This window comes from Nannospalax galili, unplaced genomic scaffold (assembly GCF_000622305.1).
Source record: "Nannospalax galili isolate Female #2095 unplaced genomic scaffold, S.galili_v1.0 scaffold612, whole genome shotgun sequence".
In the NCBI taxonomy this organism is placed as follows: Eukaryota; Metazoa; Chordata; class Mammalia; order Rodentia; family Spalacidae; genus Nannospalax; species Nannospalax galili.
Genome location: NW_008333388.1, coordinates 3611824 through 3683130, shown reverse-complemented (window position 1 = coordinate 3683130; position 71307 = coordinate 3611824). Strand labels below are relative to the sequence as shown.

General features: G+C 47.6%; 2 protein-coding genes and 1 long non-coding RNA gene across 3 annotated transcripts; 1 reads left to right on the top strand and 2 right to left on the bottom strand.

Moving 5' to 3' along the window:
- Positions 1-14172: 14172 nt before the first annotated feature.
- LOC115069451 lies at positions 14173-16556 on the bottom strand. The gene is made up of 4 exons (XR_003848718.1): positions 16393-16556; positions 16089-16155; positions 14893-14985; positions 14173-14459 (listed from the first exon to the last, which is right to left on the bottom strand). It is a non-coding gene; the product is annotated as an uncharacterized LOC115069451 (long non-coding RNA).
- A 115-nt stretch (positions 16557-16671) lies between these two features.
- Positions 16672-41666, top strand: LOC103730028 (L-gulonolactone oxidase). Its single transcript, XM_017796905.2, has 12 exons — positions 16672-16776; positions 17725-17826; positions 19940-20065; positions 21622-21716; positions 23020-23110; positions 25381-25566; positions 32006-32113; positions 33439-33515; positions 37298-37447; positions 37634-37798; positions 39988-40078; positions 40925-41666. The coding sequence occupies exons 1-12, from the start codon at positions 16774-16776 to the stop codon at positions 41051-41053; spliced, it is 1323 nt and encodes a 440-aa protein (XP_017652394.2). The 5' UTR covers positions 16672-16773; the 3' UTR covers positions 41054-41666.
- A 7127-nt stretch (positions 41667-48793) lies between these two features.
- Clu (clusterin) lies at positions 48794-62565 on the bottom strand. Its single transcript, XM_008828143.3, has 9 exons — positions 62415-62565; positions 59300-59430; positions 57447-57595; positions 55925-56095; positions 54903-55314; positions 53901-54002; positions 50471-50700; positions 49249-49424; positions 48794-49028 (listed from the first exon to the last, which is right to left on the bottom strand). Exons 2-9 carry the CDS (start codon positions 59391-59393, stop codon positions 49019-49021), a joined length of 1344 nt encoding a protein of 447 aa, XP_008826365.1. The 5' UTR covers positions 59394-59430; positions 62415-62565; the 3' UTR covers positions 48794-49018.
- Between the last annotated feature and the right edge of the window lie 8742 nt (positions 62566-71307).

Genomic DNA, 71307 nt, shown 5'->3' with positions numbered 1-71307 from the left:
GTATGCTTCCTAACTAAATTTAAGATAAACTGGTTGGAGATGTAGGTCAGTTGGCGGAATACTTGCCTTGCATTCACTTTGTGGTTTGTCAAGTTGACTGTCAGGATTAGCCATCACAGATCCCCAGCACTGAAAAAAACTGGGCATGAGGGTACATGTCCAAAATCCAAACACTGCAGGCGGTTGCAGGAGAACTAAAAGTTCAAGGTCATTATCAGTTACATGGTGACTTTGAGGGTAGCCTGAGCTACATGCAACTCTCAAAAAAAGATATTTTAAGGACAATATATGATAAAATGTTAAAATCTTCAAGTATTTGAAACAGGCAATACATTTCTAAATAATCTGTGAATTAAGAACAATTAGCGAGACTTTAAAGGCACTGTGAACCATCTATTCTAAAATAATATAGAAAAATGTGTAAGGGAGCCATTTGAAGATCCTAAAAGAAAAATTTAAGTTTATTGTTTTTTTCTGGCGGTGGTGGCACATGCCTTTAATCCTGGCCCTTGGGAGGCAAAGGCAGGCAGATCTCTGTGAGATGGAGGCAAGGCTGGTCTACATAGGGAGTTCCAGGGGAGCTGTGGCTACAGGGAGACCTTGGCTCAAAAAAAAAAAAAAAATTAAAAAACCTTTTACCCTCCCGGTAAAAATTTCTAAAACATTTTTTAGTGAGATATAAGAAAGAAACAACCCCGGATCTCTGTGAGTTCAAGGCCAGCCTGGTCTACATAGTGAGTTCCAGGACAGCTGGGGCTACAGGGAGACCTTGCTTCAAAAAGACAAAAACTAAAAAAAAAAAAAAAAATTAACAAACCTGTTACTCTCACGGTAAAGATTTCTAAATCATATATTAGTGAGATATAGAGAAGACACAGTCCCTACAAATAAGAAAGTTACATTTTTAGATGAAATAGAAATCTCGTTTTTTAAAAACTCAACGTCGTTGGCCACGAGAGGTGGTACATGCCTTTAATCCCAGCTCTTGGAAGGCAGAGGCTGGTGGAGTTCTGTGAGATCATGGCTAGCCTGGTCTACATAGTGAGTTCCAGGTCAGCTGGAGCTACAGAAGACCCTGTCTCAAAAGAGAGAGAGAAAGAGAGAGAGAGAGAGAGAGAGAGAGAGAGAGAAAGAAAGAAAACCTCAACACTTTGTGCAACTGACCTAAACAGAATTTAAATACCTACAAAAGACTATAAAAAGTTTTAAATCGATCATAATCATAATTAAAGAAATTTCATGAAGTTTCAGGTCTGGGTAGATTGCTCACTGGAACCAGGCTTATATTGCCCCATTCCTTTCATGGGGCCAGCAAATGCTGAAGGCAAAATTTGGCAAAAATTATTCAATCTGTGGAATTTTCTCTTCAGCTAAGCAAACAAGCTCTGAACGCTACGTGACCCAGCAGGCATGTGACTGAGAGAGGGTATTGACCCAGGAGTGTTTGATTCCAAAACCCACACACACACTTCAGCCAAGCCATGCTGTGGGGGAGGGTGGACTTTGTTCTGTGCACAGAATCCACGGGTTAAACGGAAGGCAAGATAAGCTCCAGCTACTGATTGAAAAAGTGACCGTTCGGGAGCAGTGATCACGGGTCATAGTCCTCTGAAGGGTAACGTTTCTGTCTCAACTGTTGTTATGGTCTTGCGGAAAAATCCGAACTTCCACGCTGTTCTGGTGCAGCAGCTGGCTCTTACCAGCAATTAGAGTTTGGGGGTAGTCTTTGTTCTTAAGCACAAAACTCCTTGGCAGGGAACTGTTACACACTTAAATTAATGACTTGGTCACAGAAAGGTACCCAGAGACAAGACTGGGGTGCATCTCCCAGCTGGGGTACAAAACGAGTAGGATGAAACCCACCTACCCAGCTTATGCCAGCCTGCCCACTACCCTATTACAGAAGGAACCAGTGGGCAAAAAGTCTTCATGCCCACAGGTCTCGGGTTCCTCACCTGCAGAGAAGGTTGCTATCCCAGGATAATCCTCACACAGGTGATAGCCTCCACTGGTAAACTCAGCTGGGATCACGAAATAGCTCCTCCTTCCTGCCTCCCTCCTCCTAGCTAGGTCCTGGAGGAGGCCCTCCCTCTAGCGAAGAGGAGTTGTTTGGAGACTGTCCTGCTTCTGGAAGAAGACTCAAAACTCAGGCCTGAAGGCAGGCTCCATTTACAGAGCACATCTCCTGCTGCCATTTGCCGGGACAAAGCTGAGCTCAGGTTTTAGATCCAGCTCAAATGTCCTTGAACCTTTAGCCCAGGAGTTTACTGTCTTACCTTACAAATTTACTTAGTGTGGTGAACACACAAAAGGGTCTACTTTCATTCTCAAGAAGGGAAAATAGGGGCTGGAGAGATGGCTCAGCAGTTAAGAACACTGAGTGCTCTTGCAGAGGACCTGGGATCAATTCCCAGCACCCACATGGCAGCTAACAACTGTCCTAACTCCAGTTCTAGGGGATTCAATGCCTTCTTCTGACCTCAGTGGGCACTGCAGGACATAGGTGCACTTGCATACATGCAGGCAATACACTCATACACATACAATAAAAATATTTGTAAAAAGAAGGGAAAATAACCTTTTTTACTTGTATAGTCAGAAAAGGGGAGAGAGCATCTCCGGCTGCACGGAATGCCACGGTGATTTTAACTCAGTGTCAGCCTGGGATATTAGAAATCTGAGTGCTTCTACCTCTGAATACCAGTTCCTCTTCCTCTTCTTTTCTTAGGACTACATAGATATGTATTTTTAGTTCTTTGGGGAAGAATAGGTAGCATGTCTATATCATGTGACTGTGTATATTTTGTGTGTGTGTCTGTGTGTGTCTGTGTATATGTTTAAACACAAGCACTTGAGGCAGATTTCAAGCATAACAAAATGTAACTAACCATTTTTGTTTAAGGATTTAACCAGATGAGAAACTAAAAGGTTAGACAATGTAGGGAAAGGAAATGGACAGGTAGAGAGAGGTCAAGGGAGGTGGTTTTTCCTGACTGAACGGAATCCCATCCTCTACTAGTGATTCTTTCCCTCACAGTCTTGACTCCTTCCTAACTCTCGAGTATAAGAGGTTCAGTCTTCAGGAACAGCTGGACATAAGTGATGTGATTTATGGTACAGAGTATTTTTTTCATGATAGAGTCATTCGTGATGATCACTTCTAAAGGAAAGAAGGAACCGAGGACAGAAAGGTAAAAGGCCACATTTCCAGCCATCCTAGGAGCTTCTTGTAACTGCTATTAATAGTTGGGTGTTTCCCAGACATTTTTCAAATATGCTTTCAAGTAAATGTGTATCTATTTCAACTATAATTTCAGTGCAAATTGAATTATGTCGCTTTTTCATTTAATAGATCTTGAGCAAATTTTTCTGCCGGGGAATATAGATTTATCTCATTCTTTTTAAAGGCCACATGGTACTTCATCGTAGAGATAGATCATGATTTACCGAGCCGACCTTCTGTTGAGGACATTATTTTGATTGGGTTGCACAGCTGAAGAACACATTTTAAAGTGCTGCTCAGTGCTTCCTGCTCACCAGGCTTGGTTATGGTGGTTTAAATTTTTCATTTTCATGAAAAAAAAAACTTTGGTATCTTATTTTCATATTTTTAATTGGTATGCTTATTCATTGGTATGGTATAAAGAATCAAATGCTGGGAGTTTGGATTCTAGCACGTCTAGTCTTGTCATTTAGAACCCCCAGCCTTGAAAAAGGCACTTGACATGTCTTAGCCGAAGAGATGTTGCCTGGACAACTCGGTGCCGCTGTGAGGAAAAATAGCCCCCACTGCCAGAAAGTGGCAGATGTCATCTGAGTACCGTGGGTCCTTTCAGAGCCTCTCTGAGCCTGACTCTCCATTTCTCCTAGAATAAGCCAAACAGCAGTGTCTCAGGGACGCCCTCATTCTGAGACCTCTATTGGCTGTTATTGTGACCCTCGGAGGCTGCATCTTCTGCCTCCTCCTGAGAACTGCGCTCCAGAGTTTCAGAAACATAGGAATGACTGAGATGAACAGTGAGGCAAAGTCACTGGCCCAGCCCCCCAGTTAGAACCCCTGGGTGCCCTTCTTGGTTTTCTTCAGTTTGGCAGCACTAGGAATCAATCCCAGGGCCTGTTCGTGTTAGACAATCGCTCTACCACTGAGATATGTTCTCAGCCCCTGAGAGGAGGTCCGGCAGAGTTCAAGCCTTATGGAAGCTTCAGTTTGATTTAAAGTACCTCAGCTATGAGACAACAGATGCAATTCAGCACTTGCTTAGCATAGGCATTCCCTAGAAGAGAGGATTCGCGTGATAAATTCTAGTGGGAATGTTTCAGGTATGAATCTACTGAAGTTTCCACGTTCTTGGGTCCCACAACAAAGAACTAGACTATGGTTAAAAATAGAAGTAGAGACCATTTATTAAGAAATAATAATGGGAGTGAGCTAGTGAGCAGAGGGAAAGGTCCAAAAAGTGCTAAACTGTGAGGCTCATGACCCTTTACAGGTTATTTGCCTAACTGCTCCTCGTCCACTTTATGTACTGCAGACTTTGCTTGAGCATGCTTCCTTTGTTGCGTGAAGCCCAGGTGGGGAAGTGTTTCCAGACAGCCTCTGACAACTGGTTTCTTTCCTGCCTTAATCTTGATGTCTCTCTTCACTACTCTCCTGCCTCGGGGGGTTAAAAGGGAGGCCCCAATGGGGCAGGCAGTCTGTTTTGCAGCTCTCCCACCCAAGGCAGAGCAGATGATAAAGAAGGCCATAAGGTCAGCACTGTGAGCAGAAGTCTAGACAAAGCTTAGTCTGCTTGGTGGTTCTTGCCTCTTTGGGGCTCCTCTGGCACAGCTGTAAGGACACATTGGGAGAAAACTGGGGAAGATGGGACTGAAATGGATTCCAGATGCTTTGGCTCCTGGGACCACCCCCACCACTGCAGTCAGCACACCCGATAGCCTGCCACGGAGGCACATAACCAAAACTGAATCCCAAGCTTCTAGGGAGTCTTCCCTTTCCTCACTCGCTTCCCCCACTGCCCAGGTTATGAGGGACCTTGAGGAGACAAGCTGTTGTCCTGTTGGGTGCCCTAACAAGTTACCACAAAGTCAGGGGCTACAGATGAGAGAAATTTGTTCCCTCATAGTTCTGGAGGCTGAAAGTCTCAAACAAAGGTATCAGCTGGGTTGGTGCCTTCTGGTGTCTCTGAGGGAGACACTGTCCCATGCCTCTCTCCTCCCGGGCCCAGTCCTGGACTCAACCCGGCCTTGGTTTATTGCTGCAGCACTCCAATTGTCTGTCTTCACATAACTCTCCTCCTCAGTTTCTATGTGCCAAATCTTCTCTTGTCTGGAAAGGGCCTCAATCATTTAGGTCCACCCTCTGGGATAATCTCATCTCAAGATCCTTAGTTCTATCTGAAAATGCTCCATTTCCACATAAGCTCCTGTCCTCAGGAACTGGGGTTTGGACTTACACATATCTTCTGTGAGGAGCACTGTTAATTTGCATTGCTACATGGGAGTGATGATTCTGGAGAATAACTTTCTAAAGATCAGGTTGCATCGTAAATTGTGGATATGAACACTTTTGCTTTTATGGTTGATTTGAGGATCATGACAAGATAGCCACAAGACCTGTGGGAACATGTCCAGGAGTAAGGGTGAAGCTAGAGATGTTGGTGTGGAAGTCTTGGAAGCTGAAAGAAGTAAGGATTAGAAATGTGATTCTTAGTTTTAACTGTCAACTTGACACAATCTAGAATCACCTGGAAAGTGTGCCTCAATGAAGGGCTGTCTAGAGGTGGGCCTATGGGCATGTCTGTGAGGGATTGTCTTGATTATGCTAATGAAGGTAGGAAGACCCACCCATTATGGGCAGTATGGGAGGCACCATTTCCCAGGCAGGGGATATCCTGAACTGCATAGAGGAGGAGAAAGTAAGCTAAATGCAAGCATGCCTGCATTAATTCGTTGCTCTCTGTTCTTGACTTTGGATATACTGTGACAAGCTGTATGGAATTCCTGCCTCAACTTCCCCACAATGATGGCTGTAACTTGGGATTGTGAGTCAAATAAACCTTTTCTCCCTTAAATTGCTTTTCTTATGGTATTTTATCACAGCTACAGGAAAAGAAACTAAGGCCAGAAGATTCGTTCTAAATTCTGTGATTTTGGGTTTGGAGAGAGGGCAAGAAGAGGGAGTAGTTGGTAACAAGGACACTCAGCATTCTGCTGAGTTCTATGGTGGGTTCCCTTCATGTCAACCCACCTAGGGACTCTTAGTCCTCCAACATCCCAGAGAACACTTTGAGATAAAGCCCTGGCAATCTTAGAACCCTGAAGATGTGTTCTAGGTGTTCACTGAGAATATAAAACTGCCTTCCATTTCCCCCAGGGATGGCTTTGGGTACAGCAGAGCAGATTTGTTCTACGAGCTTTGTACCGAAACTTACTTCTCAGCTCATCTTCAGTGAATTTGATGGGCTGGTGCATATGTGCTCTCAGAGTGGGCAGAGACACCAAAGCCCCTACCTTGCAGTTATTTGGAAGGCATGCCAGCAGAGTCTTCATCTCACGTTCCGTCTTTCCCCTCTCTCTTCCTTCCTCTTTCCCGCCCATCCAAGCCTTTGCTGGGTACCTACCATTGTGTTGCTTTAGCAGTCTGAGTTCATGAGAAACTCACAGGGCTTGAAAAAACCAGACCAGAAATAGACAATTCTGGTCCAATGTGATAACTTTAAAGATAGTGACAGTGATGATGGTAATAATAATCACCAGGTGTTGATATGCCTGATCATCAATGTGTCAAACATGATAAGAAACAGACAGGAGCGCATTTCATGCTCATAAAAACCCCCATTGGGGCCAGGTGTGGTGGCGCACACCTTTAATGCCAGCACTCGGGAGGCAGAGGCAGGCGGATCTCTGTGAGTTCAAGACCAGCCTGGTCTACATAGTGAGTTCCAGGACAGCTGGGGCTACAGGGAGACCCTGCCTCAAAAAGACCAAAAAACAAAAAAAAAAAACCATTTTGCAGATGATGAACCCAGGCCTTGGAGACCTAAGCTGAGCAGCAGTTCATGAGTGTGGGGAGGCATTCCAGTGTCTGGGGGACCTGCAAAGGCCCCCACACGGCTCTGAGTGTCAGTCCCCGGGCCTGAACCCATGTGTGTTAGATGCTAAAGGCTATCCTCTAGCTCTGGACTCAGGAGCACAGAAGGAGCAGTCCCTACCCAGATGGACAGACAGGACACTTGTCATTGTGAAAATACAGCTTTGTCTTTTGTGAACTGGAGTCCTACGGCATCACTGGCGCATACCCAGAGCACAAGCGCTCCTAATCGCCCTACGTTCTGGCCCTCACCTTTACACCCTCCGCCTGTCGGCATGACAGACTTTCATGAAGGCGGACAGATTTATTTACCTGTCTGCTCTCTTTGATTTTTTACCGACTCTTAGTGTCTGTTTGCTCTTCTAAAATCTCATGTGCTAGCAAAGCCCCAGACACTGACATGCACCTCTGCACTCCTGAACGGCAGCCGTTTCTGGGATGGGATGGCTCTCAATAAATAAGAATGGCTCTGGAGGTCGACCAGGGCTGAGCAGGCGCTCCTCCATCCTGAGGGTCTCCAGCCACCCCCGGCTATTTCTTGCCCGGTATTCATCACCTTGCAGAAAGTGTCCATTGACTCTCCATTGTAGTCAAATCTTAAGAATGGACAGACTGGGGATTAACGGTGTGGCTTTCAGCAAAATCTCTAACTACAGATCCAGCATCCAGGGAGGATCAATGTCTCCCTCTTTCCCTTTCCCATGGCACTGACCCAAAACTCTCAAGAGGCACAAAGTTCAGAACTAAACTAGGTGACTGCTCCAAGTGCCCACGGACTCCAAAGTGTGGGATTTTGCATGCTCTATACATGTGGCTGGAGTTTGTATCTTAAATGTCACTGTAGTCCTATGCGTTGAAGGCTTAGTCAAGGACACAACCACTGCAAGATAACGGGAACTAGTGGAGGGCTTCTGGCCATTGCCATCATGTCCTTGAAACAGATAGTGGGACTCTGGCCCCTTCTTCCTCCCCTTCACTTTCTGGCCATCAAGTGAGTGACTTGCTCTGCAACATATTCCCACTGTCATGTGCTCAGTTACCCCAGGACCCCAAGCAAAAGGGCCAACCAATCACGATTTGCAACCCCCGAAACTGTGAACCCAAATAAACCTATTCTCTTTTTAGGTTGATCATCCTGTGCATCTGCTATAGTGAAAAAAACAATGGAACATGGCTTTGGGTTCCTCCTCTCTGGACACATACAGGGAGGCTCTACCCCACGACCAGTTGGAGAGGCTCCTAAAAAATATCCCTGCCCTCAAAGTGGATAATTCTTCTCACTTGTCATAAAGAATATGGATGGGGCATCTATAACAAAGGACAGGGTAATGAGGAAAAAGTATGACAAGTTTATTTAATCAAAGCTTTATAAACTGTTGATGCAACAAAACATAACTATTACTTCAAAGAAAATAATATAGTTAATTCTGAAGCCAAAAATGAGTGACCATGGTCTAGGAACACAGCTTCTAGTTACCCAAAAATACACTTCAAATGCAAGGTTTTTAAAAATATTTTTTATTATTTTTATTTTTATGTATATGAGTGTATTGCCTGCATGTATATGTGTCTCTGTGTGTGTGTGTGTGTGTGTGTGTGTGTGTGTAAGTGCACCCAAGTCCTGCAATGCCCAAAGAGGTCAGAAGAGGGCATCCAGGTCCCCTGGAACTGGAGTTACAGGTGGTTGTTATCCACCATGTGGGTGCTGGGAATTGAACCTGGGTCCTCTGCAAGAGCGACCAGTGCTCTTAACCACTGAACTATCTCTAAATACAGTTTTCAAAGTAACAGAATAAAGAAAGTCATAAATCAGGATACTTTCCAAATACATTGGTGGAAAGGCCAGGTAGCCTAGTTATACCAAAGCCTGGAAACCTCTGTTATAGGGCTCAGATGCTGTCTGATGACACTTGGCCTTTGGGTTGGTAGAAGCTGGTATTCTGTTTGTACATTCCGAAAGGAATGACTTGCCTAATAGTCACAGGATGTTAGGTCACACACAGAGATGCATGATAAATAGCTATTTAGAGGACCAAATATAGCCTAAGATCTGGAGAGGTAGCTCAGTTAATAAAGCACTTGCCTTGCAAACATCAAGACCTGAATTTGATCCCCAGCACCCACATAAAAAGCTAGGCATAGTGACATGTGCTTGTAATCCCAGCCTTGGGGAGATGGAGACAGCAGATCACTAGGCTCACTGGTCTGCCAACCTAGCCTCCTTGATGAGCAACAGCTGATAAGAGATGCTGTCTGAAAAGAGTGGACAGCATTCCTGAGAATGGCATCCGAGGTTGTCTTCTGGCCTCCACATGCATGTACACACACACACACACACACACACACACACACACACACACACTAAAAAGAGCCCAGATAAATTTGACTGCCAGTTTATAACATTCTAGCTCTCGACTATCATGATGTTAATCAGCCTTGTAGAATGATTAGCCCAGGGAATCCAGCCCCACCTGTCTCTTCAGAGTCTTCTTAGCCGTCCTTCCACGCATGGAGTGGGACCCTTTGGAGTAGGGATCCTCCAGGGAGAAAGGGGGGCCTTTCTAGATTTTAAGGCTCACTTTGGGAGAGAACAGTTCTAATTTCTAAAGGTTCTAAATTAGAACAGTTCTAATTTCTAAAGGTTTGTGGCAAGGAATTGTGATTTCTGTGATCCACTAAAAAAAGGACAGGAATAGGTCAGAGGGCCTTTGCATTTGAGCCCTCCGCCGTTCATCAGTTCAAAGGACTTGGCATGCCAAGGACTGTACTTTGGATGTCTGTGTCCTGAGCGCAGTGGTGGTAAACTTGCTTTTTCTGGTCAATTAAAAACTAATGTCATTTTTTTAAAGCTCCTGAGTTAGGACCCAAGTCCTTTTTCTGAAGGAGCTCTCTGTTCTCCCTGATGTTGGTAGGAGAGGAAGAGAACAGAACACATCAGCATGCAATATGACTCTGGGCTTCTGTCAAAATTCCAAAAATAGAAGCAATTCTTTGTCTACATAATTCAAAGAAAGAACATTTCTGAGAAAGCCCCACGGGGTATACTCGTTACACTCTGCTTGCTTTCGTGGGGTGGATATTTGCACACGAACTTCATTCATTGTCCCAAATACAGATGAAGGGAACTCTGAATGTCCTGAAATACCAGAGCCTCCTTCCTGCTTCATCCTGAATATCAGGCAATGTCAGCCTTACAGCTTGTGTTCAAGAGAATGAGCTGACCGAAAGGACTAAGAAAGCAATTATCCCATGTTACCAGAGTTGTTGCAGTCAAAGCCAGGATGCTGGCAGGCCTAGCAAGCCAGCCTTGGCCACTCAACCTCAGTAGATCAATTAAAGAGACAAGTTATCGTGAAAGGCAAAGAAAGATTTACTCAATGTGGCCACATAGGGATAGAGAACAAATAAAGCGGTCTTGTGAACTCCAAATCCATTTTCTGGGTTACCAATACAAGGTTTGGGCTTAAAAGGACAGCAAGAAGGACACGTGGCTAAGTAGCCTGGTCAGAGTGTGGTCCTGTTCATCATCTACCCACCACGTGGGCTCCAGTCTCCAAAAAGGTTGTTGAGTGCACTATCAGAAATACAAACAAACGTGTGTCTTTCCACAGCGTCAGAACTTACTGAATAGCAATAAATTCACAGTCCATTCAATAGCCAACCGAGGCAATCGCGGCCTGTTTTATTTCAATCTTAATTACAAATATTAACTCTAAGGTCACATCACATGTTCTACTTTGCCTTCAATTGCTGTGATAAAAACACTGACCAAAACCAACTTGGGGGAGAAAGGGTTTATTTGTCTTACAAGCACAGTTCATCATCAAGGGAAGTCAAGGCAGGAACTCGGCAGGAACTGGATGGAGCACAGACCATGGAGGAATGCTACTTACCGGCTTGTTCCCCTGACCCATTCTCCCCCTGCTTTCTTATACAATATAGGACCACCTCTCCAGGGATGGCACCGCCCACAGTGGGCTGGGCCCTCCTGCATCACTCAACCATCAAGAAAATGCCCTACAGGCCAAGCCAATGGAAGCAGTTCCTCAACTGAGGGTCCCTCTAACCAGGTGTGTCAAGTTGACAACTAAAGCTGTCCAGTGCGTTACACACCACACGGTAAATGTATCTATACCCGTATGTGTGTATTTAGTGCAAGTTGCATAATGTCTGTGAAGGGTTACAGAGACCCCAGCAGAATTTAGGGAGCTTCAAAGAGGCCTGTGATACAGATGCAAAAAGGAGTATCTGCAAGATTAAGATACTGAATCAGGCTGGACGGAGGCGGCTACTGCTGCTTCGGCTGCTGCGGGAGCCATAGAGCCAGATGCAGAGTCAGAGCTGAGCTGCAGAAGAAATGTGTGGTTGGGGGAGGCTGTAGAGGTGAGGGCAGGACTGGGGCCAGGTGAGTGAAGGGGCAGATGGCCAGTAGTTCAAGTAGGGTCATGTCAAGGGCGGAGACTGAGCTGAGCTCCTGGGACAGTCAGGCGTTCTCTGCCTATTGGCCCCTTAGTGCGTACACTGGATGGTCAGTGGGGGATGTTGTCTTCACAGTGCTAGGTGTCCACCTCTTTATGGGGCCCAGGTGAGGAAGCTGCATGCTTTCCTTGGTCTGGTGTGCCAGATAGGTTCTCTGGCCTGGTTTTCCTAATATGGTTTTAACATGCCCATGTGTTCATATGATCCCAATTTACTTTGATAAATTTATATACTGACTCCAATCTGATTCAGTATCTTACTCTTTCAGATATTGTTTTTGCTTCTGTATCACAGGCCTTTTTGAAACTCCCTAAACTGTGCTGGGGCCTTTGTAATCCTTCACAGACATCTCTGCTTTTAGGAGTAAGTCATTTATCAGTCTCTCCTGCTTGGGTGGGGTGCTGGACAGATGATGTTGCTGACTCACATCAAGATGTAGTCATCCTCCATCCTCAAAATGAAGTCAACAGCTAGCTATAAAATGAAGCCTCTGAGAGCAAGACACAATCTGAAAAACTACTGCTTTACACAATATAAAGTAAGTTAGGGCAGGACACTGTCAGACCTCCTCAAAGGTTGTCTGACAACCGGGCATATCTATGTGAAATCTCTTTCTGGGAGGTGAGGTCCTCCTCTAACTGCTAGGAGGGATTCAGCCTTTCCTTTCTTCCAACATTCCTGGGGACTCTGGTTGTGTAAGAGATGGGCATAAGTGTTTCTGTTTAGAGTATCTTCATTTCTACCAGGTGTTGGGATAAGTCAGGGTGCCTGGAATGTAGAGCATGGCCGCTAGGCTGGATGCCTCTTAGTGAGGACAGCAGGAAACTGGCCCACTCCATTCTAGATACACTCTTACCCAACAACCCCCAAGCAAAACTATTAGGCCTCTAATCCTTTAATCCTAAACGTTCTCTTGTAGATCATGTGACCGGAGGACAGGACAAAGGCCACATAGCCTTAGAAGTGCCCTCCCTCCCCTTACCTGCCTGCCCACCAATAAACCAACCCCACCTCTTTGCCCACAAAACTTTCCTATATAAACCTCTGCTTCTGCCATAACAAATGAGCGGTCCACTGACACAGCCTCCCCAGTGTTTTCTTCCGCTGCCCAAGGCCTCCCTCCCCCCACGGGTCTCTCTCCTCACCCCGACCTTCTGCTATAGGGACCAGTGCAATGGTCTCCCAGTGGCAGGGGAGTTGGGCAAGCAGAGACCAGCACCAGGAGTGCTAATCACAGACCCCAAAGATTAAATACCCTTTGAAAAGTGCAGTGTAAGCATGGGTGTTCCAAAGAAATGTGTTCAGATGTGGAATGTGAACAGTAAATGAAAGATTTCATTCTCCTTGATGACTGAATCTAGGAGGTGGGAGATCTTGCTGCTAGTCCCTCAGTGATCCCTGAACCATCAGCATTGATTTCCTTGTCAACAAATGTTTGAAAAAATTAAAACTCAGCAGTTATTTAACAACCCAAGTCCTTCAGACAGGAAGAAATAGCAATAAACCCTCATCCTCAATCACAAACTGATGACAACACAGATTGAATGAACTCATGTTCACCGTTTGTGCTGAGTTTTATTTCTTCTAATGTAATTCTATTTCATTTTTCAATTATGGAAATTGTGCTATTGATGTGACTGGGCTGGGGTGGGTTAGGGTGGGGTGGGAGGTTCCTGTAGGGCAGCAACCAGGAAGTCTCTGCCTGGAGTTGGGCTCTGGGAATCTGGGCACCAGAGGCGGAAAGCCTGCAAACAGGGGCAAGCGGTGAGATTGCCCAAGACTATGCAATGTCACTAGAGCTCAGAAAGCTCAGAATCTACCACAAGATTTAGTTAGTCCTAACTCTAGCTGAAAGGGGAATTTGTGGGTGGAGAGCAGGACAAAGTTGTCCTGAAGTTGTAGGAATGATGTTTGAGGGAGAATAATGTAACAGGAGTTTTTAGGGTCCAAGCAGCATCCTAGGCTTGGTCACCCATCCACAATACTCCCCTTCCTCATCAGCAGCAACTTGTAAAGCCAGAAACTAAAACTCCGGGGCTTTGATTACCGGATCAAAGAATGAGACCCAAGTGTCTCTTTCACTGTGGGTGGAGACACAACATTCTGAACTGCCCAAAAGATCACAAGATGACTATCTAGCCCAGACTTGCTAGCAAAGCATGGAGACAGACCATTGCCCCCACCCTTAAGAGTTAGTCAAGATGGGCCTGTCAATCACCTGGGCGGGAAACCACTCCTCAGGAAAGCTATTTACTCTAGAAACCTTAAGAAATAATATACAGTCTACCTAAATATGCTGGTCAGCACAATGGTCTCCCTGGCCATTGTCCACTGTCACCTGTGAGAATGTTTTCTTTCACAATGGTCTCTCTGGCCACCGTCACCCTGTGAGAGTGTTCACCCCTGCAATGGTGCCTTGGCCACTGCTCAGTCTTACCCTTGAGAGTGCCTCACATTATTTCTGTAATAAACTTTGTTTTCTATATTATGTTCTGTGTATCTTCTCTGAAATCATTCAATATAGATCATTCATGAGGACTGGGGAGCTGAGTAAAAACCAGACTGAGATCTTGGTGACACAATGGCCCCAGGTCTGTCTTCAGTGTACTGACTGGAACTTTAGGTTTAATAGAGTGTAAGAGCTACATGTAATTAAGCAGTCCTAGTCAAGGTATGTTCCTGCTCCTTGGTGTCTCAGCTCTGGTCCTACAAGGTGGTCTGAAGAAGCCCTTGTTGCTTACGAGAGAAGGTGGTTCTCAGAGATGATTACTTGGGCTCCAGGGCACAGCCTCACCTTCATGGACCATTGTGTTCATTTGGAGGGTAGTCTGTCCTGTGTGGTTTTGCTGATCTTGGAATCCAGGGTGGCTCTAAGGACAATGACTTACCTCTGTGCATTCAGTAAAGGAGACAGACACAAAATGAAGGCAGAGTTGTCAGGCCACGTTCCTGCTTTTCGTTACCTTGTGGGCCCAAGGGAGGAGTCCATGCTTTTTTAGCCAAAGCAACCTCTGTCACCAGTTTGATTTGAGTGGCAGCAGGCCATCACTCAGCAGGCCTCTCCCTTAGCCTTGCTGACCCTGTCCATGTATCAGCCACAGCCCATGGGCCCTTTCCAGGGTTTGGGACAATGACCCAAGGAACAGTGGCCAACCTGAGAGGTGCATTCTCCACTCTCAGCCCCAGGACCCCAAGCTCTGCCTCTCCCAGCAGTCAGCCCATGGTCCTCTGGGCTCTCTTCCTGGAGCAATGGAACTGGATACTCTGGAGCACATAGGCCCTCCCTCCTCCACCAGAGACAGCCCCTGAAGGCATAGGCTCACCAAGAGACTTGAGGCCTGGTCTTACTCTTTTCCACAAAGTCCTATGGAACCCCATCTTGGGGAGCTTGTGTTCAAGGTGTTTGTTTGCTAAGGCTGCAGACAAAGGAGACCACAGTCATTTCCTCCCAGTTATGGAGGCTGGAAGTTCAAGTTCAGGTGGAACAGGGCTGGCTTCTCCTGAGATGCTGTCCTTGTAGATGGCCGTGGTGTCCCTGTGTCCTCACATGTTCTCTCGGCATGTATCTATACCCAGATCTCCTCTTACAAAGACAAATCCCATAGATGAGGGCCCATATGGGGAACCTGCTCTTACCATCATCACCTTTTAAAAGTCCCTGTCTCAACATATGACCCCATTCTGAGGTCCTGCAGGTGAGACATGTGAGTTCGGGTTCTAGCTCTTCCCTCACAGTCAGCTCTGTCCTGTGGCTTGGGTGCCACTGGCTCCCTGTGTTCCTGGAGTTCCCCCTACATAACTGAACTGCTCTACCACCAGCCAGCTTACCTCCACCTCACAGCATGTCATTTATAGATGGGAATGTAATCCTATGTACACATGCACATAGCACATGCACACACAAACACTCATACAATGCACACACGCCAGCAGCCAGCTTACCTCCACCTCACAGCATGTCATTTATAGATGGGTATGTAATCCTACATGTACACATTCACACAGCACATGCACACACAAACACTCATACAGTGCACACATGTCAGGAGCTTGGTGGAAATACAGCCTGGGGAGGGGGCAGGTGTGCCTCTGAACCCCCAGCAGGACTTCTCGGTTACATGGCCTATTCTTCCAGCCCCACTGTCCTTACTCCAGAACCCAGAGCAGCTGCTCAGGGGTCCCAGCAGATACTGGCTCTTAGTGTGGAAAGATCTTCAAAGTCAACGTGTTTGGTGACTATTTAATGGGTTTGTTGCAGGAACATCCATGGGGCTCTGGGTCTGTGCCAGACATTGAGCTGGCCAAAGGACAAGAGGGACATAGTGTCCTGAGGGTCCTGCCACCAGCAAGCTCGCTGCTAGGGGGACAGAAGCAAGCGCTGGCCACCCTTTAAAGCACTGATCATGTCCCAGGTGAGGCGCCTCTCAAGCAGCCAATGGAGTTTGAGTGTTGACTTTGGGAATGAGGCCAAACTACTCCCATTTTACTGAAGTGGAAACTGAGATTCACAGAGGTTTACCTGGTGAGCATGGGCAGGGAACACAATTACGTCTACCCTGAGGCCTTGATCCCACTCAGGAAGGACTCTGGAAGAAGAACAACCTCGTTTGTTGCCCCACACACACACACATACACCCTGTCTTCCTAATAATAGGGGAAACCTGGTCTGTCCATCACCCAGGTCTAACAGTGAATTCCCATCCCCAGGGATAGCTCACAACTGTCCTTCGGTTTGCAGCCTGCCACATGGACCCTTCAAACCCAGGCACCAGGGTAGTCACTGTGCTAACCCCTCAGCAGCTTCCCACAGCAGCCTCACTGACCTATGATGTTCAGGATCCAGTTCTAAGCCCAGGGTGGGGTCCCAGGTCAGAATCCTCATGCCTGGGCTAAAAGTTCAGGCAACAGTTTCTAAAAACAGAGCAGTCACTGCTAAATCTCTACCTTTCTACCTTCCAGCCTGCTCTGGGCTCTCCTGCAGGGGGTAGGGTCCAGCTGCTGTTTGCACTGATGGCCTAGATCCTGGGAGGAGGAGCCTGCTAGGTGCTGTTTACATATCTTTGCCCAAAGCCCCTTGGTGTGAGAGGCTATTCATTCAGCCTGACCTACCCCTGCGCTGAGGTTGCCTGACCACTGCACCTGCTGCCCAGAGCTTTGTTCCCGAAGAAAGTGGAAGTCAGCTGAGGCCACTAACTGCCGGAGCCATGGTAGGGATGGTAGGGGCCTATGATGCAGCCAGTTCATCCTGCTGGCTGTGTCCAAGCTTGGCCTGTGGGCCAGGTATGGGAAGGCTAAGTATGGTCCTCTCCCTCTTGCTCTCCCTCCTTCTCTCCCTCTCCCTCTCTGAGGCAATGGGGAGGCCTTAGGGATCCTCCTGAAGTGGAACTGGGGGGCTATTAGGGTACTGGAAGAGATATAGGAAAAGATGGCCCGAGCCGGACTCTAACGCCTTCATTAGGCGGCTGTGTGAGTTTAGGGAAGTCCCTCTGCATCTTTGAGTCTCAGTCTTGGCAGCTGCAGAGAGGGGTAATATCCTCTATGTCATTATTGTAAGGTCTAAATAAGATATGGCACACAGAAGACCCTGGTCCAGTGCCTGATCACACAGTGGAGTTCAACAAATGGGAATCTTATGCCCAGACTGGAGGCCAGAAGACAGCATCACCCTGAAGCCGCTTAGAAGTGCCCCTTCTCTGAGAAGCCTGGGGGGAAGCCTGGAGCCGGGCACCTGTCCCCTCTCTCTAGGGTCATCTCATGTAGCCTTTCCTGACAGCCCAGCTCAGTTCTTTCTGCTGGGTCATCAGCAAGGTGCCTGGAGCAGACATGGGCCTTGGTCCTGCTTTCTCAGGCTCCACCACATCCATCTTGTTGGCCTCAGAATGGGCAGAATTTTCTACCAGTCTGACCAGGAAAGGCTGGTCACCAGACAACATCAGGAGCCCCTACATGTGGCCGCCAGCCTCAGAGCAGCCGGCACTGTTTGATCTTTCCAGTGGCCCTGACCTGAAAGCCAAGGAGGCCAAGAGAAGCTGGAGCTCAGTGCTGTGGCACTGACCTGCCCTCTTTGGTGGGGAGTGGGAGTAGCCATGTGACAGGCCACAGTGGGGACAGAGTGGCTGCATGCCTGCTGAGACCTGGCTTTTTTCCTGGTACAGGTCCACGGCCACAAAGGGGTCCAGTTCCAAAACTGGGCAAAGACCTATGGCTGCTGTCCAGAGATGTACTACCAGCCCACATCTGTGGAGGAGGTCAAAGAGGTGGGTGTCCTTCCATCTAACATCCACCATGCCAGCTGCCTGGCCCTGGCTGCCCACAGCTCTGGCTCTGGATCAGAAGCTGGAGATGGGATGTTCTGGGCTAAGAGCCCACCCCAGTCCAAAACTGCTGGCCTGGGGCCATCTGCAAGAGATTGACTGAATGCAGGGGCCATCTGCATGAGACTGACTAAATGCAGGGCTCCTGCTCCCTCTTCCCCTAGCTCTGGGTCTGCCCAGCAGCCTGCTGCAATCGTCTATGCCCACCTCAAACCTGCACAGCATGTTCCAAGGACAGCCAGGTCTGCACTCACCACTCAGACTTCTGCAATGAGCTGTATGAAGGTGCTTGTGCACACATACACACATCCATACAGGCCTATGCACATGTACATGCATACAGGTTGACTTGTGCACATGCACGCACACACGCCTATGCACATGCACACACACAGGCTTATGTGCATGTGCACAGGCACATGTATACATGTACACATGCACACAGGCCTGCACATGTGCACAGGCATATGTATACAAGCATGAACACATACCTGTGTACATACCTATTACATGCACACAAGCACATACATTCATGCAGACATGGGTCTATGTGCACACACCTGTGCAAACATACCCATGCGCACAGGCCTGTGCACATGTATACATATAGGTCTGTATGCACACACACAGGTACACATACCTGTGCACACATGCATACATGCACACATATGCATGCAGACATGTGCTTGAACACACATGCATGTATACTTGTGTACAGACACAAACATACATGCAAGACACATGCATTTGTATTCATACCTGGGATAACTTTCTGAGAAGAATCAGGGTTTCTAGGGGAGGGTACCAGGAGTGCAGGAAATGAGAATTACATCATAAGGAGCATGGAAGAGGTTAGAGAGGTGGGTGGGAAGACCGGAAGGCAGAGTGGAGGAAGGGGGAGGCTTTGATGGAGCAGAGGGCTTTGAGGGCTGGGGCAACTGGAGGGTGAGGGAGAAGCCAGTGGTGCGATGCTGGTGTAGCTGCTTGAGAAGGTGGATCCTAGGTGGTTCTGGCCACACAACCGTATGGTGCTAATAGGCTAAGGTCTGTTGTTTCCATGGAGGGTTAGCAGGATCCAGTGAAAATGAAGATAGATATGGGATCTATCAGCTCCAGGATCATGGTGTGACACAATGTAATGTTGGACTTCATAGCTAAAATGTCCTGTGGGAAGAGCAGGTGGTAAAGACCCAGCATTTCCCAGTCAATTTCCACTTGCCACTGGAGCCCTTTGTAATACGCCTATATGAGTGCATTGAGCACAGACATGACAAAGAAGTAAGTGGATTCAGTGAAGAGGCATTATGCAGCCACGTGTTTATTCGGCCAACTCTCTTTAGACACTATTCACTTGTTCCATACCTGGGATAGGTCTGGTCAGTCACCACTGTTCCTGTTCTCGAGGAGGTAGACTGGGAGGCCCCCTATCCAAGATGAGGCATTTGGCTCTTATCCTTAGACACCAGGCACCTTTGGAAGATTTCATGTGGCTGAAGAATGCAATGGGGTTTGCCTTTAAAAAGCATCAATCTGGGGGTGGGGAAGTAGCTCAGTCGGTAGAGTGATACTGATATAATCTACAATGTCAGGCCTGAAGAGGTGAGGACAGAAGTTCAAGGCCAGCTTGACTACATAGTGAATTTGAGGCCAGCCTGGGTTACATGAGACCATGTCTCAAAAATGGGGGTAAAGGGTTCAACCTGGCCAGTGTGGTGGCTCAAATCTAATCCCAGCATTTGGGAGGCAGAGGCAGGAGGATCACAAGTTAGAGCCCAGGCTAGACTACACAGCAAGACCCCATCTCAAAAACACTAAGACCAAAATGAAAAGAAACCCTGGAGCCATGGCAAGGGGAGGAAGCAGAGCCAGCACCAGGACTGTGGTTCTGTCCTAGCTTCCTTCCTGGTCCATCTCTCAGGTTTGCTTTCTGGAGACAGGCAGGGTCCATTAAGCCCTGGAGGCATAACCCAGTTTCCCTCGCCCCCTGCAGGCCATACTAGTTCCCTCAGGCCCTCTGGTTTCCCGCCCTGAGCAGGGCCTGACATCCTCTTGGCAGGTGCTGACCCTAGCTCGACAGCAGAACAAGCGGGTGAAGGTGGTGGGTGGTGGCCACTCACCCTCGGACATCGCCTGCACGGATGGCTTCATGATTCACATGGGCAAGATGAACCGGGTTCTCCAGGTACTGGGGCCCTTGGCTCACCTCCTCAGTTTGTCCCCAAGCTGAACAGCCCCTGTCCTAGCCCCAGGAAAAAAAAATCTCCCAGCTTTTCCATCAGTCCTTAGTCTCTCCCTGCCGAGTCCTCAATGCAACCGCCTGACTCCTGACTTGCCCCTGAGCATTCCCAAGGCTTGCTCAAGTCTGCCTGGCTCTTTACAGAGAGACTATCCACCCCTCCCTTGCTATCAACTCCACGTGCCACTTGGCTAGAACAGGTGTGGGGACTTAGACCCCCAAAAAGTTGACTCGCAATGACTAACCCAGAAATGTCCAAAGTGGCACTGATCTAGGTTTACAAAGAGAGAAAATGAAAATCAGACACTGGCAGTGACTTGCGTACAGTCACACAGCAATCAGCAGCAAAGCTGGGCCCAGACCTAGAACTGACACCAGCTTCCTGCTGGGAAAATGTCCAGGATTCAGCCAACACTCACCATCTGTCAGAGTACTCAGGGCCAGACATGTGTGCCTCCAGGTTAGGGCTCCTGTTTTAAAGGGGGTGAGCTCCCTGGAGCTGTAGTTTCCACCAAATGTCTTCCCCTCCCTGAAACCAGCAGCAAAGAGCCATTTCTCTCTACTGCTGAGGCTGACAGTTTCCACCTCTTAGCAAACAGTCCCAGCAGTAATTAACTCTGATTACTAATTAGCAAGGACTGGGCTCCAGTGATTGCTTTTCTGCGCTCTGTGCCCCAGCGTCAGTGGTTGAGCAAGTACTCTGTAGTCTGTAGACTGATGGGGCTCCTAATCCCACCTCTGCCACCAACCTTTCGTTTGTGTGATCTCAAGCCTTGGACCTGGTGCAACCCCTGAGAAGCGTAGAGACCTTCTTCCCACTTAGGGCTGCAGTGCCCATGCAGGCACCAAGCAGAAGTTGCACTCGGCCTTTTGCCTTCCCCTTCTGGATCTTAGCCTTTGCCCAGGTCTTCAGAGGGAGAGTAAGTGGAAACTTGGCTCTCCATCTAGCAAGACCAGGCCCTACGGCAGGAGATCCTCTGTCCTGCCTCCACAGTGTGGCCAGGGTGCAGTAGCATGGGTGTGGCTAAGTCCCCATCCTAGCCCCAAGTGTCCCTGGGCCAAGCTCTTCTCCCTGCTGGACCTTGTTTACTTCACTCTTGAAAAGAGAAGTTGCATGCAACATTCCAAAGGGCTACAGGTGTGGCTCACTGGAGGACACTTGCCCAGCATGTACAAAGCTCTGGGCTCCATCCCTACACTTCTAATTAATTAATTAATTCAAGAATTGACTGTGTGACACTGGCACCAAGGAACTATGCTGTGCACCCGCAATCCCACCACTTGGAAGGGGGACACAGAAGAATTGCACATTTGAGGCTATCCTGGGCTATAAAAAAATTCCCAGAGCTCCAGCATTCTTGGGCTTGGTACCCCTTTAGGTTGAGGGGTGGATGAGGCAGACCACAGGCTAGAACAGCCACACTCATATTCCAGAGGGCCTCATCTAGGGAACAAGGGCAGGGTGTGTACTGGTTCTTCCCAAACTGTTCTGGCTCTTCCAGGTTGACAAGGAGAAGAAGCAGGTGACAGTAGAGGCTGGCATCTTCCTGTCTGACCTGCACCCACAGTTGGACAAGCATGGCCTGGCCCTGTCCAAGTAAGAGGCCATCCCCAAATCCCAACTGTGCCAGGGCTGCCCCTCCTAGTCCCACCCCAGACCCCACACTCAAGGATCTGGCAAAAGCCAAACAGCTACACTTCTCAGGATGCGCCTGTTCCTCAGATCTCTGCCCTTGGCACCCAGAGTGCCTGTCTAGTCATCCCCCGCAGGTGCAGGGACTGCTGTGTGAAAATAGAAACAGGTCAAAGTTGAGCAGACTGAAGATGGGTGTTGAATGGAAGACCAGACAGCTGAGGATTGACTCTTTCCAAAAACTATTTCAATAAATATCCAAGGGATCAAAACACACGGAATACAAAGCCAGCACTGGGCCGAACAGAAGAGGAGATAGCTGAGCCACAGGTTTTCTGTCAGGTCTACCCATGGCTTTCTCATCCCTCCATCCAAATGTGTTCATCATTGCTCACGTTTAGTGTCAGGGGATTCCATCAATACAGCACTCAAATGCTGCTTAAGTAAATCTCCTGTTGTGGATTTCACCCGTGAGAAAACAGTGACAGTTTTGAACATTAGGATGACAAACTCACTGCGTCTGGAATTCAACCTATAGAAGCCTGTGGCTGGTCTTCAAAGCGTGGACAGTCAGCTCACTCAGTCTTCCTAGCATAGGCCTGAAGCTTCACAATACCTCTGCATTCTGGAAACCACTGTCCCCATTTCTCTAAGGGCCAGGGTGGCTAGGACATTCACAGAGTGACTGCTGCCATGGGTGGGCCTTGCTCAGGCTTTGGAAAAGCAAAGACAAAATCTAGATCCCACTGCCCAGAGGTCCAGCAAGGGGGCAAGCGGGTGCAGAAACTGACCAGCAACAGGCAGGGTGAGAAGTTCAATGTCAATGACACATTCAGGACACTGAGGGGCTTTGGGGGCCCAGGTTCAAGGAGGCTCTGACAAACCTGCTGGGATGTTTGTGTGATGAGAACCAGAGCAGACCCCTAAACCTTGGTGGGCTGTAGACAGAGGAGTCTTAGAACAAGCTGTGCTTGGAGGAGATACCAATGGTAGATGGAGAAAAGGGGCCCGATAGGCTGCCTACCTATGCCTGAGCAGGTGGGTCTCCCCACAAACTAACCCCTAGCCCCACTAGCTCATTGATGGCCCATGGAGATAAGGAGACTGAGGCCCTGGCAGAAGGGCTGGCTACAGACTGGGCCGTAATGGGTGTGGGGTGAGGTACCAAGCAGAAATGAATCAAGTCTTCCACCTGAGGGACGCCCTACTCCATCTGAGAAGCCTAACTGTTCTCTTGTGTCCTTCTTTCTCTCCTTGCTGAGTCCAGTCTGGGAGCAGTGTCCGATGTGACAGTCGCTGGTGTCATTGGGTCTGGGACACACAACACGGGAATCAAGCATGGCATCCTGGCCACTCAGGTGAGTCCCCCGTGTCCATGGCAGGGGAGGCCAGTTCCACACACACCTCAGACACACCACTTCCTCCTGTTAACCTCATCAGGCCCAAAGGAGCCCCTGGGTTTGTCAATGCTCTAACCATCCCGAGGGGCACACCCACTCCACCCCACCACATCCTCACAGGCACCACATGGCAAGGTGAAGACATTGGGAGTTGTAACCAGGAGCCAGGCAGAAGATCGAATTATTCCAGGGTAGAAATAGAGGCAGGGGCTCGGACAGGGACAAGACAACCTGTGGCTGAGTCTGCCTGGCCTTGATCAAAAAGCTTTCTTATACTTCACTTGACAAGAGTCCTGTTTGGGGAACTAGTTAAGAGCACTAGTTTGGAACTCAAATCTGAATCTCAGCCTACATCCATTTGGTGTGTGTGTGTGTGTGTGTGTGTGTGTGTGTGTGTGTGTGTGTGTGTGTATGTATGCTGGGAAATGGCCTGCTGTCTAGATATATTGCTGTCAGAATCCTCCACTAAAATGAAGAGGCACAGAGAGCGGTTTGTATGGAGAAGATCATGAAATAGTGCCTGTTAAATGGTGTTAGAAGGAGCCTGATGTCCTGGCACTTGGAATCCAGTGGTCATTACCATCTCTTCCTCAAAGCTGGCCTGACTGCCCAAGGGGAAGCCAATAGTAACTGGAGGGTTGATATGGCCTGGATGCCATCTCCCAAGATTTGAGCTCAGTCCTAGTTTACTATCCAGGACAGATGTCAAGGGGGCACATCAGTTTCTACACAATGAAATTAATTTGAAGTGGCCATGCATCAAAATGCAGAAATTATTGGTCACACCTCTCTAAACCCCAGCTGAGCAGACAGAGAAGCCGAGAGAACGACTTTGCCCTTTGTTTTACTTATTATGTTGATGGCAAGTGTGTGAGTTGCTTTCTGTCACTATGACAAAGTACCAGAGAAAATCAACCACTAGGAGGAAAGATTTGTTTAGGCTCATGGGTTCAGAGGCTGCAGCTCATGGTCATCTGGCTTCATTGATTTTGGATCTGTGGCAAGGCAGAGGAAGGATGTGGTAGAGGAAAGCTGCTCACCACACAGCAGCCAGGAAACAGAGGCAACAAGAGAAGAAGCCAGGGTCAAGGTAGATTCCTCCAGGGCACAACCCCAGTGGCATACTCCCTCTAGTTAGGCCCCAACTCTTAATGTCCACTACCTCCATCAGATTACAGATCATCATGGATGAATCCACTAACGAGGTTAGATTTGTCATGATCCAGTCACTTCCCCTAAACCCATCAGGTGGCAACCAAGACTTAACACATGAACCAGGAAGCAAGGAGAAGAGAACAAATACCTTCCTTTGACATCTTGTTACAGTAGGTGGTTAGCAGCATGCTTGACATTTGACCCTCATGCCTTCCAAGGTAGTTATTACTGTTGTCCCTCAAGGTTACACAACTGGGAAACACAGTACCCACCTTTCACAGGTCTGTAGATGCTTTTGAAGCCTCTTACAGGCAAGCTCTCTTTCAAGGCTCTACCCTTAAACAGAGTCCAGTTTTTGCAACAATCAGTGAGGCACCCTCTCTCCCCCACCTGGCCACCATGCCCCATTTCCGCCAGTTCTTCCTCTCTGCTCCCTGGTCACTGTTAATTAGAATTTGTTCAGCTATAGCTGTTCTCTAGCCCTGAGCCACCAACCCCCCAAGTACACATGTCAGAAGCAATTTCCATCCAAATTAGCAGGTAGCAGAGTGTGGAAGACTTTTAATAGCCATGAGAGTAGTCCCCTCTGACCCCCATCAATGTGTATCTGAATACCCTAGTTTGCAGAAACCCAAAGTTTCTGGTCAAGTGTGTCTGGGCAGGAGGCTGTCTCTGGGAGAGGGTTCCCTAAAGGAGAAGGTTCTGTGTGACTGGGCAAGGCTTCGGGGATCCTGCTCCAGGCAGGGGAAGCTAGAACCTTCCATGAAGCCACAGAATGAAGACGGCGAACCCAAGTCATCAGGATCTCATATAATATCACGTGGCGATGGGCCCTGCTCTGCTGAGGCCTGATGCCCACCCAGTCATGCGTTCCCTTTGCCCACACCCATTTCTTACCCAACTCCCAGACTGCCCTTTCAGGGAGTAACAATGTTCCTGGCTAAGAAATCCCGTGTGGCCAGTCATAGTAGCCCCTAGGGGTGAGGGCTGCCTGGCCTCCATTCCAAAGACAAGCCGTAAGGTGGGGCAGTGGCTGAGTGGAGTCTGAAGTATGGCTCCTCTCCCTCTGCTAGGTGGTGGCGCTGACCCTGCTGACAGCTGATGGGATCGTTCTGGAATGCTCAGAGTCCAGCAACGCAGATGTGTTCCAAGCGGCACGAGTGCACCTAGGCTGCTTGGGCATCATCCTCACCGTCACCCTGCAGTGCGTGCCACAGTTCCACCTGCAGGAAACATCCTTCCCCTCTACCCTCAAGGAGGTATGGCCCCTTGAATGAGAGAGATCTCACTTTACCACCCTTTCCTTGGCCCAAGAGAGACTGCGGCCAGAGCCCTGGTAGACTGTAAAACCCTGAGGAAACTCAAGGGTGGCCCACATGTGGACATGGAAGGGATTTGGATAGAGAGCTGCCACAGCAGCAAGTGTCAGCTGCCTACTCTTACAAGGCATTGACCCCCAACTGCCCTAGGGAGGACATGCCATAATTTCCCCATCACGGAAGGACCACAGGCTCGGAGCTGGGCCTTGTCTCCAAACACAGTCATGTTCTGAGGAGCTGAAGGTAGAGCTTCAGTGCAGGAATCTGGGGAACACAGCTCAGCCATGGCAGAGATCTTCAGCACCCTTGGCAATTGTTAATGAGGGTGTGAACCACCCAGACAGTGGGCTTGCGTGAAAGAAAGGGCCATTGAGGATAGGGCATTTGGCTGATGAGAGGACACAGAGGGACGATGAAATTGACAGAGGGGTTGTCCAGACTGGAATAAAATGGTGAGGAGATCATGAGGTTCCTGAAGCAATAGGTGTTGGGTGTCCACATCAGAGGGCTCCACAGTGTCCAGCACTGCAGGGAGTCACAGGTTGCTGTTGCTGACCTCCATGAGAACAGATGCTGAGGAGGGCTGGAAGGCTAAGGAGAGATGATCCAACACAGGCAAGGAAGGGATGAGCTGCCAGGACCAAGTTCCATCAGAGAGGGGTTATGATCCTGCAAACTGCATTGTTGAATCTCTTGTCCTGCTCTTGGTTCAGCCAGAATGTACTCCTGCTTAGGATGGAGACTTTGACTCAGAGTAAAGGGCTTGCTTCTTTCTACCAGAGATTGCCATTAGCCCCCAACTCCCATCACGAAACCAGAGCTGAGGCACTGACAGTCTCCTGATATCTGCCAGTTCTCTTTGACCTGGTTGAGTTGCACTGAGACTAATTACTAACAAATTGTGGGTCTATGGAAGTTTTTTCTTAGGCAGCCTTTCCCACTCCAACATGCACACAAGCCCACACACATGCACATGCACACTCAGACATAAGCACAAATATGCACATGCACACATGTGCACGTATACACAAGCATACTCAAGGAGAAGCATACATGCGCCCATATACATGCACACATGCACGTGTACACATATGTACATGTGCATACTCATACATGCATATTCATGTGCATGCAGATATCTATGCACATACATATACACTCACAAACACATACACACTCATGCATAATGCACATTCACACAAGCACAAATATATACTTGCATACTTACATGAACACATGCTCATCCACACACATACACACACAGGCTGATGGCTGTGTTCAGAGGTAAAAGTGTTGACCTCAGCTCACCACATGGAGATTTGTTCATCAGACGGGACATCCCTGCAAACACAAAGTGACCTTTAAGCAATGGCCTATATTCTTACGTAGGTTTCTAATTCATTTTGACTTTGAAAGTTTGTGGCAACACACGACAAACAGAAATTGCAGTCTCCTCCCCTAAAAGGCAAAGTAGACAAGTGTGCATATGTGTGAACACACACACACACATAAAATTACACAACACAGTGGAACGGAAGGGTCTGAGGAGGGAGGCAGCACCCTCAAGCCTGGTTGGGCAGTTTTCTCCTTGATCACAAGCCTCTAAACTCTTTGGGCCTCGGCTTTGGGTTTTTTTTGGGGGGGGTGGTCTTTTTGAGACAGGGTCTCCCTGTAGCCCCAGCTGTCCTGGAACTCACTATGTAGACCAGGCTGGCCTTGAACTCACAGAGATCTCCTGCCTCTGGCTCCTGAGTGCTGGGATTAAAGGCGTGCACCACCACGCCAAGCTGGCTTTATTTCTTTTAAAAAGTGGGATTGGGACCTGATGTTCTCCGTGTCTCTTGTGACTCTGACCTCCTGCAAGCCAGGGCAAGGCTTGGGGGCAAAGCTGCTCCTTAGAACTATGTTTGGCACTCTGCAGCAGATCATTCACCTGGCATGTGTAAAGGCCTGGGCCCCATCCCCATCTCTGCAAAGAAACTAAGCAAAAGAGCTCCACCCTTCCCTTCTCCCACCCCAAGTCAGAGGACCATCTCCAGCATTATGGGTTCCCTCTTACAGTGATCTTATGACAGTTCTGGGGCCTGGTCCCTGAGGACAGGAAACACTCCAGCCAGTGGCTAAGGACGTAGGGAGCAGAGTTTTACTTTCACTTATGAATCAGAGCCCTTGGTGGATTCTCTCCTCTTAGGACCCTTTTCAGTATCCCAGGGAGCATTGTGAGTGGCTCCTCTGTCCTCACTGCCCCTCACCTCCCCCACCCCTCCCCTCTTCGGTGTTTTTTTTGGAGATACTGATCCTCCAGTGCTGCTGGGGAGTGGGTGGATTTAAGACTGAAAGTTCTACCTTTGCCTGTTTTGCTCACAAATACCATCACCGTTTGACATGTGCCCTTCCTTTCCTCCGGCTGCTGAGCAACTTGCTCTGCAGAGCAGGGGTTTTCTCGGGGGCATCTTTTTCTCCCCAGGGTCCACAGGGTACATAGCTGTGCCCAGGTGAAGTTCACATGGTGGCCAGTTGGTCAAGAATGCATGAGAAGCTCCGTCCTTTCTCAAACTTCCTCTGTCTCCTCCTGTCTCCTCTGTGGGATCCTCAGATCCAGTTCCGTGCTCCACAGTGCTGCTTCTTTTAAAGATACATAATATGATCTTTTTGAGTGCTGTTTGAAGTTCTACTAAGGGAAAAGGTCCTTCTTGGGCCAAAGGAGAGTTAGAATCCAAGCTTCTGGCTGCAGAGTAGGCCTGTCAGGTGTCTTGCTCAGCTTTGCGAAGGTGATACCAAGGACAGACTGGCGCACACACACCTTTTTAGGACACGTTCTCAAGGCTGCCAGCTCCTTATAGTCCAATCACTGTGGAATCACAGCCAGTTAGAAGACACGGGATTTTAGAAATTGCTGCAACCCTTTTACCCTTTATGGTAATCAAGCCATAATACAATATGACAAGCAGGCACAGCTGGCGGCCTGCGTCACCTCCCCATCCCCAAGGAGAAGGATTGGTCCCCATGACACATTGACTTTGATGTCCTGGTGCTCGCCCTCTTTTGCATAGCAGTCCACTGATGACCATCACAGCCATGGACATGGAACTCTCTGCTTTAGTTCATACTCCTGGTGATCAGGTCCACAAAGCCCACTCAATAATGCTCTAACTCAAGAGGAACAGCACCCATAAGGACTCTTCATATCAATAACATATGAAAGAAGTGATTCCTGTGGGCCCAAACTCCTTTGATGGTGCTCCCAGGAGGCACATAAGTCAGATTAAAGAATCCCACAACTCCAAGGGCCATCAGCCTCCATAGAGGACAGTTCAGGAGGCTAGACTGGAGAGGGTTCACTTCATAATGGAAGGGCGTAGCATGGTTCCACTATTCAGCAAACACTCAGTGCCATAGAGGGCACTATACCTAACCTAGCTCCAAGCTGTCCTTGAATCATGGAGCCACCCCAGGTGGGAAGGTGAGAGAGCCTCTCACAGGATCCAGAGCTGAGAAATGGCATTGTTACATTTGCCACTGGGATTCAAGACTTCAATCCAGAATTTAATCATTCCAAGACCAGGATTCTTCTTCAGCTCCATAGCTGCCTGTCAACCCCAAAGTCTATCTATACTTTTGGCTCCAAACTTGTCCTGCATCTGCTTGGTGGGCTTCAGAGAGACATGATTTACACTGTGATACTGTTTCTACGTAGGCAATAATGAGCTGAGCAATAGCAAAATCTACTATGTATAAAAAATAAGAGATGACGATGACAACGATGATGATGATGATGAAGACAATGATAGTGATGGTGATGATAGTGATGGTGATGATAACAATGATGGTGATGGTGATGATAGTGATGGTGATGATAACAATGATGGTGATGGTGATGATAGTGATGGTGATGATAACAATGATGGTGATGGTGATGATAGTGATGGTGATGATAACAATGATGGTGATGGGGATGATAGTGATGGGGATGATAACAATGATGGTGATGGGGATGATAGTGATGGGGATGATAACAATGATGGTGATGGGGATGATAGTGATGGGGATGATAACAATGATGGTGATGGTGATGATAGTGATGGGGATGATAACAATGATGGTGATGGGGATGATAGTGATGGGGATGATAACAATGATGGTGATGGGGATGATAGTGATGGGGATGATAACAATGATGGTGATGGGGATGATAGTGATGGGGATGATAACAATGATGGTGATGGGGATGATAGTGATGGGGATGATAACAATGATGGTGATGGGGATGATAGTGATGGGGATGATAACAATGATGGTGATGGGGATGATAGTGATGGGGATGATAACAATGATGGTGATGGGGATGATAGTGATGGGGATGATAACAATGATGGTGATGGGGATGATAGTGATGGGGATGATAACAATGATGGTGATGGGGATGATAGTGATGGGGATGATAACAATGATGGTGATGGGGATGATAGTGATGGGGATGATAACAATGATGGTGATGGGGATGATAGTGATGGGGATGATAACAATGATGGTGATGGGGATGATAGTGATGGGGATGATAACAATGATGGTGATGGGGATGATAGTGATGGGGATGATAACAATGATGGTGATGGGGATGATAGTGATGGGGATGATAACAATGATGGTGATGGGGATGATAGTGATGGGGATGATAACAATGATGGTGATGGGGATGATAGTGATGGGGATGATAACAATGATGGTGATGGGGATGATAGTGATGGGGATGATAACAATGATGGTGATGGGGATGATAGTGATGGGGATGATAACAATGATGGTGATGGGGATGATAGTGATGGGGATGATAACAATGATGGTGATGGGGATGATAGTGATGGGGATGATAACAATGATGGTGATGGGGATGATAGTGATGGGGATGATAACAATGATGGTGATGGGGATGATAGTGATGGGGATGATAACAATGATGGTGATGGGGATGATAGTGATGGGGATGATAACAATGATGGTGATGGGGATGATAGTGATGGGGATGATAACAATGATGGTGATGGGGATGATAGTGATGGGGATGATAACAATGATGGTGATGGGGATGATAGTGATGGGGATGATAACAATGATGGTGATGGGGATGATAGTGATGGGGATGATAACAATGATGGTGATGGGGATGATAGTGATGGGGATGATAACAATGATGGTGATGGGGATGATAGTGATGGGGATGATAACAATGATGGTGATGGGGATGATAGTGATGGGGATGATAACAATGATGGTGATGGGGATGATAGTGATGGGGATGATAACAATGATGGTGATGGTGATGATAGTGATGGTGATGATAACAATGATGGTGATGGTGATGATAGTGATGGTGATGATAACAATGATGGTGATGGTGATGATAGTGATGGTGATGATAACAATGATGGTGATGGGGATGATAGTGATGGTGATGATAGTGATGGTGATGATAACAATGATAGTGATGGTGATGGTAGTGGTGATGATGATGATGATGATAGTGATGGTGATGACGATGATGATGATGGTAGTGGTGATAATGATGATAGTGATGGCGATCACAACATAATACACAGGATTTGATGTCTGTGTAGTGACCCCCATGTGCCTGGTATCATTTTAAGTACTTTCTGGCCATATTAGTGTATTTACTCTTCACAACTACACCATATTACTCTGCTATCAGCCCTGTTTTATGCAGGCAGCTAGTCGCTCCTTAAGCTAAGACAAACAAGATATCCTCTAAGCCACTTGGGGAAGTTAATATGTATGTGAGCCATTCTGCACCCTGTACATTTTAAGCCTCACTCTGTGCCATTTGGCAATGTCAGGACAATTTCAAGGATTTTGTTCTATAGAGAATAAACTGAGGCACACTAGGTCCAGACTTACAAAGTTTCTTGGCCTTTTCCTATGACTGACACTCTTGCCCTGTACTAGTTTCTTTTACATAGTGGTTACCATATACATGACAGAAACTAAGGCTGAAAGACTTATTTTAGCTTACGGTTTCAGAGGCCTCTACCCATTGTAGCAAAGAGAGTGTGTTAGGGTAGAGCAATTCACATCATACTGGCCAGGAAACAGAAACAAAGGAACACAGCAAGAAGTCAGGGCAAGATACAATCCCCAGCTACCTACTTCCTCCAACTACACCTTACCTCCAACCTTTCACAACCAAACCATAATATTACAAATCTATCAAGAGATCAGCCCATTGATTTGATCAGAGCCTTCACAGTCTAATTATCTTTGGAGACTCCCTCAAGAACCCATGCAGAGGTGGGTTTTACTAATCTGGGTGTTTCTCAGTCAAATTAAGTTGACAGTGAACATCAACCCTTGTCTCTTGTGCCAGGTCCTCGACAACCTGGACAGCCACCTGAAGAAGTCAGAATACTTCCGCTTCCTCTGGTTCCCACACAGCGAGAACGTCAGCGTCATCTACCAAGATCACACCAGCAAGGTAGCGACAGCATGTGCCCAGCTTTACACAGCATCGTGAAGCAGGGAGCTGCCAGTCACTAGCACACAACTTCTCAGTCCTCACCATGTACACAGCCTACATACCCTCCTCCTCCCAGGGTGGCTGACATGTGTCATCCTCATGGCCAGTAAGATGGGAGTTTCACTGAATAGGAGGAGAGGTCATAGGGTAGAAGGAAGAAGGAAGGTGGCTAAATGGGGTTCCAGTGTGTGTGAGAGCCAAGATATAGGGAGATGGAAACAGAGAAAAATTCAGGCAAGAGTAAAAAAGATGGATTCAAGCCCCAGACACCTGGGCTGGACCACAAACACTTTCATGCCTCTCTCCTTTCCTGTAACACCACAACTCTCCATCTCTAGTTCTTCGGTTGAAAAGACAGTTTTGTTTCCCACCCCAGTGTCCTTAGCAAGCAGGCCGCTTATCAGCAGAAGAAAACCAAGTCATCACTAATGGGGCAGACTTGATGGCTCTGTCAAAAAACTACTTGCATGAGGACTCAAGTTTGATCCCCAGCACCCACATAAAATCCCAGCACTGGGGAAGCAGAGACAGGAGGATCCCTGGGGTTTGTTCACCAGTCAGCCTAGTAACTTAGTAAGCTCCAGTCTCAAAAAATAAGATGGATAATGACTGAAGAAAGCAGCCAATGTTGGCCTCTGTCCTCTATATGCATATGCATACATGTGTATACACACACACACACACACCTGCAATTTTTTAAAGACATATAATGAATGTCAGTGGCACCCTAAATCCTACAGTGAATTGGGGGACTGTGTAGGGTTTAAAAGGAAGCTGCTGGACACCTGGTCCATTTGGATCTAAAGAGGAGAGACAGGTGGTATCTTTGTGCTACGAAAAGTAAATGAGGGCCAGTAAAATAGCTCAGCTCATAAAGACATTGACTGCCAAGCCTGAAGACCTGAGTTCGATCCCTGGGACCCACATGGTAGAAGGAGAAAACTGACTCTTGCAAGTTGTCCTCTGATCTCCACACTTGCACCATAGCACATGCATGCCCACATATACACATGCACACACAAATAAGGAAATGTAATTTTTTTAAATTAATAAACACATACATAGAGTAATAGTCATGAGATGAAAGAGAGGGAGGGAGGAAACCGACTCTGCATGGAAAAATAAGGATTCTGGTTGTCCTGGTGGGTCACCTTACTTTTCTCTCTCCCCTCCAACATGAAGTCACTCCTGGGACATGTCTCCCCTGATGGGACATTATGATAAACAAGCCAGAAGGCAGTTCAGGCCCTGGTACCTAATTCATGATATATTCTCCTCCCCAGGCTCCCTCCTCTTCAACTAGCTGGTTTTGGGACTACGCCATTGGATTCTACTTACTGGAGCTTCTGCTCTGGACCAGGTAGGACTCTGCCACGTCTCCTCTGCCATATTCTACTGAAGACACAGTACATCAGAAAAATAACACGATTGGCTCCAGCTCCTGGGTCTAGGACTGTGGTTTCCATCTTGACCGTACAACTAGACCACCTGGAGAGCTTGAGGTTCATCCTAAGGGCAATGAAAGTCAATAGAAAGATTTGAAGGCATGGTTTTAAATGAGCCACCAGGGGCTATGAAACAGTGGACTGGATGGGGCATGAGGGAATGTGGGAGGCACTGCGGCATGAGTCCACAAGAATAATGCCCATGAAGAGGTGGGGGCAGTGGTAGTGGGGAAAGTGGGTGCATGGGTAGATAGATGGAATGGATTCCAGATGTCACTTTTTTTTTTCCATTGCTTTGACAAACACCTGAGAAAATCAACTTAAAGGAGGAAAGATTTATTTTGGCTCATGGGTTTAGAGGTTTCCATTCATGGCTGTTTGGTTCCATTGCTGTGGGCCTGAGGCAGACAGACATGATCAAGAGTCATAATAGAGCAGAGCTGCTCACATAACAGCAGTCAGGAGACAGAAAGAGAGACGTCTTTAACAATAAGCTTTTGAGGGAAACACTTCATATTCTAACCACATTGCCAGTCATCTCTGGAAGGAGGAAATGTCTAGACTAAGAACAAGTAAACTGCAGGAGAGTCCAGACATAGGCTAAGTGATTCTATAGGTAGGCTGACCAGTGCTTTCACAGAGTGAGTAGCCCAGTGGTGCTGAGACTGTAGATTTATTCCCCAGCAGCTCACAGCTGGAAGTAGAAGGTACAGCACTGTCATCAAGGGGACCATGTGGTGCATGTGTCCATCTGGACTATTTGTTTTGAGTCATCTCCAAATAGGAGGAGATGAGGAAACGCGGATTCTCCTTCCTAGAATTTCATTCTGTCACTCCTGTGCCATTGACCTCTCACTCCATCCCAGAATTTTCCCCACTGGTACCCAAGCCAACTGAAGAATTTCTTCTCTGGCTCCCACAGTCCTCTGTACTCTCCCAGAGGTGTGACTCACCCTGAAGCAGTCTGAGGAGCTGCCTGAATCTGAGTCATCTTTCTAGTGAAGTGCCTGGCACCTGATGTGTAAGGCTCAAGAGGGGTTTACAGGAAGAAAGTACAATGGACATTGGCCTCAACGGGGGGCAGGGGGGTCCATCAGCCTTGGCTTCAGGCTCCTGCTCTATCACCAAGGAGTTCTGGGACAAGCTTCATAAGTCTCTTCATGCGTCAGTGTCCCTGTCTAAAGAAAAGAAGTAGTAATAGTGTCCATCTCAGAGTTGCAAGGACATCTGAGGTTATTTAAGCCCGTCACACAACTCTTGACATATGACTAGGGTAGTAAGTGCTGGCCGTTACCTTTTGCTATAAGGGTTGCCTTCCACACTTCCCACTCCAGGCTCTTGCCACTCCAAGTGTCTCATCATGAGGAAAGCTCTGTTTAGAGGCTGCAGACCCAGGCGGACCATGATAGAACTGCAGTTTTTTGATGATTAGGTCAAAGACTAGATCAACCTCAGATGCATCCACTCCTCATCTCCCCTGTTCCACACTGGCATCATCCTGTCAGCCCCACAGCAGCCCCTTCCATGACTCCACCTGCATCCCTGCACTCCTGCACCCTCTACACGGCACTCAGGCTAATCATTACAAAAGACAGATCCAATTCTCTTACTTCCTGACTGTATTCGTAACTTTTCTGTTGCTGTAATAAAAACAGTGACCAAAGCAACTTATTTTAAGGAAGAGTTTATGGTTCCAGGGATAAGGGTCCATAATGGCCAGGGGTGGGGGTTTGGAAGAAGGAAGCGACTGGGGCAGAAAGCTGACCAATCACATCAGGCACAGGGAACAGAGAGATTAGAAAATCCAGCAAGGCTTAAGAGCTCTCAAAGCCCACCTCCAGTGACTGGCTTCTTCCAGCAGGGCCACACCTCCTAAAGGTTCCACGACCCTCCCCAAACAGCTCCACAAACTGGGAACCAAGTGTCCAAATACTTGGAGCTTATCGGGGACATTTTCATTCAAACCACCACACTGACCAATAGCAAATGGGCTTTTCTTTAAGACATAATTTACATCCCATGCAGTTCCCTTTAGGCATGCCATCCAGTAGCTCCTGTGTATTCAGTCTTACATAGCCATTCCCTCGTTTATGGTTCAACCAGGTCAAGAGAGCCACAGGATGGAGCCTTCTTGCTGTGAGTCCTCAGTGGCTCCACAGGAGTTGTAGGGGAGATATTAAGAGCCGGCTCAGCTGAGCAGGGCTCTGAATTGTCCTTTATCCTGGTGACTGAGTCTCTCCAGGACCCAGGTCTGGTGGGAGTTCAGTTCATGCATAGATTGACAGCCCTCTCCCCCATGCCCCACAGCAAGTCTCAGGACCTCAGCCCTGTGCCTGGCTCCAGTCTGGCTGTTCTGAAGCTGCCTGGCAGGTGCTGTTTATACCCTGCAACTGAGATTCTAGAAAGACACAGCTTTGCATCCTTCCCATCTCTGGATGGCCCCCAGGCCTTTCCCTGTCCCTGAGCCTGGAGTACAGTATGGTTATAGGAGAGCCTAGGCTCTGGGGCCTCAGGCAGATCCAGCTGGGATGCACGCCCTGGAGACCCAGGCATAGAAGGCAGATAGAATGTTAGCTTGAATTACAGCAAATGACCTGCTGGTGCCAGAACCACCTTGAGGGTCTCTGCCCTGCCCCCTCCTTCCAGGCAGGTGCCGTGGTGCTGGGTCTCACCCTGCACCACCATGGCACAATGCTGGCTGTGTTTGTGGATTTGCGGCTTGTTCACAATGAACATTTAATTTTCTTATAAAGAGAAAAAGAAACTTGTGCCTTTGCATATGTGTTTATGCATATGCGTGCATGTGTGTCTCTGTGTGTGTGTCTATACATATGCATGTGTCTATATGTCTGTGTGCATGTGTATATGTTTCTGTGTGTCTGTATGTGTATACACATGTGTATATGTGTACCTGTGTCTGTATATCCTTCTACAGGTATGTATATGTGTATGTGTGTGCATATGCATATTTATGCATTTGTGTATGCACACATATGCATTTGTGTCTGTGTGTGTGCATGTGTGTGTGTGTGTGTGTGTGTGCATGTTTATGTGTGAAGATTTTGAAGCCCAGGGCATGGTGAACTTTCTAGAACTTAAAGCTAAGTGGCAGTTCTGTCCTGGCCCAAGAAGCACAGAAGTCCCCTTCATAACTCCTGGGGTATTGCCCACTGTCATTTCTAGGAACAAGGGTCTAATACAGGACCCTTCCCTGGAGCACTGGCCCCTGTTGGATGTTTAATCCCAGTGATATTGAATCAAAAAGCTTCCCAGGGTGTTGAAAGGGGAGCGAATGCTGTAGTTGTTATGAAGCTGAACCTGGTGGCCACTGCTGAAGTCAAAACCCACTTAGCTTTGCTCCAGCTGGCTGGTAAGGCTTTGGGCCAAGGACATCTGTCATCATGTGGCATGAAGGGAAAAGACATTAAAAACAGTATGAATGGCTGTCGGTAGGTGACTAGCATGAAGAAATGTGCAGTCTCCCTACTGGGACCAACATGTGGCTAGTGGAAGAATAGCTTGGCACTGTACTGGCCCAGCCTGGAGAGAGCTCTGATCTAGACACCCAACAAGGCCACAGAGGGACAGGAACATGTCAGGAGTGAGGCACTGGTCTGGAAAGAATGCACCTCATGCCTGCATACAGCTGGCACACAGTCAATGCCAGGTCCCCACCCCTGTGCCCTGTCCCCTGCAGCACCTTCCTGCCCTGCCTCGTGGGCTGGATCAACCGCTTCTTCTTCTGGCTACTGTTCAACTGTACGAAGGAGAACAGCAACATCAGCCACAAGATCTTCACTTATGAGTGTCGCTTCAAGCAGCACGTGCAGGACTGGGCCATCCCTAGGTAAGGCCCTCTCCTAGAGCTACCATGAGAAATGGGCTCCTCCAGAGCCAGGGGTCCCTGGTCTTCTTGTATGTCCCAGACTGAGATCTCATGGGGCTGGGAGCCCATACAGGGCCCATGGAGAAGTGTCTGGGGTAGTCTCTTCTGGCCCTGAGATCTGGACCCCATCCCTTGGGCTGAGGGCAGGGAGAAGACCAAGGAGGCCCTGCTGGAGCTGAAGGCCATGCTGGAGGCCCACCCCAAGGTGGTGGCCCACTACCCTGTGGAGGTGCGCTTCACCAGGGGTGATGACATCCTACTGAGCCCCTGTTTCCAGAGAGACAGCTGCTACATGAACATCATCATGTACAGGTGACAGCTGGCTGCATGGCGGCGCGGGGGCCTGGGGGCGGCTGTCCCCTCACAAGTAAAGGGGTTCCTCTCCTTCACTCTTTCAGTGCCTGCTCTGAGGCCACCTTCTCTAGAAGGGTCTACACTGATTCCGGGTTTTTATAGCATATCCCTCTTGGAGACTCTTACCACATACCATTTATAGTCTATGCTGTTGCCATATTATTAATATTACTGGTGAATTAATATTAATTAGGAATATCTACCACTTGTGAGGCTGGTATCGTAGATAAGCAATTCTAGCTCGGGTGCCCGTGCCAGGAGCAGGTTCTGCTAGCCTGGAATTCATGCTGTGTTAAGCAATGTCCTGAGGCTGGTTTAAGTTCGACGGGAGAGAGGGTGGTGCCCGATGTCAGGTGCCATCTGCATGGATGCGTTTGTCAATCCCAACAGCTCTGTCAGGCACTGGCTGAGCCTCTGCCCGTAGCTGACTCTCTTTTCTCTCACCAGTTGGGATGAGGCACCTGAAGGAGTCCGTCTTTTCCAGCTTCTCACTAAGCTGCGTCTTCCTCCCCTTTCACACCTTCATCTGTCACAGCCCTTCTCCTGCTTTGCGCTATGGAATGCCCTGTGCTCTAGTTTGCATTCTGTTGCTATGGTCAAACACCAGGACCGAAAGCAACTTCCGAAGGAAAGGGTTTATTTCATTTTACACTTCCAGGTCACAGTTCATCACTGAAGGAAGTCAGGGCAGGAACTGAATTGGCGACAGCAGAGGAACGCTGCTTTCAGGCTCATTCCCCCTGGCTTGCTCGGCTACCTTTCTTATACAGCCCCAGGCCCCCCTGCCCAAGGATGGCACCCCCAACAGTGGGCTGAGCCCTCCTATATCAATTAGCACTCAGGAAAATGCCCCACATACATGCTTATGGACCAGTCTGATGGAGGAAATTCCCCAACTGAGGTTGCTTCTTCCCAGGTGTGACATGTTGACACCTGGCCACCCTAATCCTACTGAAGTGTGCCTCCCCCATGTGAAAGACCCAAAAATCGCTGCAAACCCAGGAACAATCAAAGAATGCATGCTTCTGCGTGCCCTGAAGAGGCACAAAAGAGTTTCTGAAAGACAGTTGAAGAGACAGTAGTTTATTCATAGAAGAGCACAATTGTGGTGAGGCTCAGGCGTCAGCTGTCTGGGTGTCTGCTCTCCTTTTCACTCCTTGTGAGCTCAAGTGCAGAAGTGAGAGTTGCATGGGATGCATCTGATGCATTTCGGATAAGCTTGTCTAAGATGTTAGAGGTTTTGGGGGTTGGTTAGCCTGGCTTGGCCCAGTGAATGCACAGGAGGGCTGACCTGTGACATTCATTGTGTTACCTGGCCATGCTTTCCAGACACAAAGGAGGTCAAATGTTCCAAGGCACTAGCCATAGTGTGTGTGTGTGTGTGTGTGTGTGCAAGTATTGTATGTAATGTGTGTGTCGTGTGTATATTTTGTGTGACTATTATATGTATGAATATCGTGTGTGTTATGTTTGTGTTGTGTATTAAGTGTGCAAGTGTCCTGTGTGTAAATATTGTGTGTATGAATACTGTGCTATAAGAATCACTGGTGTAAGTAGTATGTGAGTATTGTGTTGTATTATCGGTGAGTATTGTAAGTATTGTACGCACGTAAGCATTGTGTTGTGTCACACTTATGCATTGCTTACAATGAGGACACACTCTGACAAACACATTGTTAGTGACTGCATCACAATGAACATCACCTGGTGGCCTGCCACAAACCTGGGTGGCGTACCCTTCTGTACACCCTGGCAGCTGCTGCTAGCCTGTATGCCTGTACAACACATTACTACCGTGGGCAATTGTATTCGTGTATCTAATGTGGGGAAATGGCAAAGACACTGGACAATAGAAATGTTTCAGTTCCATAACTGTAAGGGCCTGTGGCTAAGATCAAACTCGCAATAGGTCCGGGTACCAATTGATTAATACACAAGGGAGCACACAGTCTTCAGGATCCCCTGGGGATGAGCCGGGAGTAGAAGCCTGCAGGTGCTGGTCCCTGAGGGCACTGTCCTGTGAGCGAAGCCAGCCTGATCTCACTTGCCAAGTGAGAGCCAGTCATGGGGAAATTGCTTGAGGCCCTGAGTGGGACATCATGAGACAGGGCCAGTTAACCACTTTCTGCCTCCTCCCCACCAATCAGGCCCTATGGCAAAGATGTGCCCCGGCTGGACTACTGGCTAGCCTATGAGACCATCATGAAGAAGTTCGGGGGCAGGCCCCACTGGGCCAAGGTAAGGCGTTCAGGGGAGTCCCCTGCACCCCGGCCTTGGGCAGCTGCTATGTGCCTGGCCTCCACCAGAGGGAGCCACTCCTCCCAGGTCCTCTGAGGCCCCAGCCTGAGCCGCAGAGCAAAGTTACAGCCCGGCGCCTGTTTCTCAGGCCCTATCCCCTCCCGCCCTCCGGAAGTCGAGACATCACAATGCCCTTGGGGTTTTCATAGCAACGGCTCCTCTTTCACTTTATCAGATTCTCATAGCTAGCCTGTGGGCAGGATAAGGCAGGCATAGGGCACCCACTTAAAAGATGGGAAAGCGAGGACCCGTGCAGAGTGGGGACCAGGGCCCCTCCATGGTGCCACAGGATGGGGATCCAGTGTTGGGCTCTAACCTCCTCTGGCTTCACTTTCCAGACTCCTTTCTTTTTTAAAATTTTATTTATTATTTTTATTTTATGTGTATGAGTGTATTGCCTGCATATAAGTGTACCCATGTTGTGCAATGCACATGGAGGTCAGAAGAGAGGGGTCAGAGCCCCTGGAACTGAAGTTACAGACAGTTAATGGTTGTTAGCTGCCATGTGGGGGCTGGGAATTGAACCCAGGTCTTCTTCAAGAGCAGCCAGTGCTCTTAACTGCTGAACCATCTCTACACACACAAACACACACACACACACACACACACACACACACGTGCGACCCTTTTCTCTTTGTTTAAGGGTCTTCAATGTGTGCATGTGTGTGTGTCTGAGGGAGTAGTGTCATAACACAGGTTTAGGGACTCAGGGTACCTGGCCTGCAGTCTGGCTTGAGCTACCAGCTTGGTGAGGATGAGGTCTATTGCTTCTGGTTTCTTCCACAGGCCCACAACTGTACCAGGAAGGACTTCGAGAAAATGTACCCCTCTTTTTCAAAGTTCTGTGCCATCCGGGAGAGACTGGACCCCACTGGCATGTTCCTGAATTCTTACCTGGAGAAGGTGTTCTACTGAGTGGGGAGTAGAAACAAGCCATCCCGCAGACCTCTCCTACTGCTGCTGTGATTTGGGTGGGAGTCCCGGGTCCCACTAGCCCAATGGGAGCAGTCCTCCCCTTCCAACCAGAGATGGGCTGGGCCCTGGGCTCCCTTCTCCATCATCCTCACATCTTCCTGGCAACAGGAGGTGGCTTCTCACCCAAATCCCTGTCTCCACACCCCAACCCCACTTCACCTCCCTGCAACTACAATCACCACATCTTCTTTTCCCGGGAGAAAGGTGCACCCTAACACCTAATATTTGCTTAGGTCAGGGATTTGGTCATTCCTAGATTCCACCTGCCAGCCAGGTGTAGTGTAATCCTGGAGGCCTGCAGCTTCCGGTTTCTAGAAGGAGCCCCTTGGCAAAAGTTTGGGCACAGAGGTGACAGGAACCATGCTCTTTTCTTTCTGGGTCTTCCGGACATTCAGAGACTGCCTGTTGGGGTTGTCCTGGATGCGCTCTCTTCCAGATGGGTCCACCTGGCCACCTAACTGCCACAGCCCGACCCTCAGGGTGTCTCTTTCAGGGGACAATTAGAATGGCACTCCCTTCACCTTCTTAATAAAGACCAGCAGTTGATACTCTATGTTCTCTTCCCTTCGCCTCCAACACAGTTCTTTGGAGCAGAGGCTCACCATTTCCTTGGCTTCCCTGACCCCAGCCCTCCACCCCCTACCCCTCCACCATTCCTCATCTTCCTCTTTACAAGCATAATTTTAGTTTGCTTTGTGGCCTTTCTGGGGGTGATCTTTGGGGAGCCATGATGCTCCAGGTACTTTGTAGGAATTAAAAGAACCTGAGGATATTTTTCTGCCCTTGAGAAATTATATTTTAATTCTGTACTCATAAGGGGTTGGTTAATAAGAGAACTGTACAAAAACAGTCCGATCAACAAAGAGGCAAAACACTTAGACATTTTTCCACAAAAGATATACAAATGACCAACAAACACATAAAAAGTTGTTCAGCATCGTTACCTATTAGGGAAATGCAGATGAAGCCATAATGTTAAGCCAATGTTAGTATCAACAATAACAAAATGTTTAAAGCACAGACTTACTTAAAACAGTATGAGATTTTTTATAGGTTTTTTTTTTATAACTCAATTGCACAGAACTTTGTAAGATGATGGTTGTACTGCAATGTCAAAAGGCTGGACACACCTGCCAGGGGAAGCTTTGAGGTCATTAAAGTACTCTCTAACTCCAGCCTGAGTTTGCGCCCTTCAGGACTGCCCTGCACATTGGGGCCTCTCAATATCAGGAATTCAATCTTGAAAGCGAATCTCTAGTGATAGCTGTGTCCATTCACGTTATTTTTCTTTGGAGTGTTCTGACCAACACCCCAGGAAAGAAATGGATTGATGCAGCTGATAAAAGGAAAAATGGTAAGCCAAACTCAGAGGCTTTGGAAATCAATAAGTCTAAATCACCCCACCGCTGCCCTTCTACAGATGAGGAAACCCAGGCTCAGAGAAGAAACTTGCCCAATATCACACAGCAAGATAGAAAAGCCAGTGCCCTTAAACTCTTCAAGCACAGTGAGGGAATGGGACAAGCTACACAGACATAGGAGAAAGAGAGAGACACAACCACCAAGCTGCCTGGCAGCAGGACACCACGTGACACTCATACAGTGGAGGAAGAAGACCACCCCAAACCAGCTGGGGCCAACAGAGCTGACCCAGATGACTGCCCACTGTCCTTTTGCATCTTTACACTATTAACCTTGCAAAACTGCCTTTCCCATCATGCATCTGATACCGTGACACATCTGGAAAACCCCAAAGGACAAAAAAAGGGAAGAAACATTATTCTGGGAAAAGCCACACCCACTCCTGGAATCACCCACCCCACCTTAACTTTTGTAAGTAATCATCCTGTCCCTCCATTCAAGTTTGTCCATAAAAGGAGCTATCCAAATCCCTAGTGATGCCACTCTCTGGAGAAGCCCGCTCTTCCTCAACTGTACCTCTATCCTTTTCTTAGTGCATCTCTCTCAACACCCACACCTGAAGTAAAGCATGCACTCTCTTTCTTCTTAGCACCTGAGCAGCAGCCTGGGGCGAGCTCCTCAGACAGCCCCACCAGCAACAGGAGTCACAGGCCGCACTGCCGGAGACAAGAGCACACTTTGCAGCCGTTAGCTTAGCTTAGACTCTGACTCTTAAACTCTATGGATTTCACATTCTGTTCAAGACAATAAGAGAAGCAGACCAATGACTTAGGTCTGAAACCTCAAAGTTCTAGAATTCTGCCAACCCAATGTTCTAGAAACACACATTTTAATTACCAGAAAACCTAGGTACCCTTTGGGGCTTTGGCTTTTGATGAATGTAATTTATTCTTTCTTTGAGCTGGTATCTTTCTTTTTTAATTTTTATTTATTTATTTGTTTTAATTTTGTGTGTATGAGTGCTTTGCCTGCAAGTATGTTAAGTGCATTCATGCATGCAATGCCAGTGGGGGCCAGAAGAGGGCATCAGGTCCCCTGGAACTGGAATTATGAATGGTTGTCAGCTACTATGTGAACCCAGTGCTGGGAACTGAACCCAGGCCCTCTGCAAAAGCAGCCAGTGCTCTTAACTGCTGAGCCATCGCTCCATCCCCTGGTATCTTTCTTTTAAAATATTTATTTATGGGGCTGGAGCGATGGCTCAGCAGTTGAGAGTACTGACTGCTCTTTCAGAGGACCTGGGTTCAATTCCCAGCACCCACATGGTGGCTACGAACCGTCCTTAACTCCAGTTCCAGGGGAATCTGAAGCCCTCTTCTGACATCCATGGCATTGCACAACACAGGTGCACTCACATACACGCAGGCAATATACTCATACACATAAAATAAAAAATAAATAAAATATTTAAAATAGTTATTTATTTTGTATGGGTGTTTTACCTGCATGTATATATGTGTACTTGTGTTTCAATGCTTCTGGAGGCCAGAAGAGGATGTCAGATCCCCTGGAACTGGAGTTATAGATGGTTCTTAGCCACCATGTGGGTGCTGGGAGCCAAACCTGGATGCTCTGCAAGAGCAGTCAGTGCTCTTAACCACTGAGCCACCTCCCCAGCCCCAAGCTGGTGTCTTTTGATGCCTGAAGGTCATCTGTCCAAAGATTCCCATCAGACAATCCTTCTGACACTGAGTCAGACCAATAACTTGGGTCTATTCTGACAGTGAGGGAACAGGACACGCTGTGTCTATAAGTTGGGCTCCTAAGGGTGGTGCTGATCTGGGTTCACTTTCTCCTCTCTCCCTCCTTCTTCCTTCTGCCAGTTCTGTTCCAAGTTCCTATTAGCTGAGTTCTGTCTTGCAGCTGCCTCCCTATTGGCTGAACCTGAGGTGTCATGAGCCAGCCCCTCCCCTTGGTGGCAAGCACTGTCCTCATCTCTAGGTGTGGGAAATCATAGGTGCTGAGATGTTGCATCTGCCCTCAAAGACAGGGCCCTTAACAGCAGGCAACAATTACTAGAGCATGCAAGAATTTGAAAGAGCCTAATCCCACAGATCAGGGGAGCCTGGGCTGCAAACCTACAAAATAGAGGGGAACACCACCCAGCAATGGGGAGCAGATTGCTAAATGTCTGGGATGCTGACTTCAACTTTGCCTTGACGTCTTCTCTATGAGACAGGGCCTTTTAGAGGTCAAGAGAGGCCCAGACATTTCCCCAAAATTCCAAATAGAGTCATCCAAGTGTTTTTCTGGTCTTACATTTTGACATGTGTTTACACACACACACACACACACACACACACACACACACACACACATACTTACAGGATATCTTTACACACCGAAAGTAAGGCAGCAGTATGCTGTGTTCAAGGTAATTGTGGGACAGTTTCAAAAAATAGTCCTTCATTGATGAGGGCATATGGGCTACTGATCTGGAAAATGCCCCCTTTCCTAGCATGGTGTCACTGTGTTACTGTGGCTTCACACATACAGAGTCACTGGCAAAGATGTAGAGATACCTTATGGACATGGGCTAGAAGAAGTGGTCTGCCAGTCATCCTCATCCCTGTGATGTGCCTTAGGGACACACAGAGAGACTGGAGGCAACAACTAGGTCACGGAGAATGTCTGGGGCCAGTTCAAGGTCATGGGTGCTAGTACAAGAAGTAAAGACAGGCAGGTCATGTTGCCCATCTCTCGCATGTATAACCTTCCCATCTCCCTCAGGGTGGGCCAGAACTGGTCAGAGCTGCTGTTGGAGCCTCAGTGAGAGTGCTGGGGGCAAGAGCAGCCTCACAAAGACTGATTCTGCCCGGCCACCACGGAACAATGTTGTAGTCAGGGAGGATATGAGCAAGAGATTGGGATCAGAGGTTAACCAGGTTAGAGTGAGACCAGCTCAGAGACAGAGTTCATTATGAACCTTGTAAGTATGCTGCAGTCGGTCTGCCATTTGTCACTGTGCTGGCAGGTGTGGTGAGCACCATTCTACGACTGAACTCTGACCACCCAAGTCCTTTCTGTACTGTCTCCAGGGCTGCTTTGCGCACCCTAGATTGGCCAAGTTCTACTGTGGCTGGAAAATGCCAGGCAAGGCTAGGTCTGCAGAGGACACTGAGTTGGAAGCCCTAGCAGCTAAAAGCTGCAGCAAATTCCCTTTGGTCCCCAGACCTGGCATTACTACTACAGGACTTCAAATACATTGTTTCTGCAGTGTCAGCATCCCTCACAATGACCTCTGTTTGTGAACAATCAGCTTGTTTGTTCCTTTGCTTTGTCATTGTTTTAAGGAAGCGTCCCACATATACCAGGCTGGTCTCAAACTTGCAATGTAGCAGACGGATGACCTTGAGTTTCTGATCTTCCTGTCCTTACCTCCCCAGTGCTGTGGTTACAGGCATGTGCACCAAGCCAGTTTATGCTGTGCTAGGGATGGAACTCAGGACCTTCCACGTGCTGGGTGTCTTGGTCACTTTTCTGTTGCTGTGACAGAAGCACCATGACTAAGGGAACTTATAAAAGGAAGAGTTTATTTAGCTTATGGTTCCAAAGGGACAAGAGTCTGTCCATCATGGCAGGGAGGCATGGTGGCAGAGGTGGCTGGGGGAGGAGCGGAAGCTGAACTCTCACATCTTCAAGCAGGCACAGGAAGCAAGAGAGGGACTCCAAGATCCACCAAGGCTTAAGAACTCTCTAAGCCCGCCCCCAGTGACGTGCTTCCTTCAGCATGGCCACACCCTCTAAGACCTCCCAAAACAGCCCACCAACTGGGGACAAAATGTCCAAATACTTGGAGCCTATGGGGAACATTTTCATTCAAACCACCACACTAGACAAGCACTCTACCAACTGAGCCACATCCCCAGCCTAACAGTCAGCTTGTTGTGGAGGGGGAACTTACTAGAGGCACAGATATGAAACCCTTTGTTCTATCTCATTGGTGCTCTCACATGCTGACACCTCCAGCAGACCATGTATCTTCCAAAAGCCTCCACAGTTAATAGAATACTTCATTTGCTTAAGAAGATGAGTCTCACTTCCAAAGCAAAATTCTTCCTGCTCCACAAAGATTGGCCCATCTGCCAACCACTGCCCTGCCACCATGTACATGTGCGCGGCTCCCTTCTCCATGCTTCTTCACAGTGAGGGATGGGCAACCCTGAGCTTCCTCCACCAGCCTCTGTGGGCCTTGGCGAACTGGAGGGAGGTATTCCTACCTCCTGGCCTTTCCATCCCCAAGACAGTTCCCAGCTACAGATTGCTTCTTTGTAATGTTGAGGACATAACCCTGCCCTGAGGGTGATTGTGGGGACTTGATGGGATGGCAGGAGGACTTTGGTGAGCCACAGTTTAGAGATGCACAATGCTGTGGCCACACAACTGCAGCGTCATTTCACCTTGAAGTCACAAGAGATTGCTTTTTAGTATACTTGCCCAGCAGATGGTGGTCAGATGTAGGGGCTAACAGGCAGGCTTGTGTCTACCCACTTCTCCTAGAAGACAGACATCAAATGCCTCTCTTCTCAGACCACTAAGCCAGAAACCAGGGCCTCATTATCCACTGTTCCCAACCATAACACAATGTGTCCCCACACCTCAGTGATTGGCAACTGAACTCAAAGCCATGGACTTTTTTTTGTTTCTAGTCTGACAAGCACTCTACTAACTGTGCTACATTCCCAGCCGCCCCGCCCCAAATGGTCTTGTGTCCTTCCTAGATCTTTCTAGTTCCTCACTTTGAACGTCTTTTGAAAATAAACACTTGCCCAAAGACCCTCAAACTGTGAACAGGAGGAAAGAGGAGACAGAAGAGACCCAGGGAAACTCAGAGTCAACTGCAGGGTTGACCATGCAAGGCACTAGCAGATGAAGTTTAAAACGGGTGCATGAATAAGGCCTCAATGCTGTATATAGTGATTGCCAGGATCTAGCAACCCAGTCATAAAAGAAAATGATCACGCATACTAAGTGGTCCCAATGTGATATGTAATCTACAATTATAGCCATTAAATAACTCCTCTAATTCATGTAGAACATTAAGAGAATTGTACTGAGTTTCCTCTGATTTCCTTAACTGAAGTACAAAAATATTAACTTTAGACATAAGCTGGGACTTGGATGTTTATTGGTCAGATGGTCAGGATAATTGGTACCTTAAGAGAAAAGGGGCAGCGACCTAAGAATATCCTCAACTTTGTGTCCATGTGGACTTTGAGTGTCCATGTGGACTTTGTGGCGAACCTTGGATACATCCAGGTGATATTCTTCCATTTACAGCAAATCTGATGGACAAAGTCTACGATTAGAAAACAATAAAGAAGCTTGATGCGCTCCATGGAGATGCAGACCATGGTTAGTAAGCGCCACCTGCTGGTGGAATTGGGTACTGAGGCAAGCTGTATTTCTGAGCAGGGAATGAATAAATACAAAACTCCTGAACAGAGAAATAAATGTCCAATAAAAAGATGACGATGGTATGGACAGAGATCCCACAGTCTAGGAGATGCCCCCAGGATCCTGAGTTCTTGCAACTAAATGACTTCCTCATTTTCTGCCAACTAGTTTCCATAAGGGAACTATCAACTACATGTTAACCCCATGTGCCCTAGTATCAACCCTCTTTACCATGATTTTCAAAGCATCCTTTGGAAGACTGCCGCAGCCCAGTCAGACTAGATGGACAGTGCTGTGATGGGAAGGAACAGCCTCATGCTACAGCAATTCACCTCAGTGGCTTGTTGGAATACACCTCTCTCCAAAAGCCAGAGGCTCTCCAAATTGATCATCTGTGTGTGATCCCTACCTTTGACTCTCCACTGTGTGATGAGCCCTGTACCATCTCAGCCACTTTTTTGTGTTTTTATTTCTTTTGTGTGGTGGAGTGAGTGTTCATATGGGGGGGGGGCAGGTAGGGATGTGTGGAAACCAGAGATCAACCTCAGGTGTCGTTCCTCAGTCACTGTCACCTTTGTTTTTGAGACAGGGTCTTTCACAAGACCATCAGGCTCGGCTGGCTGGCCAGTGAGCTCCAGGGATCCTCTCTGTTTCCTCCTTCCCAGTGCTGAGGTTATAGGCATGTGTCACCACGCCTGGCTTTTTACATGGGTTTGGTGGAACAAACCAGGCCCTCACGCTTGTGCAGCAAGCCTTTACCAGCCAAGCTACCTCCCCAGCCCTCTGTTTTTTTCTTTCCTCCCCATTGCAAATGAAGGAGTGTGGACTATAGGAAATCTAGTATGAAAACAGGCCAGGGAGTACGCAGGTTTTAGGCAGCTTTATTGAATTAGTTGCATGGAGAAGCAGGCCCTCCCAGGAGCATCAAATGCAGGCATTAATGTGCAGAATCCAGAGGAAGGAGAGGCTGGTAGGGTAGAGGCCTAGTCACTTGGAGACATGCGGAGCTCTCTGTGGGGGCTGGGGCTACCTCAGGGAGTCAGCTGCACTCTGAGGCTCCCACATATGAAAAAGCAATGCCACGTCTCATTCCACTCTGAAGAAAGAACAGGAGGGGATGGGAAGGGGGGTCAAGAAACAGCCACTGACACCTACATTCTTATCATGAAGGGAAAACATTCCCAAAGGGAAGAAAATAAAATTCCCGGGGGTTTCCTGGCTCACACTTGGGATCTGGCCATAGATGACCCACATAGTCCTTGTCTGGACTCCTGGGGACTTACCAGCCCCTCCGGGTCACAGACGGGCCTGCTTACCGGGTCTTCCTGCGGTATTCCTGCAGCGCCTTCTCTGCCACTGTGTCCATGAATTTAGGGTTGTCCCTGGAGACTTCTTCTGGGATCACCACTGTGATGGGGTCAGAGTCAAACAGCTTCACAACCACCTCAGTGACACGGGAGGGGGTGTCTGAGTCAGAAGAATGGGTCGTCACCTGGGCAGAAAAAGGGAAGAGTTTTGTGGCTACAGTGCTGGCCTTCTGCAACAAAGGACATGGAAGTTCATCAGGACGGCTGATGCGTTACTTATTACTGATCTAGAGAATGCAAAGCAAACTCCACAATTTAAAGGGGCAAATGCTATTTAAAAATGGTCAGCTTAGCAGGTGCTCCAGAAAGTAAGAGTGATTTTCAAATGTTTTCTTATTTTCTTGGTTCTTTTTTGTTTTGTCTGAGATAGGGTCTCACTATGTAGCCAGGATGGCCTCCAACACCCCACCCTCACAATTCATCAATGCTAGGATTGCAGGTATACCCCATCATACATAGCCCAAATGTTTTCTTTGCACCAATGCTGGCCACGCTGTAGTTCAAAGCAGGGGTACAGGGCTCCTGTCACTAAAGAAAACTGGTTCTCACTGGCAGACAACAATAACCTAATTCATATGCCATTCAGCATGGTGCAGGGCAGGAAAGCAGCTTTGAGAGAGTCCAAGCTTTGCAGCCTGGCAAACAGGTCAATGACTCAAGGGAATTGCTCCAAGATGCACATTCCTTTTTGTTTAGTATTTTTTTGTTTTATGTGTATGAGTGTTTTTCCTGTATGTATGTTAGTTCACTCATGTCACGTAACGCCCACCGAGGCCAGAAGAGAACAAAAATCCCCCTAGAACAAGGGTTACAAATGGTTGTTAGCCACCATGTGTGTGCTGGGAACCAAACCGCAGGTCCTCTGGAAGAGCAGCCAGTGCTCTTAACCACTGAGCCATCTCTCCAACCCCCAAGCTGCCCATCCTTAGACAAGCTGTAGAATGTCTCAACTTTCCTCATTTTGGATATTTGACCTCAGTGGGTGAAGATATTTCAATGTTTTAATATGTGTATGGTTTTCCTATTTCCAGCCACATGATAAACACCCAGTCAAAAATCATAATTGCTCCTGTGTGGTTCCTTTGTTCCACTGCACCTCTGGGAGGCATATGTCATCTCTAGATCACACCACGGGCCCCTAGCATCAGTGTGCTGCTGGGACCCAGCTCACCGTGGAGACCCGCAGGTAGTACTGGTCTTCACCCTGAGTGAGGTTAGCCAGCTGGGACACCCAGTTGAACTGCTCATTGAGCTGCTCCAGCAGGGACGAGGTGTTGAACATCTTCCTCTGATAGGACTGAAGCAGCTCGTTGTAATGCTGGGTCAACCTCTCAGCCACCAGGAGGGAGTCGTTGAGCTCCTGCCGAAGGTGAGCCTGGGCAGGGTTGTTGGTCGAACAGTCTGCCCAGAGAAGGTAAAACAGAGGCAGAAGCAGGAAGGGAAAGTTAAAGGAGGATGAAAGGCCAATGGAAAATGGCTCCTGCAGCCGGAACCCAAAGCAGCGATACCCTACGTGGAGGTCCACATGCCAGTGTGGTTCCCAGCAAACTAGCTCCTTCCAAATGTAAATCAAGGTTCTGCCTCTTTGTGCTCTGGAAATGAAGTCAGCTGAACTAAGCTGTGTGTGAGTCATCTGACTGACTTATCTTTGGGTGGCAGGTCCGTCTATCCTTCGTGACATAGAAGCCATACCAACCACACTCCAACGACCCTGGATATCAACTACTCCATGTTCTCAGACCTAGAGCTGCTCTCTCTCACTGCCTTAGTTATTCCCAGGAATCATTTCCAAAGAAGAGGAACCTTCTGTGTACCAGATGCTACACAGAGAGCAAGACCATTACTCATGGATGTGATACCTACTGTGAACCTGGTGTTCCTGAGCAGAGAAGCATTGTTCATTTATGTGGTACCTACTGTGTACCAGACACACATCGGGTGCTCCAGGTGTCCTTTTCTCTAAAACTATGCTTGATTTTGACTTGAGCACCGACACTCCTATTTTATCAGTAATCAAACAGGTTCCCAGATGTAGGAAACTTCCCGAAATCCATAGAAGAAATCATCTGTGGAGCGGAGATTGAATACAAGTCAAGTCTCCAGCTCCTCAACTTGGGCTCCACCTACTCTGAGCCTATGGTTCTAGGACATTCGCCAACCTTGTCTTTTGAGCATATTTGCAGAGGTGGTGGCAATTCTGGTCCCCTGAACCCCAGCAGCAAAAGAGCTAGCCAGGGCTCCAGATCACAAAGTACAACTGCCCGGTGGCTGGGGATCAGTCCTTGCCTGCCCTGTCCATCCCCAGCTGTCCAGAGAGCTCATGGATGGAGCAGGAAAACTGCCATTTTTCCTTTCCATCCTCAAATGCACTGCAGCTTGTCAGATTTACGAGGTCTGGAAGGTGTCTATATTCTCTCAAAACCAATTTTTGCTCCTCGTAAATTGTGATTTTTTTTTTTTAATATCCAAGAGGAGCTACGTCAAAACTAAGTACATCAGAGGAAAGGACAGCTTTGTGGAATGCCTGTGGTAACTGCAGTCATTTCTGCTAAAATAAGATAAAACCTTATGTGAGTCAAGAAATGAGAGCAGAGACAAGAAGTCAGATTGGGAGAAAATCTGTAACGGATAACCTGACACTCATCCCAAGAAATAAGAAAATCAAAGAAAAGTCATTGCCAGCCCAGACAGTCTAGAATAGTAGTTCTCAACCTGGGGCCATATTGCCCACAGGGGAACATTCAGGGAGTTCTGAGGACATTTTTGATTGTCACAGTGGAGGAAGCATTGCTCTTGGCATCTGGCAGGTCGAGGCCAGAGATGTTGCTAAAGATCCTACAAAGTGCCAAGGTCAGTCCCACAGGGCTGAAAGTGAGATAGCCCAGGCTAGAGTTCTCTGACAGAGGGGGCACATATAACTGCAAGCATCTTAAACAATAGGTAATGAGTGACAGAGAGGGTGATGTGTGAACTATGATCACTAAGTCTGATGTGAGAGGTTCAGTCTAGGCCCCTAAGGCAACTGGCTTTCCCATGGTCAGGCTCTCCAGGCATTTATACTATTCTTTTTAATTTTTTAAGATTTATTTATTTATTTATTTTGTATGAGTGCTATGCCTTCATATAAGTGTGCCCATGTTGTGCAATGCTCGAAGAGGACAGAAGGAGGCATCAGGTCCCCTGGAGCTGGAGTTACAGATGGTTGTTAGCCTCTATGCAGGTGCTGTGCTGGGATTTGAACCCAGGTCTTCTGCAAGAACAGTCAGTGCTCTTAAGCACTGGGCCATCTCTCCAGCCCACTTTTACACTATTCTGATATTTTCATGGACAAAGGCCACAGGTGTGGTCCTGTTCTTTACTATAACTTCATGCCATAGCCTTTGAAAGTACTTGTGTTTAGTTTGCATGGGCTTCTAAAGTCACAGGAATGAGGCTAGGAATATTTAACCAGGCTCTGAAGGCTGGTGATGACCAACCACAGGTATTAAGTAACAGCAAAGCCACAGATCGATCTACTCACTATCTACAAGAAGGGAGGTTAACTCTTACTGATCTGAGCAAGGATGGCTGTATACCAGGAGCAACCATAGACTATGGACTCAAAGAAGGGGAATGTGATTGATAGACAGATCTGACAAGACTGCGGGGAACAGTTTTGCTTTTGTTGTTGTTTGTGTTTCCTATTTTATTTGAGACAAAGTCTCACTATGTAGGCCAGACTAGTCTTGAACTCACCACCCTCCTACCTCAGCCTCTCATGTGCTAGAATTACAGGCCTGTACCACCAAGCCCAGTTTCCATGGGGAACTGATGAAGGGAAGTAATTCCTCTTCTCAGAGACTAATCCCACAGGAACTTTTCCAGAATGCCAGGGACCACTGCCACAAGGACAAAGTGCAGGGTCCCCAGGAAAAGACTCCAGAGTGTCTTCACAAGCTTGCTGGAGTGGGAGGCCTGGTAATCTAAATCACTCGGTCTTTCTGCAACCCAAGCTTCCTCCTCTGAGAGATGGGATAAGAACTGTACCCAGCACACAAGGTCATCCTGAGGGATGAGTAAATACCTGTGGATTGTTTACAACAGTACCTGGCACGTGGTGAAGGCTTGTTAAACAAAATGCACACTGTCTAAGATTTCATAATCAACAGTGAAAAACAACAGCTCTACTGTGCTTGGCACTGGGAACAGAATAACCAGGGGGAATCAGTTGTGGATCACTGGGGACTATAGTCAGCTATAAGGGTGATGCCCACTGAGGACTGCCAGTTTACCATGGGACATCCGGGATGTTAGGCCCTTTGGATATAACTCACTGACCTAAGGAATAACTTGAATTAGCACCTGATTTCAGGTGCTAGGGGGCTAGTGCAGTGGTAGAACACTTCCTAGTATGCACTGAGCACTGAGTCCTATCCCAGCACCAAAATACTATCCATGAAAACCCAACATATACATGAGGAACTCAGACCACACCAGGGTGAGGACTTTCCTGGGGACCACAGCTCAGAGGCACAAAGCTGGTCTCTGGGTAAGGGCAGAACTGGCGAGTCACAGACAAGCCAAGGACACAGGGGCGGCTTGCAGACTGGTCCCCAACTCACCCACAGACAAGATCTCTTGGCATTTATCACACTGGCCCTTCATCTTCAGACACCCAGTAGAGTTGTGGCGAATCTCCTTGCACACAGCACGGTCATCATCACCTTTTGGACATGTATGAGGGGAGAAAGAGGCAGACTGAGTCATTCAGCATGTCAGAAGTGGCCCCTCTGGTGGTGACACCTTCACACCTCCACTCAACTCTGTGGTCGGGGCCAGTTTCAACTTGGTTGTTTCCCTCCAGACATGGGCTTTCCCTGTGGCTCCTTGAAGACATGCCTCTGGCTGTTCAACAGGTACAGATCCCCCTCCACCATCTCTATCTGAGGAGACCTCTCCTGTCACATTCCCTCAGCTCTGTGCCCTCTGGCATCGAAGCCCGCTTTGTTCTGAATTCTTGACTTGAGGCTCTCCTTAGTTGGCCAGCAAACCCCAGAAAGCAGGAGTATGTCCTGACAACACAGAGCTCCTTATACACTGGAGCTGTAAGAGGTTTGTATTTGGTGCCAGGTCCACCCATGTTTCCAGTACAAACCATACCACATAGGGCATGGTGCTGACAAAGCATTGATGAGGAGAATCACTCCTCAGATACTGAGTCACATCCATGTTACATTTCATTCTTTCAGACATTGCACACTAAGGTCATGGCTGTGAACACCTTCTTTAAGGCTATGACAGTTCACTGCCTAGAAAGGCAGGTCTCCCACATCATATCCTCCGAATTCCCAAGGGAAAAAAAAAAAGACTATGAGTCCATAGGAGAAGCAGCCAGAGTCAAATCCTGACTGTACAGGGTCCAATCCCTGCAGAGTTAGACCATGCTTTGTCAACTGTAAAACTTCAGATGCATTGGTTCACCCATCGCTTAGCTCCTTTCTTCTGTAAATGGAGAGAATACCACCCTTAGGGGACATAGAAATGACACACTCTAAGCCCCAGCAGAATCCTAGCATCTGATGGGTTCCCATCCCTTCTTGGAAAGAAAAGCACCTCCTTCTGACCTCTTAAGAAATCTGTGTCTGGGAACTGGAAGGCTGAGCTGTGAAATGGAGCATCCATGGCCTGTTGAGCCTGGTGTATCATCTCAAAGAAAGGCTGGAACATGTTGTGGAAACTCAGGGGCCCGTAGTGGGAGAAAGGCAAGAGGCTGCGGACCAAACGGGACTTGGGGTAGAGGAAGTGAGACCTCCTGTGGGGAAAGCCAAGGGGTGGGAAGAAGTGGGTGTCTTGGGGCTCATGGGTGAAGAACCGGTCCTGGAAGAGTGTGTCCATGATGCTGGATGCTCGGGTGAAGCTGTCCTGCATGGCATCGAGGACATGGCTCTGCTGCCGGTCGCTCTCCAGCAGGGAGTCAATGCGGTCGCCGTTCATCCAGAAGTAGAAGGGTGAGCTCTGGTTCAGGAACTCCTCCAGCTGTGACAAGAACAGCACGGTAAGGAGGCACGCACCCCAGCCATGGCCTCCAGCGTTCCTGAGGGACTAGTTTTCTCTTACAGCACAGCCACACTGCAGGTGACCAGAGTCCCCACTGGACTGCTTCCTAGTATCCTGTCAGGCTAGTGCTCCTCCATCTACCTTCCACTGTGAGACTCACAAGTCCTATCACTTTAGAGAAGTCAGCTACTGAGGAAAGCCACCCCTACTTAACTGCTCAGCCTTTAGGAAACAGCAAATTTTACTGAGTCCCAACTAAGTGAAGCTCACAGGTAGGGGCAGAATCAATGTTAATACACTAAAAATTCTTAAATCTTTCTGCCTAAATGGGCGCAGGGTTCTGTCATACCACAAGGTCACTTGCTATGTTATCCGGCTAATCACTAAAGGTCTTCTACTGACTTGCATACTTGCGATGATTGCTTATGTCTGCACTCGTGGCAGACATCACCAATTGACCATGGTGCAAGAAGGGCATATAGGCAGCCAGTACTAATCAGTCGCATCCAGTGTGTGGAGTGAAGCACAGATCATCCGTTCCCCACATTCCCCACGCAGAGCTCAGACCACACACACAACCCCTTTTTACCTGGCGGCCAACCAGGCCTGAGCCGCTTCTGCAGACTCGTGCATAGAACTTCATGCATGTCTGCTTCAGGCAGGGCTTACACTCTTCCCAGAGGGCCATCATGGTCTCGTTGCACACTTCGGGGTAAGCCTTCAGCTTCATTTCAGAATCCCTGGTCTCATCCAGGGCATCCTTCAAGAAGACACAAGGTGAGGTGAGCCACGCAGAGACCCTGGTTTCTCCCCTCGTAGGCCCTCCAGCCCCACAGGCCTCCCAGGTCTGTGCAGTATGCTCACTGCCCGCCCCTGCTCCTGTCCACGACTTCCCTGTCACCTATCTGTAGTGCTCTCCCCCTCCCAGCTCTCAGCATCCTCTCATCCTTCAAGGCCCAGCTGGTCCCCAAGTCTTCCCTGATCTCTCTGACTCACTGCTTTGACAGTGTCTCCCACAGGATCCAGCCACCCCCTTACACCTCACTTCCTGTTCTCATCTTCCAGAGGAGGCCATTCTCCTGTTTCTATTGTAAGCCGGGCCTCTGACCCAGTAATTGACTCAAAGGACTGCCAAAATAAATTTTTTAAATCCTCTGCCTAAAAGTAATTGTGTTAGTTTATAGCAAATGTGTGTGTGTGTATATATATATATATATATATATAGCAAATGTACATATGTGTAGCTACATGTATATATTCTGATGTGATATGTATGTATGCATCAGAATCAACTTAGAGGCTCAAATGTAGAGGACAGGTTAAACAAATGAACACAGCAACACCCCCTTATCGGTGGCCTCAGCTCTCTGGTCAACCACAGTCTAAAAATATAAATTGTCAGGCTGTGAGGAATTAAGACATTTGAGAGCAAGAGGAACTATATCTGTACAACCTTCACTACCGCATATTGATATAATTGTTCTTATTATGATGGTTCGATCTTACTGTATGTGATTTATAAATTGAACTCTATCCTTGATAGGTATGCATATATAGGACAAAATGTAATATTTAGGGCTTCATACTACGCATGGCTGGAGGCATTCACTAAGGGTCTTGAAAATGTCTTCGGTGGATAAAGGGTGATGACTGTATATCCAAAGGAAAGAGTACAAGGATTTCACGTTAATTTTTAAATATCACACTAAGCACTTTCATGTTAAAAATAATTTTGAATACAGCTATTCTATTATGGGTGAGTGGTAGAAGAAAAGAATAGTAAAAAAAAAAAAAAAAAATAGCTCAGATGTTGCAATGATCTCCCCTCCTGAGTCCTGCCACCCCTATCCAGAGCAGGGTTTAGAAAAATCTATTGAAATGAATCTGGGCTTCAGGCCCTGGGCCAGGCTTATAAGGCAACCAGATCCAAGAACTCGCCCCTAAGGCTTTCACAAGTAAATATGCTTTCCCTGTTCCTTCTGCACAGCTCCAGCATCAGCTGACAGTCCTGCAAGGACTGCACTAAGGGTCACCATGGCAACCCAGCAAGACACCTGCCTCCCTCCCCTCCCAGCAGGGAGGGCTAGGGTCCAGCCATCCCTCAGCCTTACCTCTTTCTTCTTTTTGGCCTCCTCTAAAACGTTGAGCAGGGACTTGCGCTCTGCATTTGTTTTCTCTATTAGAGTCTTTATCTGTTTCACCCCCTGGACAGCATTTTGAATTTCCTTATTAATGTACTTACTCCCCTGGGTGGACATTTCTGCAAGAAGAAGGAAGGCAGGATGAGGGGAGAGGAAGAGAGGCACCAGGAGATAGCCCTGCGGCCAGCTGGAACGTCAGAAAGTGTGCTCTGATGGATGGTGGCTGTTGAGCTGGAGTACCATCACCACATCCCATGGGTGGCGGCTGTCAAGCTGGGGTACCATCACCACATCCCATGGGTGGTGGCTGTTGAGCTGGGGTACCATCACCACCATCCCAGCAGGCAGCAGACCACATGGCACCTGTCTTGCCCCTTTGCCTCATCACACAGCTCATGGACTCCACCCTACGGCTCAGAAACACAAACGACAGGCACAGCCTGGAGAAGGAGAGGGAGCCCAGTGCTATGTCTGACCTCCACCATGCCACCTGGGGAGACAGCGGCCACAAAGGGACTTTCAAGGAAAAGAGGGAAAAAAGTGATGGGTACCTTCTTAGGCATCAAAATATAACAAATTTCTATTCATTTAGATAATGATCTTTCTAGAGCTCAGCTTAATTCAACCTTTGCACATCTTTGTTCCAATGTACAGTGCCAGGTGGTAAAGACAGGAAGTTGAATGAAATGGCACCGTTCACCATGGAAACAGGAAGATAAATGAATAGCTCATTCACTCTGGAGACTGTAAGCAAGGCACAGCAGCAGGTGACGGAGGCAATGACACATCATGTCACGGAAGAACCATTTACCCGGTATTTATCCTATGCCAAGCACCATGCCCCACACTTCATGTGCACTTTAACAGCTACACCCATCCAATGAGGAAAAGAACTGGGGTGGGGGAGATTTCAACTATGCAGGCCTGGAGGTCAGTGGTACAAATGACGCTCATAGCTAATAATATTGTGTTCTGTACTTGCAGTGTAATTAGAGAATACATTCTGAACATTCGAACTACAAAAGTTGAGGTGACTACGTGAGGTGCTGGATATGCCAAGGGCTTGACAGTGAGAATCGTTTCACAATGCACACCACTATCAAAGCATCAGGTTGTAGTCCACAATTTATCATTTTGATTTCTCAGTAAAGCTGGGGTGGGGAAGAAGCAGTGCGATGAAATCAAGAGAACTGCCCCCAGGTTATAGCTAGAGAGAGTAGAGGGCAGAGTCACACTCGGGCCTGATGCAAACATCCGGGTCTTTAATGAAGAGCCCACAGAATGGGTCAGTTATGAGCAAGGAGGTTGGGAGGGAAGAAGACAGAAGGAAAGGACAAGGACAGACGGAAGGAGGGAGGGCAGATTTCCAGGAAGCTCTTGAAGAGGGACTCTCAGATAAGTACTCCGTGGGGCACTGTACTTACCTTCCTTGAGAAGGAACCTGGTGGAACCAAGTTTCTAGAAGGACAGGTAAGGGACACATGGGCAAGAGCTCTGGATGTCCCCACAAAGGAGAGACTGACAAAGTTTCAAATGGTCCAGGCACAGCTTTAAGAGAAGGCAAGAGAGCCAGGTGAGGGGACCAGGAAGGAACAGATGAGTGAAATGCAGCAGCCAGAGGGCCTTGGGACATGTAGAAGTCACCTGACCACAAAGAACAGCAGGGAGCCAGGGCTCAGAGACTTGGAAAGAACAGGGACAGCAACAGACCCAGGGCACAAGATGAAAACAGCCTTCAGCACTTGGGGACTGAGCTTGGACATGTGGCCCTGCCCTGGGCCTTACTACCTCCAGCTGAGGGACCACACGCTTGGTCTACTTGCCCTCGAGCTCGTTGTCGGAGACCAGCTGCTCTCCCAGGACCCCGCCATCCTCCCAGGTCAGCAGCAGGCCCACGCACAGCAGGAGAATCTTCATGGTGCTGCCTCCTCTGAGTCTGGAGTCCTAGCACGCTCTGTTGGGAGAGAACAGGAAAATGTCATGGTAACAGCAGGGCAGCTTACAGGTTTCCTGCAGCCTGCCACAGTTTCCGGGGAAAGGGGGTAGGCTGGGAATGTGTGGCTCTCATCTGTCCCTCAGCAGGCACTACTCCAGTTTACTCCTGAGGAATGAGGGAGGAAAGGTAATAACTTTGACACCTTCAAAAGAAAATAAAGGCAGAGGCACTGGGAGGAACCATAGCTTAGCTGCATAGAAGATCCCAGAGGATCCCAGAGTTGGAAGAGCCAGGCTCCAAGCCAAGTCCCTTTCTTGCTATAAGAACTCTGACTGCCTAGGCAGGACACATGAGCCTCCTGTGTCCAGAACTCCTTGTCTCCAAAGCACATCCAGCATACCAAATACTGAAGGCACCTCTTTTGGACCACGCATTCATCCCTGTCCCATTGCAGTGGGACTGAACTCTCATCCACGGAAGACATTACCAACCAGTTACAACCCCACGCCCTCCTGAGAACCCCAGGGCTATCTGAGTGAGTGTGCTTTGCAAGGTAAGGGCAAAGCCAGAGATTAAAAGTGAGCTTCCACGAAAGCCCCTTCAGAAGGACAGGACCATTGCCTTTGCCAAGCCCCTTTCACATGCTTATTCCCTCTAAACCTACACCCAGCATGCCCTGCCAAGGTGGCCCTGCCACCACTGGGCTGGCTGCCCTGAGCCAGAGAACACAGGCCGCAGCCCTTGTATTACACAATGGATCCTTTCCCAGAAGCTGGACTGGCTGCATAAAGCAGACACCCCTGCACCCCCAAGCCTACCCAGAACCACTTATTTGGGCTCACTAACTTCCTACAACCACAGAAACAGGGAAAGGGTGGGCTCTCCTTCCTGAAATGGCTCATATCTAAAACCTGCTCTCAGCTGGGCAGCTCCATCTGAAAACCGGGTAGATCATTAATAAGAAAGGCCTCTGCTGGGGCATAATTAGGCACACAGCACAAAGGCGCTATGTGGGAGGAGAGAACGGCACTTTCCTGGTGATGGGTGGGTGGCTAGACAAGCCTGAATTCAGATCCACCAGGAAGGCACTGATCCCATGGGCCTCCCAACTACTCACCAAGGCCTAGCATGCCTCTGACAGGGACAGCCCCTCTGTGCAATCAGAGATGAAGTCACAGAAATACCTGCAGGCAGGGCAGAAGCCCCAACCACAATTACTTTTGGGAAATCTACTCCATATCCTTGGAAATGGGTTCTGACCAGAGGACAGAATTGAGTCTTGAAGAAGTGGGGTCAGGGCCGCCAAGTCAGACCACTGACTGTGGGAGGGAGGGCGGGTCAAGATGAGCTGCAGCGGGCCTGGGGCCTGTCACCAGAAGCTATCAACATCAAGCTTCCATATGAGGAAAGTGTGCTCTCACAAGCATCTGTTATAGGATCTCCCACTCAACTTCTCCATTTCCAGAGGGAGTCCAAAGCACAGGGACAGGGCAGGGCTCCCAAGACCCACTGTAAGATGGTGGCCACCCTAGCATCAGGGCCCAGCCCTCCCAAATCTCAGATTAGTATTCTTTTTTATTTTTATTTTTATTTACGTGTATGTATGGGGGGTATGCTCATGTGTGTGAGGGCTGGGGAGGAGGGATCAGAAGAGGATGCCAGAGCCCCTGGAATTACAAGTGGTTGTGAGCCACCTAACATGAGTGCTGGGAACAGAACCTAGTCTTCTACAGAGCAACCAGCACTCGTAACCTCTGAGCCATCTCCAGCCCTTCAGATTAGTGTTCTTTCCTTGATACCAAGAGACTTAATCTCTGAACCTTAGTTTCTTTGTCTGTAAAACGGACCTGGTATAGGCCTCAAAGAAATCAGCCTCTACTTTGTGAAGCTCTTAAGAATTCCCCAAAATCTGGTGATGATGCTGACTCCAGCCAGGCCCGAACCTTCGAACCTGCTGGCCTCACAAGCTCAAAGGTGCCAAGGTGGTGCTGGTCCAAGGACAAGCTGCCCAGCCTGGTGCCCTCTCTCCACATTGCCGTCGGACTTCCCCTCCTCATGTGGAGGTTTGGCCTAGCTCTGGCTGCCAAATGCCCTAAGTGGCCACTGGGGCCAAGGACCACCGTCCCAGGTACCACGCTGCAACCTCTTCCGTCTCTATTTCCTTCCTTTTCTCCATGTGTTCTTATAAAACAGACCCTTTAAAAGACCTGTGGCTGCATTTGCAGTTTATTTTCCTCACAAGGTTGAGCCCTAAGCTGTGCTTTCGCGAGCATCTATTATAGAATCTGCACACTCTTTAAATTCCTAACTTCTCCCTTTAAAAACTAGCCGGGCTTGGTGGCACATGCCTTTAATCCCAGGAGTCAGAGGCGGGCTGATTTCTGTAAGATCGAGGTCTACATAGTGAGTTCCAGGCCAGCTGGGGCAGCAGGGGGACTCAGCATCTATAAAATAATCGGATGGGATCAGCCTTCTGGGTCCTGACAAAGCTTGTCTCTAATGGATTAAGTACACTGGAGTCAGAGTAAGATGGATTAGGGCGGTTGCAGGATGTACTTAAATTTACACAACATCTTATTTACAATGCGCTTTCCCTGGAGCTGGAAGGGAGGCGCAAACAAGATGACTCAGGCGCGCAGGGCTCCAGCCACCAGGCAGAGATCCCCACCTCGCAGCCGAGCGCTGCGGAGAGGCCCTGCGCCAGCCGCTCGTACCCCCGTGCCTCCGCAGTGCGCATCAGGCTCCAAACCTCAGTTTCCCTGTGTTTTTCAAAAAAGAAGACCTTTACACCCGGTCAATTTAAGTCATAAAACTGTGATTGATTGGAGTTAATGAGCACGGAGACTCGAGATTCAGGCTGCGCCCAGTGCCCCAGTATAAGGCCTCTGCCTCAGCCACCCGGGGATGGGGCTCCCCAAGGCTGCGTCATTCCTCCCCACCTGCCCGCCCATCCCTCCCGGTGAGGTTTCTGCGCAGGGGTATGAAAGATGGGGACCTCTCACCGGTCGGTGGTGCAGCCTCCCGTGCGCTCCTCCTGGCGATGCGGGGTGGTGAGCACAGTGAGGCGCCCTATTTATACCGCTCGGCTCGCGTACACCCCCTTTGGGGCTGGCTGCAAACCTGCGTGACTCACGCCCAGAGAATGCCGGGGAATACACCGGGAGCTTTCTGGAAGCCCGGAGGTGGGGGCGTGGGTGCAACACCCTGCAGGTAGCACCGGGGGGCGCACGGGCACCGCTAAAGGCCGCGCCGATCTCAGGGGTATCCTAGATCTGTGATTGCTTTGGTCCCCGCGGGCTAACGAGGGCCTCACAGTGGGGTATCGTGCCCCAGTAAGAAAACTTGGGAACCCCTCAACTCCACTACTGTAGTACAGCCTCAGGAGTTCACCCCTGACCCCCGCCCTATTGAAGAGTCAGCGTTCACATCAAAACGCTCGGTTTCTCTTGTCCCATTTGAATAGGGTGAGGGTGAGCCGGGCATTGTGCTAGGAGAGAGTATGCATGAAGTTTTGAAATGCCGGGCTACTTAAACAGCACGCTGGGCTGGTCGCCGCTGGCAGATGGATAGGCTGGGCCAGAAAGAAACAAACAATGAGCTAAGTGTACCCTGGGGGACTCCCAAAGGCCTCCCCTGGCTCTGAGACCCAGAGAGCTTAAAAATTGTCGCGGTGCGCTTGAGATCAGGCAGAAAGGATGGCACTGGACCCAGGAACCTCACAATTAAAGTACACTGTCATATTTTCTCTGTACTTACTGATGGGTGAGATGGGTGTTCAGTAAGGACCCAACCACTCACATTCCTATAAGCAACCCTAATGAAATTGATGGGGGCAGGGGGAACTAGCTGGAAAGAGAAGGGAACTACCTGAGAGGGAAGGGGACAGGAGAGGGTAATGGGGTGAACGTGATCAAAATACATTGTATACATATTTGAAAATGTCATGATTAAACTAATTATATATAATTAATATATGCTAATAAAAACCTTTTAAAATATTTTATTTAGTATTTTTTTTATTTTATATGAATGTATTGCCTGCATGTATGTAAGTGAACCCATGTCATGCAGTGCCAACAGAGGTCAAAAGGGGGCGTTGGATCCCCTGGAACTGGAGTTATGGAACATTGTTAGCTGCCATGTGGGTGCTGGGAATTAAACCTGGGTTCTCTGCAAGAGCAGCCAGTGGTCTTAACCACTGAGCCATCTCTCCAGACCCATAAAATCCTTTTTTAAAAAACATGCTGTCTCAGACGTGGCATTCACAGTGTTTCTGAAAAGGGACCTCTTGGAAGTTTTGCCCTGTTGAATAAGCGGCTGGATCTGTGTCCAGCTGGGTTGAGAAGCCCCAGCTGTCTTCTGCTGAGAGCAGTGACATCTGTTGCACCTCTGGCAGGGAAAGGAAAGCCTGGAAGCCCCTGCCTTTCTGTTCCTTCTTGAGAAAGAAGCCAAGTTTCCCTCTCTGAACCCTAGAACACTGGCCTGTCAGGGGACAAGGCAAGGGGCTGGTGCTGCTCTTTGAGTTGCTGTGGAGACAGGTGACCAAGCAGGTGCAGGCAGCTGGTTCCCAGTAGCAGGCCTTGAAGACTATGTGAAAGAGAGGGATACCTGAAAGCAAGATGTGTGGTCAGGCTTAGTTTCTCCTTCATGCCTATAAAGGTACAGCCATGAGGCCCAGTTTCCTTCTACCCAAAGCCCAGGGGCTACCAGGATCCAGTCCTTTCCCAAAAGGCAGCCTTCAGGAAGTTTCTAGGCCTAGAAAGAAGCTGGGCAATGGCCAAAATCCCAGCTGTGCCCGGAGTGCCCATAGACCAATCACGCTGCCCTCAGGCCTCAGTTTCTTCCGTCTGGATGAGGATGGATCTGAAATGTGTCTTTTCTAAGGCTTCCTTCAACCTAACCTGATAGAATGCCAAGTTTGAGAAAATAGCCAGCTCAGAAGAAAAAAAAAATCAGCAGGAACATGGAGCAATATCTCTCCACAAGAAGCTTGTTTTCCTTTTTTTTTTAAAAAAAAAAAAGTTGAATTATCAGTAACAGCTACATTTCCGTGGAAACTCCCTTGTAAATTTTCTGTTCTGTAGCTCCCTCACCACTGAATATAGGAGGCATAGATTACAATAGTTCTGTTTGTAAGAATTGTACTTCGGAGGTCAGGCAAGATCTGCCTTAGTCAGCTGAAGGGAGAGGATCCAAAGAGCGGAAGATAAGATTTGGAAGAAAATAGCATGGTTCACCAGCCTGATAGTGAATGGCTACTTGACTGGACTGCTCCAGTTCCTACGCAAATAAGGTTTGGGAGGTTAAATTTTAAGAAAAAAGTACAAAATTTGAAAACACCATTGTGAGTGCACCACTGGATTTGTGTGTGTATATTTATGTGTGCACACACGTGTGTGTGTATTTGTGTGTGTGTGCAGACATAACCTCAGCTGTCCCGTCTCAAGTACCATCCACCTTCCTTTTTTTTTCCTCTCTCTCTTAAGACAAGTCTCTCACTGGCATGGAACTTACCAAGTAGTCTAGGCTGGCTGCCCAATGACTCCCAGGATACTTGTGTCTCCACCAGCTCTCCAGTGGCGCTGAGATTACATATGTGGGCCACTTTTCATATAGGTATTAAGGATTGAATTTAGGTTCTCAAACCCACACGGCAAGCACTTTACCAACTGAGCCATCACCTCAGCCCTGTATTTTTAATATTCTCAGGAAATTTCAAGAGGTTTGGCCCACAAACAATACCGTCTCCCTCCCTCCACTTACCCCAACACCCCTGCACAGAGTTTCTCTGTCCTGCTTCTATTTGAATGCCTCCAACCTGAGATATTGCTACCTCTCTAATGTCCAATGGGTTCTTTAAGAAAGCTGCTGATGTCTGGGGCATCTTTGCCAAGGCTCATTCTGACACCTATAAAGGCTGTCCCCAAGCCCAATTCTATCCTCTGAACCACACAGAGAAACCCAACTCATATCTCTCCAAAGGCCTTCAGATTATTGAAAGCAACCCTGTGTGCTTCACCAAAGACCCCAAACCAGAAGCTCCATGTATGTCCCTATTTACAGACTCTTCCCAGCTCTTTGACCTCTTGAAACTCCAGAAGCCAGCTCTGGACCTGCAGCTGTCAGGGAGTTGACCTGACCACACAAAGCAGAATAGGACCATCCACTTCCTTGTCCAAAACACTCTAAATTTGCTTTGAGCTAAATGCTGAGTCACTGGGTGATTCACAGACTTCGTCAGTTTGTCGGCAGGGGTTGCTGTTCATCACATCTCTCCCCTCTCTCCCCTCGTGGCCGTGTGCAGCTGTGTTGGGCAAGGGTGTGTCTGTTAGCCTGATTTCTTTCCTTGGAGGTCATGGGGAAGAATCTGCTGGGAGCAGGTAAAGAGCTTGCTGTTGATCTGCTCATCTCTTTAAGCTTTGCCCAGTATCTCTGGCTGCCCAAATGTCTTTGCATCTGATTTGCTACTCGGTGTTTTTGCCATGCACCCCACAGCCCTACCATCCAGCACAGCATCAACCAGCATGCAGCTAGGCCCCCTCAGTTATCACTGAAACAAAGTAGAAATGAGGCCCAGCAGAGTGACTAAGAATCACTCTCTAGGCTGTAATTACTTAAAGGGTGCATTCAGTCAATCACAGGCCCACGGTAAAATCATGGATAATAAAATCATGTATGATTAAGGCCGCCCACAGCCGATGCAGAAGTACCCTAAGTGCCATTTTATGCATTCGTAAAGTCCAGATTCATTTACTCAATCAGCTGGTCTCCATCTTCCCGCTGGGGAACTTTTGGAGGAAAGGGTTATGAATAGCCAATCCTGCATTGCTCATCATGTGCCTAGAAATAGATAAATGGTTTTTGAACTGACGTCACCATTATTCACATTGCGGATGAGCTATATGTGGTCTGTACCTCTCTTCAAAATTGTGCAATCCCAGCCTTTATTGCCTTGATCTATCTCAAGACTTCTTTTTCTACATCTTGCCTCTTGACTTCCCCCAAGGGCTGCTGGGATTTTAGTGTCTCTAAGAATGCCATTTTCTGGAGGCATTGTGGCACATGCCTTTAATCCCAGCACGTGGGAGGCAGAGGCAGGCGGATCTTTGTGAGTTCGAGGCCAGCCTGGTCTACATAGTGAGTTCCAGGACAGCTGGGTCTACAGGGAGACCCTGTCTCAAAAAGACAAAAAAAAAAGAATGCCATTTTCCACGTGACCATCATGATAGATACTGTCTTTTTGATATGCCAGTTTGGTGAGTTGAACAATAACATTTTCCACCAATGCCAGTTTCATGAGTTTGAGACCAGCCTGGGATATGTAACAAAGTCCAGGCCAGCCTGGACTTTTTAATGGAACCCTACTTCCAAAAGGAGAGAGGGGGGAGAAATAGAGAGTTATTGATTGTAATTTCATACATTTACTGTTTTCAACTCTTCGTTTTGAAATAAAATTTCCTTTCCTGTGACTTGTCTGTTCATATTGTATGCTTATTTGAACAGGCTATTGTATCTGATTTTCTATCAACTATAAGACTTTCTTATGTGTATGTGTGTATTACCTGCATGCATGTAAGTACACCCATGTCGTGCAATGCCCATGGAGGTCAGGAGAGGGCATTGGATACCCTGGAACTAGAGTTACAGATGGTTATTAGCTATCATGTGAGAACCAAACTCAGGTCCTCTACAAGAGTAGCCAGTGATCTTAACAGGTGAGCGATCTCTCCAGCCCCTTCAACTATTTTAAGTAAACACTAACAAAGAAAGTGATCTTTTTTTTTTTTTTTTGTATTTTAAATCCTAAAAAGCTGTCTTTGGCGGGGGGGGGGGGGGCTTTTGCCTTTGATTATGGAGACTTTCTGAAATTTCTATGCAAGAAAATCTATCTTTTTCTTCATAGTTTCTAAGTATCCTGTCTTGCTTAAGAACAGTTTCTTCTGGCTAGAAGATAGACAGCTGTTCTCCCCTTTCCATATAGCTTTCTATTGTGTTAGTTTTCTGTCTGGATATTTAACCAAAATGAAATGCATGGGTGTGACTCTGAGAGAGAGAGAAAAGAGAAAAAGTATATATATACAAAAAGAGATGCATGTGTGTGTGTCTGAGAGAGAGAGAAAGGAGAGAGAAAGGAGAGAGAGAGAGAGAGAGAGAGAGAGAGAGAGAGAGAGAGAGAGAGAGAGAGAATATGTGTGTATAAGTGGTCATGGTTTAGCATCATTCTACCACAGATGAATACCTACTTTGGGACATGATTATCAGATAAACTACTTGCCTTTGTTACTTTTCCTGTTGCTGTGATAAAATACTGTTTTAAAATAAAATGTTGTGATTAAAGGCACTGTGACAAAAGCATTTAGATGAAGAACGGGTTTATTTTGGCTCCATTGGAGGGTTCGGTTCCTCATGGTGGGGAAGGCGCAGAAGCAGGGACGTCAGGCAGCTGGTCACATTGCATCCACAGTCAGGAAGCAGAGAGAGATGAACGCCTGTGTTCAGATTACATTCTCATTTCCATACAGTCCAGGGTCCCAGCCCAGGGAATGACATCTCCCACAATGGGCGGGTCTTTCTACCTTAGTTAACCTAATCAGGATAATCCCCCAGAGGCATCTCCTTAGTGAGTCAGCAATTCTAGATCTCATCAGGTTGACAATCGAGACTGAGCATCACACCGCCTTACTCACCCCAATTTGAAATGCCATTTTTGCATATGTGAAGTTTCTTAAGCTTAGATCTATATCAGAACATTCTAGTCTATTCCTCTGATTGGTTTCTTTACTTGCGTAGAATATTTCAATTATATAGCTTCCCTTTTTCACTTTTTTTGTTGGTTCTTGGATATTAATTCTTCTTTATGAACTTAAAAGTAATATTGCTCAGTTAAAAAACAGCATTACAATTATAATTGCAATTTACAGTTTGTTTTGAAAAAAATCATTTTTATATTCTTTCTCTACAAATAATTTAAACTATTATTTTTAATTTTTTAGCATGAACAATGATAGGCTTATTGCGACATTCTCATGTGTGTCATTGTATTTTTGCACTTATTTTCACCTTCATTAACTTTCCTCGCCTCCCCACTTTTATATTTTTATTTTTAGATGAATTTTTATGTCATTTTAGAATGTCCAGTAGTTTTGAAATACCAGTGAGCCCTGCTCCAACCTCCTTCTCTTCATTCCCCCAGCTTGGTATTCTCCCAACCCAAGTCCAAGTGCTATGGCAGAAACTTTATGTCAGTTTTAAAAAATAAAAACTACAGGCTGGGAAGATAGCTCAATCAGTTAAGTGCTTGCCACACAGACATGAGGACTTAAATTTGATTCCAGCTCTCATGTACAAACAAGTCTGACATGGTGGTGTACATCTGCAATCATAGCACTGGCGAGGTGCAGACAGGGAGTCCTGGGGTTCACTGGCCAGCCAGCCTCACCTGATCAGTGTGGTAGATGACTCCTAAGGCTGTCCTGTAGCCTCCTCACACGTATGCACACACATGCATGTGCACTACACACACGCATATACATGCATACATACAACACACACACACACACACACACACACACACACAGCCTAGAGATATTGAGTAAGAGGAGTCAAAAGAGGCATAGAAGCCACAGACATCCAGAAGGAAATCCAGAAGTTTCAACTGTATAAGTTAAACCAAGGGAGAGAAGACTAAAGACTCAAGAAACATCTGCCGACAGAGCTCAGGATGGCTCCTTTTGTGCTGACTTGACTAAGCCACAGTTCCCAGATATTTGATGCAACACTATTCTATGTATTTCTGTGAAGGCATTTTCTTGTCTGTGTGTTTAGATGATAGTAATAGTGAAATCTTGGGATTCAAATAAAGAAGACTATCCTCCATGATGTGGTGGGCCTCATCAATCAGCTGGCCTTTTTTATATTTAACATTTATATACAACAATTTTTAAAAATTATCTATTTAAATAACCACATGATTAGAAGAAGCAGTTCATTGCAGCATTAACATATTCAATAACAATTTCCAGAGCAAAGATGCATCTCTTTCAAAATTGGCTGTAAATTTTTAGGTTCACAGTTGAATTAATACAGTTATACAATATTGAACTCAGTATAAACCCTATAAGACATAAAATTGCATGAGGCTTTAACCTTTAAACAAAGATCTCCATTTCATTTTAAAATATACTGTTTCATACAGAAAAACTCATTTTTAATGCTTCTAACACTTAGATATTTGCACATGTGTCTCTAATCTCTATCTGATTATTACCAGTCACAGTCAGTTACTTTCTGAGATCCTTGGGACCTGAGCATGGATATAAAGTCACCAGGTACCTTTCAATGATAATGTTTTTCACCTCTGCTAATTAACATGAAGCAAATTTTTACGTTTGTTCCTCAAATATAACTCATTTTTTAATTTGTTGATTTTTTTGTGTATTTCATACAGAACATCCCGAACAGTCTTATTCATTTATATACCCACATCCCAAACGGCACCCACCCACAGCCTCCCCTGTACCCCCAGCTGAAGTCTTTAAAAAAGCAAAGACTGGGATGCTTTCAGGAACCTCACACTCCATACCAGTTTTGGACTTGATGTAATATTGACTGGTCCCTGGGGCCTACCCTGCAAATTTTTAAAAATATTTTATTATTTTTATGTGTATGAGTGTCTTACCTGCGTGTTTGTAAGTGTACCACGTGCATGCAATGCCTGTGCAGAGGTCAGAAGAGGGTGTTAGATCTCCTAGAACTAGAGTTAGGATGGTTTTTGGCTGCCATGTAGGTGCTGGGACTCAAACCTGGGTCCTCTGGAAGAACAAGTGTTTTTACCTGCTGAGCCATCTCTACAACCCCATTGCCTTGCAAACTTTTTACTTGTAAGCCTCACAGCATTGTGAGCAAATTCCTTCAAATATCTCTATGGTTCTCCATATATATATGAGAAGTTAATAAAGGATGTACATATTGAAGAGGGTGATATGTGTACCTGTATGATGTATGTACATGTGTGCATGCGTGTGTATGCATGTGTGTACATATGTGTACATATATGTGTGTGTCTATGTGTGTGTGCATGTCTGTGTATGTGTGTACCTGCGTGTGTGTGTATATGTGTTGCGTGTATGCACATGTGTACTTGTGTACGTGCATGTGGTCATGTATGTATATATGTGTGAATGTGTGTACAATAGTCTTTTCTTACCCACAGTTTTGCCCTCCACAGTTTCAATTACCTGCAGGCAGTTGTGCTGCAAAAAAAAAAAATGTCAGATGGAATGTTCTAGAAATAAGCAATCCATCAGTTTTAAATTGCAAGCAGTTCTGAGTAGCATGACGAACTCTCACCGCATCCTGCTCTGTCCCTCCGGGGATGTGAATCACCCCTTGTCCAGCACACCCATACCATGTGTGCTAACCACCCGTTCTTATGCACAGTACAATTAGATACTTTGAAAGAAACCAACCACATCACATAGTTTCAGGCACAGTATGTTATGATTGTTCCATTTTATTGTACTTATTCTTTTTCTGGGCCTTTAATGCATAAATTTAATTTTACCATGGGTCTGTATGTACAGGTGTATGTAGAGTTCCGTGCTGTCTGCAGTTTCAGGTATCTGCTGGGGGTCTGGAGACCCTGGGTGGGTCTGTATGCCCTGAGTACAAAGGGCACAGCTATTTAGCCTATTCTATTTTTCTACAGAGCTTTGAGTAGTGTCAATTGACAGTGCTAATTGCACAACACAGTTGAAGAGGTTGCAAGTATGGAAAGGCTATTCTGTTTGGTAACCAGGAGGATGACAGTGACTTCAGAGCACTGAGGCTAGAGCTGAATTCTAAGGAGTGTTGGAGGAAGCCAGCCCGTGGAGAAGTGCACATGATGCCAGAGGC

Excerpts from the sequence above, each read along its gene's own strand:
- Clu (XM_008828143.3), bottom strand. The coding sequence starts at position 59,393 with ATGAAGATTCTCCTGCTGTGCGTGGGCCTGCTGCTGACCTGGGAGGAT. Across the intron at positions 57,596-59,299 it reads CTCCGACAACGAGCTCGAGG|AAATGTCCACCCAGGGGAGT; the intron begins GCAAGTAGACCA and ends TTCTTCTTGCAG. Across the intron at positions 49,425-50,470 it reads ACTACCTGCGGGTCTCCACG|GTGACGACCCATTCTTCTGA; the intron begins GTGAGCTGGGTC and ends TTTTCTGCCCAG.
- LOC103730028 (XM_017796905.2), top strand. Across the intron at positions 21,717-23,019 it reads CATGGCCTGGCCCTGTCCAA|TCTGGGAGCAGTGTCCGATG; the intron begins GTAAGAGGCCAT and ends TGCTGAGTCCAG. Across the intron at positions 33,516-37,297 it reads GAGCTTCTGCTCTGGACCAG|CACCTTCCTGCCCTGCCTCG; the intron begins GTAGGACTCTGC and ends TGTCCCCTGCAG.